This window comes from Centroberyx affinis, unplaced genomic scaffold (genome assembly GCF_046629955.1).
Source record: "Centroberyx affinis isolate AG114_WGS23_722 - 3 ecotype Tasmania unplaced genomic scaffold, CSIRO-AGI_Caff_v1 ptg001046l_1, whole genome shotgun sequence".
Classification (NCBI taxonomy): Eukaryota; Metazoa; Chordata; class Actinopteri; order Beryciformes; family Berycidae; genus Centroberyx; species Centroberyx affinis.
This window is the reverse complement of record NW_027279600.1, coordinates 240,001-305,000: the sequence shown is the minus strand read 5'-3', so window position 1 is coordinate 305,000 and position 65,000 is coordinate 240,001. Positions and strand designations below refer to the sequence as shown.

Here is a 65,000-nt window from a genome sequence, read left to right as displayed (position 1 = left end):
TTGTAATGTAATATAAATGTGATCTGTAGGCCATCTTTGTCCCATTGCGTAATGTGAACAGCTTCCCGATGGGACAGCAAGCTGACGCGTCGTTTGGTTTGAACTGCCCTTTTTGGGGCAAGACTTGAACGGTCTTGTAGTGTGACCTAGGCTTAAATGTCTCATACCAGTATGAGTGTGCTCACTGTCGGGGCTGTGTCTGAGTTTAGCGTACATGAATGAGAGTGCCAGAGAGTGTACTGTATAAGCATAGGTTGTCATCTTGTGTGTGTGTGTGTGTGTCTACGTGCGTGTGTTTGTGTGTGATTGTGTGCTCCAGAAAAGAATACCCAGAAGCCTGTGTTTGCTTTCTAGCTGTCTGTCATTAGAGTAATAAAAGACTTGCTGTGCAGCACTGCGAGGAGTTCTTGTTCTTCTTTAAGGCTGCTCCATTCCACACAAATTGCCGGCTGCTGAGGCCTGATGGATGTTTGTGTGCCGGCCCAAAAACACAGGTTCCACTTTAAACCCCCAGCTCTGTTATCCCAGAGAGAGAGAGAGACAGAGAGACAGAGAGAGAGAGGTGGAGCTGTTGGTCTGTCTGCTACCTCTCTGTCATCCAAAAGCATTTTAATTAAACTGTGCCTCTCTATAGGCACCAGAACACACACACACACACACACACAGAGAGGTTTATACAAATACACAGGGCACTCCTCCCATTCTGTCTCTGTCTCCACCGCTGTCTGAACCACTGTCTCTCTCTGTTTGTCTCTCCTGTCACCCCCCCCCCCCCCCCCCTCTCTCTCTCTCTCTCTCTCTCTCTCTCTCTTCTCCGTGCCCCCTCTCATCACGCCTGAAGAGTGACAGGCTGTGTTTTTCGGCCGATGTTTGAGCACTACGCGATCAATGCCGGACAAAAGGAAAGGGCGGGGGGAAAAGGGTGTGTGTGTGTGCGTGTGGAGGGGAGGGGGGGGCACAATTGCTTATTGACAAAGAATTCAAAGTCTGAAAGACTGGAGGCGACAGCTTAGTGAGCGGAGAGTGAGGGGATGTGAGGAGAGCGACGGATAAACAGAGAGCGAGGAGAGAGGATTGTGTGTGAGAGAGAAAATGTGATTCATGTCCATGGTTGAGCATCGCTTTGAGATGTGTTAAGATTCATTATTTATATTTGTGTGTGTGTGTGTGCGTGTGTCTATGAGGTTAAGTTATGTTCTTATTTACTGTACATGCTTAACGGAGTGCATAGAAGTGTGATAAACTGTGGACCCCAGCCAGGTGCGACCTGTCCTGTGGGAGCAGAGAAGAGTGTGTGTGACGTGTGTTGAGTGTGTTTTTGTACTTCTGTACTGCTCAAGTTTGAGTTTTAGACCTTCAGAGTGAGGACATTTTTGCAAAATCCTTATTTCCACAGGAGCGAGTTTAGGATTAGGACTTGGATTTAGGGTCAATGTTAGAATTAAGATTAGGTTTAGTAGGGCTGTGAAATTAATCATAGATAATTGTATATCGCAATTTCATGTTTCCACAATTAATAATCATGTAATTCAACAATATTGAAGTGTTTGTTATTATTTTCAATTCCCCTGAAAGTCCCATTGTGGTGTATCAAGCGCTTCAAAAAGGTGGATCATCATCTGTCATTTGGAGACACTTTGGTTTTAAACCAGATGATGCCGTTGCTATGGCAGCAATTCGACGCACAACTAGGCTACAATTTAAGAGTGAAGAGTGAAACAACTTTGTAGATGCTGCTAGTTGAGTGAGAAAATATGCTTAGGTGCAAAATTGCAATAAAATATAAAATAATTGCTGAGACAAATAATCATGATTAATATTCAGCGTCACAATATTTAACTAAATCACAGGGATTATCATTTTTGCTATAATCGTGCAGCCCTAAGGTTTAGGTAGGGGTAACAGATAAGACTTGGCATGCAATGGTGAAGATTAAGGTTAGGGTAATGAATGCAGTCGATGGAAGGTCTTCTTAAGGTTAGAAGAACAAGGATGTATGTGCATGTGCGTGTGTGAGAAAGAGAGTGAGTGAGAGAGAGAGACTAGAGAGAGAGGGAGAGACAGATTGAGGGTGACAGGTCCACCCTGGATGGCTGTTGGGCCTTGAGCGCCTGTTGCCCTTTCTGGCTGTCCTATGGCCACAGAAGGCATCCTGGCTGGCTTCTTAGCCGGTCACACCAGTCTTCCTCCGCCCGGGCTGTGGGTTAGATCTTGGTCAGGAGATGGTATCGATGGCGAGGGTGGGGCAGGGGAAGTGCTCGCTTTCCTAAAAAAGGAGATGGTATCTTTCTAAGTAATTTCTCTTGTTCCCTGGTCCTGGAATAGCTGATCAGATTGGGCCCCGTACGTCCTGAGAACTGAACACCGCCCATTGCCTGGTTAGAAGTCTCCATGTGAGAAAGCACTCGCCTCACACTTCCTTTCCTTATGCAGTGAACGCAGAGAATGAGATTTCAGAACTGCGGCTGTGAGAGACGACCGTGTAAGGAAAGCACATTTACCCAGGAGCTGTGTGTCTGTCTGTGTGTGTGTGTGTGTTTGTGTGAGTGCATGCATATGTGTGTTTGTTCAGGGAAGACAGAGCTCAGGGCTGGACATGCCTAGACCTTATTGGCATCTCCTGACTGGAGCCAACCCTCTCAATCTCCTCCGCTCCCTTCCAGTCCTCCATTTAATGCTTATTGAATTCAGATCATTTTTGTAAGCAGAACAGAGTTTTTTGTCAGAAAGTCGGGCTCATTAAGAATTTATAAGAACCATGATTAGCCGGGAGGGAAAGTCACAGTGATGGAAAAAAATGTTGATAGTGGAAGATGTTAAAACATTGCATAAAAATGTAAGCGAGAAACATTAGGTCTGGCAAGCTCTGTGCTGTAGCCAAAGGCAGATAATACATAGCAATACATATGTTTCTGCATTAGTCATAACCCTGTATTAAGTTATGATATTAATCTTGAGGAACTACATCCTGTTCATTTTGATAGAATACATCCCTTAGTAGAGTGTACAGTTGTGCGGGTTCATTTCTGTGTCATGTGTAAGGCGAACATGATGAAGACGGTCATAGCAGCCGTGTGATCAGGTTATTCTGCCTCCTGACAGAAGGCTACCGCAGCCCTGCTGTGCACTTTTCTGCATTTTACATTGAAGATATTTAACTGACGCTCTGATCCAGTGTGACTGGGGCTCAGTATCTCGCTCAAGGACGCTTCAGCGGGATACGTGGCTGTTTATTCCCTGTGGTATTGTTACCCAATAAGATTCATCATTATAATCCACTCTACACCCAAATTCTCTACCAGAATTATTACACACATATTCTGATATCTACACTTTCAGTCAAAAGTTTGAACACATGCATTTTTCTTTATTTTTACTATTTTCCACATTTTAGAATAATAGTAAAGGTTAGGGTTAAGGTAAATCTTAAGAATTACAACAAGTACTTGTGTCAAAATCTCATCTTTTTGCGATATACAGTATCTGTGAGAGGCCAGCAGTATCAGCAGTATTAGCCAGTAATAATGATGCATCAGTACATCGCTTGGGGACTAGTGGCCATTGTTAGAATGGGAAGGGGTTGGAAACACCGTGTGCCTTCTGCCTGGAGAATCTCTCAGCCACATTGCCAGGAGGGATGTGTCACATAGAAAATGTCAGGGGATAATGTGTGATCACCAGGACCTGTCAGTGGAAGGTCAGCGGCCCTCCTCCCCTGCTGAGAGGCGTGGACTCTTCCAGAGAGACCCGGGCAGGAGACCCGGCTTGACCACACCACTGTCAACACGGGGGAGGCGAAATGTCACAGCCTCCCTCCACTTACAGTACAAACTGTCAGCACCTTAAATGTCGAACCCTGGAATACACTAACAGGGTTACGTTGACACTTACAGTCAGTGCTTAATTTGTGGTTTTGGACTACCTGCATTCCGGTACTTATTTGCGTGGACCAGGCACCTCTGGTGGCATGAAAGTTTGTTTTTTTTGTCTGCCATGTAATAATCCCAGTAGTTAACTCTTCCCTTCCCCTACATTGCAAAAACCAAATTGGCTCATTTCCATATGAAGACAGGTGATTACCCTATTAGAAAGTAGTAACAAGTGCATAGTAATCACATCACATGAGTGAGCTATTCTGCAGAGTGTGTTGTAGTAAACTTCAGATATCGTCATGGCTAAAAGACAGTTGAATTTACTGTCCATATGTTCGCTGTGTGGAGTATTTTTGGAAAATTAGACAAGGTAAGCATGTTTTTTTTTTTAATAAACGTGTTACAGTTCTCTGCTGGGACAATAACATCTAAATTCATATTTGCATAGATGAAAACAGAAATTATTTGGAGTGCGGACCTATAAGTCCCACAGTTAAATATGTGGGACATTGCGCATGTTATGTTGAGTGTCCAGAAATAGTTGGTAATATAATTGGTTGACGTGAAGGGCTGTAAGCCCCACATCAATGTGGGCATTTCAAAACCAGCGCGGTCCAGCTGAGTGTGCACATTTAGGCCGACTTCTAGCTGCATGGCATGACCATGACACGTTTTATTGCTGTCATTTCATTATTCGTTGACATTGTTTCCTACGTTTAAAATAGATATCCTGTGAAAGTATTTGTGTTGAATATTGATGCGTAACTACTCGAGCCAGAATTTGTCTAGTAAATGGTTGAAGCCATTGCAGTTTCCTTGATGTGTTTATGTATGATTAGGATATCTCACAGCCAAGTATGCGGGCATTTTTATGTTGTGCACAGTGCAGTTAGCCTATATCTTTAGTCCACTACTTGAAGGGCAGGTTTGTAAAAACCCATCGGTTTGGACAAAATGAGCATTACGTAGTCTATACAATAATCAAATATTGTTATAGGTAGTATCCCCAGTAGTCGGAGCTCTAAGGTCATATAGTCATTTAGTAATGTTTAGGCTGTTGGTCTACAGTAAGCTACATGGCTGTACTGAGCACCACCGTGCCTCCAATGCGCTTGTTGTCTTGATATGTTCCGGAACCTTTTCCCTCCACACCGACTCCCGGGAACACCGACCACTTGGTGTTCCGGGACCTCATCATTTACAAATTAAGCACTGCTTACAGTCAAACGGCACTGACACAAATTTGCTCCCACAAGCCCTCCAGCTGGCTTGACACACACGTGACAAACTGTCATGCACACAACCTGCCTCCAGGTATCAGATATCCTGTTGATGCCCGAGGGAGAGATTTGTCTTTTTTGCTCGGGAGGTCAGAGCGCAGGGTCAGACCACAGAACATGCTGATAGGGGACTCAATGCTTTGCTCAAGTCCACTTCAGCAGTCTTCCTAGTCACTTCCATGCATCTGACCGTGTGTGTCCCGCTCTGTGTGTGTTTTCAGAGAGCAGCGACTACAGCGAGGCCGAGGTTCTCCCCGACTCGTTTCCCTCGGCGCCCGCAGAACCTCTGCCGGAGTTCCAGCTGGAGCCGGAGGACGCTTTTATTGTGAAGAACCGGCCGGTCCAGCTGCGCTGCCGGGCCGCACCCGCCACCCAGATCTACTTCAAGTGTAACGGAGAATGGGTCAATCAGAACGACCATGTCACCAGAGAGAGCCTGGACCAGATCACAGGTACTAATTACACACAATCTCCATTCACACAGACGTAAATAAAGCTACACACTCACACAGAGTAATGTCACTTTGGGTCTCAGAGGCATAAACATCATACTCAATTACAAACATCATATTCAGCTACATAATCCATTAGCTCCTATAAGATTTTATGGGCACGTTAACTGCATTTGGCCTTCAGCCAATGCATTATTTGTGTGGACTGGGAAAAATATGCCCCTCTCTCTCTCTTTCGCTCTCTCTCTCCCTCTTTCTCTCCCTCTCTCTCTCTCTCTCTCTCTCCCTCCACAGGTCTGGTGGTGAGGGAGGTGGACATCTCGGTGTCGAGGACCCAGGTGGAGGAGCTGTTTGGGCTGGAGGACTACTGGTGCCAGTGTGTGGCCTGGAGCTCGGCTGGCACCACCAAGAGCAGCCGCGCCTACGTTCGCATCGCATGTCAGTACCACCGCTGTGTGTGTGTGTGTGTGTGTGTGTCAGAGAGAGAGAGAGGGAGGGAGGAAGAGAGACAGGAGGAGGGCAAATATTTCTGACTATCTGCTTGTCATATGTGTCAACTTAAGTATATATGCAAATAAATTTGCTGTAGCACTCCATCTTAGTCCCCCGTGGTAATGTGGGGTGTAGTGTGATTGACACTGTGCATGTTTATGAGGGTATGAGGCAGAAAAATACGACAGAGTGACAGAGGCTTTTTGGGGCTTTGCCTGGTTTCTGTGTGTATATGTGTGTGTGTGTGCGTGTGCGTGCCGGCATGTGCCTGTGTGCTTGCGTGACAGCCGACCTCATTGAGATAAACAGGGTGTCACTCTCCGGTCGCGGCGCAGCTGTCACTAACCGCTGAATGAATCTGTGTCGCCCCCTGTAGACCTGAGGAAGAACTTTGAGCAGGAGCCGCTGGGGCGGGAGGTGCGACTGGAGCAGGAGGTGCTGCTGCAGTGCCGCCCCCCGGAGGGCATGCCCCCCGCCGAGGTACGCCTTCACCCTCCTCCTCATCCTCACTCGCACCCAACACTTTCATTCACTTTCATCCTTTCATCACTATTGGGGGTTCCACTTGTGTCAGTCATGCTTGATGCGGGTGATTGGTAATGTAATCATCATCAACAGTGGGTTTATTGCTTTCATAAAACAGCAGTGATATGCCATGCCAAGAAAGAACACAAATGTTATTTTTGAGTAAATGATTAAATGTTAATCTTTTACCAAGCAGTATAGTTCTTTAACATTGGCTACACAACGTGGTTGCTAGGCGACATATAAGTAATGATACTAGTAGTAATTTTCAGTTTGAATAAGTGCTATGCGATCACAAACAGGCTTTTAATGTGTCTCTCAGCCAATCAGAATCAAGAACTATCCGTTTTATAATGAATATTAATTGTATTGTTTGAGGCCGTTCACTTTGATATCACGCCTCTGAGCGAGGAGGAAGAGCAAACGAGTACGAACCAGAAAGCGAGAGAAAGGGATTTTGACTGAAAGAAGTTAGATGTTTGTATTTTTCCTGAGCAAACTTAAATTATTCATCAAATATTGACAGTGTTTGATCAATGTAAGACCTTGCATTGAAGCGTGATGCAATGGCTTAATGCCCCACAGCTTTACAGTGTTTACTGAAGGGGTCTGTGCATGGTGTGCAGCCACATGTTTATGCATACACACCTGCCCATTTGTATAATGATTATGTGAAGAGCTCTACTCCAATAAAATTAACAGAAATTCATTATTCAGTATCTCTGTGGCACAGAGGATTCAGTGTGTAAAAGTCTTTTCAGCTAAGGAAGGAAACTCTTCACATTCATTTGTTGTGTGTGTGTGTGTGTGTTGTGTGTGTGTGTGTGTGTGTGTGTGTGTGTGTGTGTGTGTGAAACAGAGATGAAAAATAGGTTGGCCCATGGGACTGAATGTAGGCATCTGAAAAGGCTGCTTTTCTCTCTCCCTCTCTCCCTCTCTTTAAACAAAAGTGGGGTCGGACACCGCTAACTACACCTGTGTGGCTCGCAACGTGGTGGCCAAGAGACGCAGCAGCACAGCTACTCTCATCGTCTATGGTAACACACACACACACACACACACACACACACACACATGCTCTCTCGTTTTCACTCACATGCTCGTATGCACATATGAAGATGAACCCAATATCCCTGTCAGTCATGACAGATGTTTCCTGTGATACAAAAATATGAGATGCATGTAGGCGTAAAGGAACACACCAGGTTTGAGGGAGACTGGTAGATCATTCGGTCTGGTGCTCCATGCTAGATCTTTAGCATATGTTCAGTGATAGTAGGCAATTAGCATTTTCTCAGTGAGAAAATGACTTGTAGCAGCTCTAAAGCTAAATGGTAGGTAATAATCTTAAATTATATATGGATAGATTGGTAAAATTTACACTAAGTATGATACAAAAATAACATACTGTGTTAAACTACCAGGGACTACTTTCCTTATTTACAGGAAGAAGAAAGAACATGGTGGGTGATGGGAGACTGTGTACAACTAAAAATCATTGTGCAGTGGACGAATACGCGTTTGCTCAACTGAAATAATTCCATAAATAAACCTGGCTATATCAGCTATATTGAATGAATGATATTTCATTTTTAAAATGTATGAATCTACAGGCCATAAAATAAAAACCACTCACAACTGTTTATTACTAAAAGGTAAGTCTTCGTGTTAGTGTTAGTGTTAGCCAACAGTCTACCAGGGACACATGGATGATTTTTTACTCTCTCTGTCTCTCTGCCAGTGAGCGGAGGTTGGTCTTCTTGGACTGAATGGTCGGAGTGTAACGCTCGGTGTGGGCGGGGCTGGCAGCGACGGACGCGCAGCTGCACCAATCCTGCGCCTCTCAACGGAGGAGCCTTCTGTGAGGGCCCGCCCTTCCAGAGAGTCACCTGCACCACACTGTGTCCAGGTGAGCATGACATACGTGTCTGTATTATTCACCACAACTACAGGAGAAGTGACCAGGACTGGGGCAAAAAGCTATTGATTTGCAGCGTTTGTTGTAAGCTACTTTGAGCCCCAGATGGGTTCACCGCATCACGATGATTCATGTATTATCAGAGAAGTTGTCAACAACAGAGAAGGATACAAAATTTACCAGGGTCATGGAATTTCTGGAATATTATGGAATGTTGAGAGGTGTATCCCACACAAGGAAAGTCAGGAGAAGTCATGAAATATCAGGAAATTTTGCAATTTTGCACTTTACAGGAATATATCAGAACGAATGTTAAAACTTTCTTTGCATTTCTTTGCATCAGATGGTGATTGTCAGCTGTTTTTCTCCGCAGCCAGCTCAGCTGTAGCGGAAACCAGACTGTTTACCCCTTTAGAACTTTTCTGAGCTGAAAAACAACTTTAACAAAATGGGAAGGAATGACATTTTTAGGTCATGGAAGTGCTCCAATTTAGTTATGGAAAGTCATGGAAAAGTCATTTACATCAAGGCCGTGGTGTCAACCTTGATATACGTTCAGACACGTTCTGGCACTCCTTGCTTTGTCCTGTGTGTCAGACACCACCCTGACTCCACAGTAGTATAAAACAAACCAGATTTGCAAATACAGTACTATTTGACTCAGATCTGGAAATGATGCACTTCAAACCATCACACATGGATCATGCTGTTTTATACCTTTATGCTCAAGTGTCCTTCACCTGGAGTGATGGAAGTAGTTCACTGTTGGTTAGCTCTGAAATCTTTTCTCTTTGACTCATATCTCTGCCAGTGGATGGAGGCTGGACAGAATGGGCAAAGTGGTCAGCCTGTGGGACAGAGTGCACCCATTGGCGCAGCCGGGAGTGCCAGGCCCCCCCACCCAGGAACGGAGGCAGGCACTGCAGTGGCAGCATGATGGAGAGCAAGAACTGCACTGAGGGCCTGTGCGCACGCAGTAAGTCACCTGATCAGTCTATTACAACTGGGGTGCTTGTTAAATTTGGAGGTAGAGTTATAGCTTATGTCTATAGGTTATGTCTGCTGATCCATGTGCACATACCTAAATCTTCAGTCGATCCTATAACAGATATCTGTTGGTTCAGATGTGACGATAGTGATGGGGGTCAGTTCCATAACAAGATATTTCTTGGTTCAGTTGGCTGTTGAATTGATAATAAGAAGTCTGACGGGCAGTAATTTCCTTGCTCAGAGTTCAGAGCTGTATAATATAAAAGCATATTGCGTTTCAGTGCTATCTAGTCTAGTATGGTATTCTCAAGGTATTTGGCCATTGTAAAGGCATAGTGAGGGCGTGGATGACAGGGAGAGAGAGAGCTGAGAGGGAAACAAGCAAATCTCAGACAGATGTTTTGTGGGGGGAAATGTCGGTCCACAAAGTGAGAAGACAAGTGCTCCATATCTAAAAAGCACAGATGGGGAGAGAAAGAGAGAGAGAAAGGGAGAGAGAGAGAGAGAGAGAGAGTAAGTACGGGGTAACGGAGGGCATGGAGTGGGAAGCATGCATGACACGACCAAGTCGAGAAATTAGCGGAGGGAAGAGCATATGAGAGTGAGTCAGACTCACACTGACACCCAATGTGCAGCCCGTGATGAGCTGGGAGGAATCCAGCTGACAGCGCATTAGAATCTCAGAGACACACGTCCACACACAGGCACTGAGACACACACCAATACACACTAAACACACACACAAACAGGCACCGAGACACACGAGCACACAGACGAATCTCACAAATGCACGTGCGAAGGGAGATCAAATGTACACTCCGAGCCTCAACTATATGAGACGCACTCTCCAGTCCTGACATAAACAGGCTTCCATGGTGCAGCCGCAGCAGACGAATACACTGTCTGATCCGGCTGTACAGAGCGCAGCGTTCTCCAGGGGTCTGCAGGAAAACATGCACTCAAGTGGGTCTGGTAGTGGGAGAAAAGAGTGCTTTTAAGGAGAAGATGGGAGATACTGTGTTGTAGAGAATCTGTAAATGTGTAACTTCGTAAGCTACTGCCAAAATAAAGGAACCACCACCATGAAGTGGCATTATAAAGGCAATAACTAAAGCAAAAAAAAACAAATGAAAAACAACCCTCCTGCCTCTCTAAGGCTCTTATTTCTGTTATTTCTTTTTTTCCTCTTTATATGATTATTCTACGGTCACAGGAATATTGTCAGGCCCGTTTCACTCCTTACTATTGCCTTTAGATGATCTAAGAATTGAAGCCTATTCAGCGGTTGCACTCATTGCTAGTCCCTTTGGATAAGAGCATCAGCTAAATGCCCAAAACATAAATGGAAATTGCTTTGGGCCACTGCAAGCCGCCGCCTTCGCTGCAGCCTGGCACAGATCCTCTTAGTGTTTTCTAAATGCTACTGGAAGGATGTGAGATCATTTGGGGTTTTGGTGTTGTTGGGGAGGAAACCCTGTCTCAGGCTGTGCCTCGGGATCTGATCTACAGTATGTGTTAATTTGGTTTGAGATCTGGTAACTGAGACAGTCTAGACACGTGGTTTACATGTTCATCAAACCACATCAACCGCATTGTTGCCCTGGAAAAGGCAGTTCCCATCAGGAAAGAGATGCTTTTCTGTAGGATGAAGGTGATCGCATAACTATGTAAATATGAGCACTTACCTTGCCCTCAAACGGGTAGAGAGATCTTAGCAATGCTGCCAAAATGGGTTCAGTCTGCAGTGTCTCCCTCATTTACTCAGGTCACAATGAAATCGCCACACAAAGCCTGAGCCATTGTTCATTTTCCAAATTATCTTCACCTCTGCCACTCTCATCCAAACACTCATAATCTCTTCCACAGTCATTTCTAATAGGCTTTTATTCTCATTCTTCCATATTATCTGAACAATTATGCAGAGCTTACACATTCATTCTGTGATGCTGCCCATTCTCTTACACAGTTGTAGAAAAGGATGTAATTATTTTTTTTAGGCATACAGTATGCTTACTTGCTATTTTTTACATTTATGTTGCTATTTACGTATTGATGGGCTATTTGTTGTTTATTTTCCAATCTCTTCTCTGCATTATTTTACGGCAACATTCATTTGCATAACTACTACTCCATCCATTTTTATGTTGTTGTTTTTTTCTTTTCTTCTTCTCTTGTTTTTCTCCTGTTCAAACAGATAAAAAGATTTCTATTGAACATGCAAGCCATCGTAAGTTCACCTTCTCATGACTTCACTCTTTCACTGTTCACTGTTCCCACACTTCGTATTGCTTGTCTGTGTGTGTGTGTGTGTGTGTGTGTGTGTGTGTGTGTGTATGTGTGTGTATGTGTGTGTGTGTGTGTGTTTGTCTCTGTGTGCACACGCAGTTTAGGAGTCATAGCATCTGTGTTGGCGCATGGGCCTGATTGCGTGCAGCGTTCTGTGTTGAGCCTGTCTATTCCACACTTTCATGTCATCTCTGATCAAATTCAGTGAAGGCACACCTCACCTTCTTGTCCTCCCTGGTTATGAGTGTTGTCCCATCTTGTCCAGCACGTTGACTAAGTGTAGCATAAGTTCCTGAGCTGGCTTCATGTTGGCTCATCGCGTCATTTACATAACAGAGTGCAGCTCCTCTAGATGAATATCAAAAAAAGGAGATACAACTGAACAGAATATTCATGTAAATGTAGTCAAAAAACGGTTCATCTGGCCCTAACCCAACATGGTAGAAGGAAAAATCTGCAAGTCCTGTTAATGGAGGGAAATTGTTGAATATATCCCTTCACATGCCTTATTGCTGACACTGTTGGCATGGCACTAAGGCTTGTTGGGGGAAACAGTTGATTTCTATCTGACTTTAAGTGATCAGTGATATAGTTTAGATCTGAAGTGATGGTAATTCCTCTAGCTGAATGTGACATGGGCTCAGGGGAGAGCGGCCACGGTAATGCACCTAATTCGCCATTGTTCCGTTTCTGGTAATAAGTGCGGACGGCTGTCGGATTCGGTTCCGTCGCGCCACGTGAGCGTGGGAGCTCTCCTCCGCCAGCCAGCCCGTCCGCCTCCGGCTCTCCTCTCCTCCTCTCCTCCTCTGCTCCGCCCTTTCTTCTTACACTCGCTTGTGCTTTTGGTCGTCTCCCCACCAACTTCCTTTCTCTCGCTCTCTTCATATGGGACCTTACCTCGAGCACCACTATCCTTATCTCCTCTCTCCTTATCGTTCCTCTGCTCTCTCAACAAATCACAACCTTATCTAACTCCTCCTCATCCCTTTTGCCTAGTCGCCTCTCCTTTATCTAGAGCTCTGTCCTTATTAAGACTGGCTTTCTCCTCCTCTGTTTCTCCACCCTTGCTCCTCTCTTTCTCCCGCCAGCCTCACTCCTCGTCTTCTCCTCTCCTCTCCTCTGCTGTGGTGTGACTGGCTCATGTGCCTGAGTTGGGTCTGGCTTTGTGCTAGTGTTGGGGATTCAGGGCTAAGCAAGCAGTGGTGGGCCTGCTGGCCAGTCACAACTGATCACCCAGCAGCAGAAAAGAGAGGGAGAAGAACAGGGAGCAGGTGAGGTTAAGGCCGATTCACCCATCCACCCATCCTCCCACTACCCCGACCCGCCTGCTGGTGCAGCCAATTGCTCCCCCTGCAGGTTAGGAGGAGAAGCTAGTTAATGTTGTTTTCCACATCTCCCCCTTTTCACCAAAAAGGATGGAGCTTTCATTCTATTGCGGGGCTAGAATAAAATCAATAGACTTTTATATCAAGAGACTCAAAACACTTGTCCCATAACTCAGTGGGTAGAGCGTGAAACGACATAAAATGATATATATGTTCAAGATTGCCAGTAACAAATTGAAAGCGACTCTCTGCTCCAACTTTCGTGTAGCACACTGGAGGGTGTCTTGTAAATTGCGTTTTCTACCTTCTTGTGTTTCCCTTGGATTTGTGTGTGTGTATGTGTGTGTGTGTGTCTTTCTTTCTATGTGTCTTCATGGTGCCTTGACCCTCTGCCTTCCCGCCCTTCTTGCAGCTCTGACCCCAGGTATGGGTGTAGCAGTGTATGCCGGCCTGGTGGGGGCCCTGCTGCTGTGTGTGATACTGGCGCTGTGTGTGGGCGTGCTAGCGTATCGCCGCAGATGCCGCCATCTCCATGGAGACATCACCGATTCCTCGTCCGCACTCACCGCCGCCTTCCACCCTGGCAACTACAAGCCCCCCAGACAGGGTGAGTTTACACACACACATACACAAACAATTTCTCTGTTTATAGCTTTTATCTATCAGTTTAGGTTCATTTTGATTAACAATCTTCTTTTTTCTCATCCTCATGGAAACAAGTCTTCACAATTCATTTCATCAATCATTGTCACATTTCTATTTATATCATCTCATAAAGGACTCCTCTCTATACTATTATCTCCCTTACTCCGTTCTCTACTGCATTACATTTTTTATATCTTAAGGCATTTGTCATGGTATCCCTTCTCTTATTCTTGGCATCAAATATTAATTAGCGACATTAATCCATTTCACTCTCATCACTCTTAGCACTCTTAGCCCTGCCTGCATCATTTATAGCGATAACTAACACATAGCTCCTCTCCCTCTCCCTCTCCCTCTCCCTCTGTGCACAGATAACCCTCACCTTCTGCACCCTTCAGCTCCTCCGGATCTGACGGCCACGGCGGGGACTTTCCGTGGGCCCCTCTTCTCCCTGCAGCAGGGGGTCAACGACAGCCCCCACAAAATCCCCATGACCACCTCACCCCTGCTGGACCCCCTGCCCAGCCTGAAAATCAAAGTGTACAACTCCTCTACTCTCTCCTCGCTGGAGCTGCCCGCCGACGGGGGCTCGGCCGACGGGGAGATCCTCAGCCTGAAGTCGGTGGGCACCGTGGGGAGAGAGCGAGACTACCACAGCCACACCCTGTGCAGAGAGCCGGGCCAGAGCACCAGCGCCACCCTGGGCAACCTGGGAGGACGGCTCACCATCCCCAACACAGGTAACGACATCTTCTCCCGCACAAATGTCACTGACATCCGCGTGCTCGCGTTGCGAACCGCTTACACATTTAATGAACCAGTTGCACTCGTGGATAAGAAGAGACACGTGCTCCTTTTCTTGTAGGTGTGAGTCTGCTGGTTCCGCCTGGCACCATCCCCCAGGGGAAGTTCTATGAGATGTACCTCATTATCAACAAGTGGGAAAAAACGACGTGAGTGCTGTCTGCGTCTCTCTTCTCTTGTGCCTCTGTTACACTCATCTCCTTTGCAACCACTAGGCAGAATAGACCCCATGCTCACCTCAATCAGGATTTTTTGCCGTGCAAGGCTCGCCTACTGTGAATCCATCACTTGAAATTTACTTGAAAGCTCTGCCACTTTTTTTCCAAGGATAAAAACTTGAGCAACTTTTGTACCAAAAGTGGAGTTGATTAATTTTTTGACATTCACATATTACACCATTCTTGAAAGTCTGATATTCAGTGAATCACTTTGCCTTAGTAACATCAATCCCAGTGTTGCAAACCATGCCATGGGGACGGTGATGCTGTTTTGTACATGAAGTGTGATGTTTTTGCAACTGTTCAAACAGCCGGTGTTCTCCCTGTGCGTGCGCCTTTTCCAGGCTACCCTCTGAGGGCAGTCAGACAGTGCTGAGTCCTGTGGTGAGCTGTGGTCCGTCCGGTATGCTGCTGAATCGACCCGTAGTCCTCACTCTGCCCCACTGCGCCCAGCTGGATACACCCACACCCGACTGGACCCTCACGCTCAAGACACAGACCCACCAGGGAGCGTGGGAGGTGAGACACCGTCGAGATGAGTGTCAGGCAATGAGCACCTGCTGGCTGCTGCAGGGTTGCTGAATCCTGCTTTGCTCTATTCTTCTCTTGGTGCAGGAGGTCCTGACGGTGGGAGAAGAGACTTTATCGTCTCCCTGCTACCTGCAGCTGGAGGAGGAGAGCTGCCACGTTCTCATGGAGCAGCTGGGAACCTACGGCCTGGTGGGCCAGTCCTGCCCTCCACAGCCGGCCTGCAAGCGCCTGCAGCTGGCCCTGTTTGCCCCCCGCGCCCCCTGCCTCTCCCTCGACTACAGCCTCCGCATCTACTGCATCCACGACACCCCCCATGCACTCAAGGTGTGTTGGTCAGTCTCTTTGTCTAGCACACACTAGTCTTCCTCATCTAGCAGTCTGCATCTTTCTCTGCATGCTTCATCCATCAGTCTTTCCTTCTGTTTGTCTTTCTTCTTTTTTTTAAATTATCTAGCTGTCAGTCAGTCTGGCAACCAGACTCTCAGTGTGAATAATAATAACAAATGCAATAATAAACTTAAAACTGCACTAGGCTTTAAAAATACACCCGTCTTATCTGCCTAAATCACAAAGTGCGTCTACAATAGAGAAGAGCATCCTGTTCCCACTAAATTGAGCCCCAGTAGACTCAACCCTATTTGCGCAAATAAAATTCTGGTGTTGGATACGGACACTTCCCCTCACACAGGCAGCAAGGAATCAAAACTTAAGAGAAAAATACAAATTGTCTCCTAAACAGCAGCAAGCGAGCGCTCCGTCCAAAGAAATCTGGACTCAGCAACGTTAGATCTTTCGCCTCTCTCGTCCCTTTGGTATAAAGCAACCACAGATCAGCCGGGTTGGTAAACATGAGCGCGTTGTGTGCAGTTTACTGGCATCACATTACATGATTTCTGGATATTGAACTCTAAACAGTTAGCTCTCACAGTTAGCTACCAACCTGCAAAGTTGGTGCTGCTGGTGCCGCTCTAATTTAGGAAACACTTTTCGAGCCTTGTTTCAAAATGCTGTACAAATGAAAAATCAATAATAAAGTCGATAAGAAAAATAAACTAACAGAGCAATAAAGATAAATGTCAGCGCCAGACATGAATTAAAACAAGGTTACATTAGAATAAAATAGAATAAAAGCTGTCTGTCTGTGTTCTCTGTGTCTCTCTGCAGGAGGTGTTGGACTTGGAGAGGAGTCTAGGTGGAGTGTTGCTGGAGGACCCCAAGCCCCTGCTCTTCAAAGACAGCTACCACAACCTGCGCCTGTCCATCCACGACATTCCCCACACTCACTGGAGAAGCAAACTCTTGGCCAAGTACCAGGTGAGATACTCAAAATGCCACAGATATTATTAACTAGCCTGGATTGTAGCCTGTAGATACAGTGTTTTTAGATGCATAACATAAAGGTGTTTCTGAATGCAATCTGACTCTCCATTTATAGAAGAGAGCATTCTGGCGCCATTGGAACGTAGCGCAAATTATCAGCGGGATGTATGAATGATGCAGAAAAGTGAAAAGTATTAATAAATTATTGTCAGTCATACGTTTAAACTAATAATCCCACCTACAAGCATGCAAATACAGTATAAGGGCTGCGGCAAGTTGTGACTTGACTTCACTGTTTTTATCAAGTACAGCCGGTCAGTTTGATACTATTCACTACCGTTATAAACACGAGACTTCTCTGCTGCATTTCTTGGCCACAGCACCCACATTGCAGTCTGAACTCCCTCTGAATAAACAAACAGGAATTCTGATAGTGGTCAAAATTTATGAACAGTCCAGTGTAGTGAGAGTCGGAGTGTGCTGTGCTCACACCTAATATCAGCGTAAAATGCATTGCACTCTCCTGGAATGGAAAGTGTGTCCTAGATCCTTCTCCACTGTGCTACTTAGGACCCAACCGCTTCCACCACAGTGTGTAGCCCCCTTTTTCCCGGCTTTCCTTTTACCATTTGTCTTTGTGTGACAGGAGATCCCATTCTATCACATCTGGAGCGGCAGCCAGAGACCCCTGCACTGCACCTTCAGCCTGGAGAGAGGCAGCCTGGCCGTGTCGCAGCTCACCTGCAAGATCTGCGTACGGCAGGTGGAGGGGGAGGGGCAGATATTCCAGCTGCACACAGACATCCAGGAGGTAACGGTGACAATGGAAATAAGGCTCAGGGGATTGGACTACTCATGGAGACATAGGGGTGATTTAATACTGCATCGCTGTGGGCTGGTTTTTTTTGTCATCTTTGTCTTAATGCTTCTCTTGTTCTCTGTCTGTCCAGACCCTCCCGCCGCACTCGCCCATCCCCTCAGGGGGCCCCTGCCTGCCCTCCTCCCAAGTGGGACCCTATGCCTTTCGCTTGCCTGCCTCCATCCGCCAGAAGATCTGCACCAGTCTGGATGCACCCAGCGCTCGCGGTTGTGACTGGAGACTACTGGCACACAGTCTGGGCTTTGACAGGTTAGAGATCTCCCTGCCTCTTTTGTGTATATTATATTTGTGATGTAGCCATGTTTGTGATCCATAATGGTGAGCTTCTGTATTTCTGCCCCTTTCTGTTGACAACTTGCCTCACCTTTCTTTCCCCACAGGTACTTGAACTACTTTGCAACAAAGCCCAGCCCCACAGGTGTTCTACTGGACTTATGGGAAGCTTGTCACCAAGGTGACGCGGACCTGGTCTCTCTGGCAACCGCGCTGGAAGAGATGGGCAAAAGCGAGGTGTTGGTTGTCATGACAACAGATGGAGATTGCTGATTGGTCAAGGAACAAGAGAGCAAGCGAGATTTTCTTTTCTTTTTGCCACCATGATGAAAATATGAATACCTGCCTATGAATATGCACACTCCGGCACAAGTCATAAGCCTACAGAGCATTTCGGTTCCTCCACATGTTATTACCTCTGCCTCATCTCCCTCTCACTGGCCCCCGATCAGCCATTGTAGCTGCATATCCGCCAAAAACCCATTCCCATACCAGCCATCCTATAATAACTGCTCACCTGATTCAGCTGGAGTCCTCCATTCAAAGCAATGTTGCACCTCCACAGAGGGTGAAAATAATTTGAAGGTACGAAGGTGTAAAATAGGTGTAAATTCATCTGTCAGTGTGGTGTTAATTGTGTTCTTTAAAAATTGAAAATGAGCATATTCTTGTATATAAATACCACTGCTTCGGGACACAGAAAAAAAAAATACAAGTATTCAGTAGGGCAAAGCACGCACATTAACACACACACACACACACACACACACACAGGTACACGCACAAATAAACAAACACTCCCTCAGTAATACCCATTCTTCAGTACCAGCATGAAAGTGCATGATTAAACACCATCTCACCTCATGGCAGGGGCTTTTGTTTTCTAGCACCATGCATCACGTCTCTTAAGTCTCCATTGTCATGCTGTGTGTGCAGTGAGTGGCAGGCAGCAGCAACCTGTCTCCGACCTCCTCAGGCTACAGACGCATGGACAAACCGGTCATTAATCCCCTCGGACTGAGACGGACCAGGATTCCTCGTCTTTTGACCGACGACGGATCGCATCAGGAGCGAACCCTCGCGTTTCGAGGGCTTGAGCATATTGCTTTGGAGCCGGGGGAGGGGGGAAAGCTGCCTTTCTTTTGCGGTAGGAGGGTGGACTTCGGGAATTTCGTTTCAGGATTGGCGGATAACTAGACCGACCGACTCTTTTTATTGTACCAACGAATGCCTCAAAGCCTTGGCATATCATTCCGACTCACAGGGGTGTTGTCTTTCATCTCTCCTCGCGTCCCTCTATCTCTCCGCCGCACTCCTCCGATCTGTCAAGAATAAACTGCAGGAGAGCTTTCTGGTCATCCCTTAAAAGTTTCCTTTGGGGAACGCTCTTTAAGTTATTATCCATATTTGTGGATTGTTCTTTATTTTTTTTTCACTGTCATTGCTGTTATGATCATATAGAACCTGTTTTCTCATTTGTGCTTGATTAGGCGACTGAGCTGCTGTGTATTATTCTTGATTATAGTAGAGCAGGCCAAATTGGAGAGTTAGACGCACAGTGGATGTCTCAGTTGTGAGTGACAAAACCATGCTTATTTGTTATTTTCAATATTGTGTATCTATTCAAAATGTAAAATATAATCTGTAAAACAAGATTAGAGGTGGTAAAATGTCCAGGTGAATATACTGTAAGCTATATTTCATAGGCATTTTGCTTCGCTGTAATTGAGGGCAGTTTCTGCTGTTGTTGAGAGATGAATTTTGCTGAATAGATTAGCCTTGCCTTGTATCAACTAGGCAGCAAGGGACCATAAACCTTACCTCAAAACTAATTGCATTATGTTTCAATCTATTCTCTATCTACCACTTATCTGTCTATTTGTCCATATCTCTATCCATCTCCCTGTAACTCATTATTTCTCCCCTCCCTCTATTTGATAACAGATTGTTTACCTTTTTACTAAACCGCCTGCTTTGTGGTCAGGGTCCTCAAGCTATTTGCATTGTCAATATTGTTACGTCAGTTATTGTTAGACAGACTGAAATTCAAATGCTGTCATCTGTAATGTTGTCATTACTTAATATTTCTATGTGTTGTTAAGTCTTTTATCTCCCTTGAAGCAAAAAAAGTGTTCAAATCTTTGAAACCACCAAACCAAAACACAGGCAGTATCCCTCCTCTTCAGCAGTGAGTCATGTCACTGTTTAGTGTGAATGAACTAAAAACATAAGTGTGTGTGTGTGAGTGGGTATGCGTGGGTGGGTGGGTGTGCACGTGTGTGCGCACGCTTAAGACTCGTCATTTCTCTTTGTAAGTGCTATGCAAGTACAAAAAAAAAACAGTGAAGCATTTGATTTCTTTTGTTCCTTGGAAGAGTAATTATATTTTTTCAGATCAGGGCATTGACAGGGTTTATCGATTGATTTGTAGCTTAAAGTGGTTGGAAATAGCAGGAAATTCTCCATCTGGATCTGAAGGATTGGACCAAGGAAACCTCTACTGATAAAGCACACGCGGGAAGACTAAAGATACTACGGTGTAACGGCTACAATAGCAGTGTGATAACATTATGAACACATGCCCTGCAGGTCCTTGCCCATGAGGAGACACCTGAACACGACCAGTTCAGCTCCTTGGATCCCTGAACCCTGCAGGACTCCTTTCTTTCCCCAAATCTTGTTACAGAGACTGGCTAGCTGTAGACTACAGTGTTTATTCGTCCAGATTTCTTGAGTATCTGTTGGATCTTTGGCCACAGCTCCGGGTCATTTATTAATCTGGAGCTGAATTGGATTCCACCTTGCTCCCATCAAAGAGAAAATATTTAGCCTTTGTTTGTCGCAAACATTTTTACAAAATAAAAAAATTGGATTCAGTGACATTGTTTTATCTCTGTAAACTACCAATTGTAAATAAACGTCTAGCCTTCTTACCTGTAACTAAATATAATTTTTATGCAATAAATTATATTTCTTAGTTTAACAACAGTATTTTTGTGTGTTTTATCTGAAGTCACCAAAGAAAATGTTGTTATTGCAAAACCAAGTGATGCAGTGCCAATTTCCAAAAAATGGATAGGCTTCTTTGGAGCTTGTTGGCGGGACAGCGTCACCCTTAAATGGCATCCATGTTTTTTATCAATTATACCTCAATTCCAGGGAAAAGGCAGAGCTACTCAGGCTGTCCCTCTTATCCTCACACCTCATTGGAAGATTCCCTCAGGGTCCATTTAGCTCTGAAAGCTTTTAACTGGCAGGCTGTCCGGACCTCAAATTAACAAGGTTTTAGAGACACTAATAGTAGCCTTTTAGAGTTGACTCGGTGCGTTTAGATTGAGCGTTCTAACTCGGCTTTTTTTATGAGTGCAAGGTGTGTGGGGATTCGTCGGATTCGGCCCTTACATCAGGAACAAATATCCCCGTGAAAGGTCTGTGTAGGGAGTGTGCACTGCAATATGGTCTTAATGGTGAGCAGCCCTTTGCACCTGTTTCATTAGATGCGATGCTAATTTGGGACAGATGTGCCACCCTTCAGTGCATGAGTTAATTGAACCCTTTCTATTACATAAAGCACTGGTATAAAAGCCGACCCCAACCTCCACCCCGCCCTCCACTCTACACAGCATGTTGGGTTTTTTTTTAATAGTAGCAATTAGAATAGTCTTTTGAAGTCATGCAAATGCAATTTTGAAGATTTTTTTAATAGATCACTGTGTATTTCTACAGTACATATAGTGAAAATATTACACATTATACATACTTTATGTACAGTATTTACAGTACATATTATTGTGTATTTAATTAGAACTGCAAGTTTTGAGTTCACCTGAATATGATTTTGTTTTTAATCAGGCATTACTGTATATGCAGCTAAAGCCTATATTTTCACACTGAATAATATTTAGCTTTTGCCATTTATGTAGACTTCATGAAATCCTAGAAAGTCTGTCAGACATGATCAGACATAACCATACTTTGTACAAAGAATGCCTGAACATACACAGCAGGGCTTACGAGTTGATTTGTCATTATATGGAACACACATACACACACACACGCACACACACATCTGGCATGTAACCATAGGTATTAAGATATATCTGGGGTTTACATTAAAATATGAAAATGACAGGGAACCTTTGATGAAAACATAGGGCAATAATACAAAAACCTATGCATTTTCTGGAAAAGTAAAAAAATAAAATGTCCAAGAATCTAATAGCTGTGCAGTAGTATCATGTGTCTCTGTTCAGGGTTATAGAGGAGAAAAACATGTCTGAGTGCATTGTTAGTGTCCATTGGAATGGTACAGAGATTTGGTCTGTTGTTGCCGGGGGCGGGGAACAGCAGCTCAGCAGCTGTGGGTTGGATCGGCTCTGTCTCTGGACAATTTTTCACTTGATGATCATGAGTTTAGTCCGGTGGTGTCCAAACATGCGCCATGGACTGCCGAGAGTCTGCAGCTTTGTATTCCAACAACTACAGCAGGTGATTCCACTGATTAGCACACCTTCAATCAGTGAGGAGGAACTCATCAGTGAAATCCCCTGCTGGAGTGTTTAGTCAGAAGGAAACCCTGCAGACTCTTGGCTCTCCATGGCACATGGTTGGACACCACTGCTTTTTTCCAGGCAGGTAATTGACCTGCTCTTATCCTAGAGACGTGCAGCAATACACTACTGGATATGCTATCCCATAGTGCCATCTGCTGGTGATTATAATGGGTAACATACACACTTTTCAGCATGAACACTTCAGACTAAACCAATAGCTACATGGTATAATATAAATCAAAATCTACATTGGTTTGAGCAGAAAAGAAGAAGAAAAAACAGCTATTCGTGATGATCATTAATTGTTGTTTTTAACAATATAACCCTAACCCTTTTATATAGCATATCCATTAAGTCACCTCTCCTTCTGCTCCTCCTTATCTTTTATTTGCTCTGGGAGAACACATACACATCCAGTTTGCAGCATGCCATCCATAAGAGACTGGATAAATGTAGGCTACAATCAGTCTCACTGCAGTGTCACACCTTCACTTTTGTCTGACCACCATGTTCCTCCAGTTTTTAATTTCATGTCAAGTCCAAAATACAGTACAGTCCAAAATAGGTGGTTTTTGCAGTCTCTGAATTCCTGGAAAAGGCAAAAGTCTCATTTTACAAGCCTCATTTTTGATGTTTTTTTTTTTGTTTTTTTTGATTGCGAATCAAACATTCCCCTTAACCTCACTGGAGGCATTAAGTCTATCCCTTAACAGAGACAAACAAAACAAAATGTTATTGATCAGTGAGATTTTTTTTTTAACTTGTGGCTGGGCCAGAAACTAAAAGCCAACCATATCTGTAACGTGATGATGGCATATACGCATTCACACAGATAGCCAAGTTAGATTAGTTGAAACTTAAATGATCCCCATGGGGAAATTGGATCATTGCAATGGCAAAGAATATGACATAGAGAAGAATAGACCACTGAAGTACTGGACATAATAAATAATTCAGTATCATAAGTAAAGGCATTACACACAAATATCACAGATTCAAAATTCTATCTCATTATTATAACATGTTCAGAACAATATTATGCCATATTAATATATGGTATTCTTCTTTATTTTGGGCACTGGAAATACATTTTCTTCCTATGTGCTGTTGACAACATAAATCTGCAAACATATCCAAACTATATTTTGGCCACTCACAACATAATGTCGAATAAATGTCATCTTCGGAGACATTTTGTGTATTTTTTTTTATATTTTGAAGCATATCTCTAAACATATTCTATAGTAGTCTAAGTAATAAAATTTTACGTGAGATGTATTTTCGCCGTATGAGAATAACGTGCTATTTATGGGGAACATTTTTCATTTTATTTTTAAATACTGTGCCACCTTGTTTGTAAATACGTGCTTTTATTTTGAAAAGGCTGCACCGGAAGTGATCGGTAGCGTCGGCAAGGAAAGCTGTCTGACTTGAAGTGTAGCAAACAGCAAACAGCGGTTTGTCATCTGACCAGACATGAAATTTGCTGTGAAAAGGAACTTTAACTCACTCCGTAACACAGCGAGAACAAGCAGAAGCTACAGCCAGGGAGTCGGACACTGTAAGTTATATTTATGTGTATTTAATGAGTCTACCACAGGGCACAGGTCGAATAGGAAAACATTTGTTGATATTTTAGGTGGTTAGATTAAAGTTACCCACCTAGCTAGCCTCTCTAGTTGACTGACTGCACAACGGTATCCACAAAAGAAACAAAGATAACAGTAACATGACTGTAAGCTACATGAATTCAATTTGATAGCTGAAGTTGGTATTTGCAGACAACAATGAAGACTACAATACAACTTCAGTCGATGGGCCTTTACTGAATAAGTTTACTCTGAAGTGAACTCTGTCAAAACAACTGCCGGATTGTCAGACAAGGCAGATTTCCTTTAAGGGTCAGTTGAGTGCAAACTGATGTTAGGATGTTCTCTAAATTTCAGTGCGTGTGTTTGCCTAGTCTTGAGTGCGTATCATGTGAATTCTGCTTCCTCATCAGTGGCAACACATGATGCTTTAGGATGCAAGATCAGCTCTTTGCAGTCCCGTACACCCTCAGTCAATGTTCCCTCGGCCCCCTTAAAGAGGTAAAAATAACCTCATATTGTGCAAGAAAGTGGTGCCAGTGAAATCCTGTTTTGCCATTTCTGTCAGTGGCATTCATACATCGTAGCTGTTTGGCACTGTCTTGTGACTGTTGGGACATGCAGTATTCATTAACTGAAATGCAGTTAGCAGAATACATGTAAAAATATGAAATGATATGGCAGTGATTGCTGAAATTCTGTGGTGATTAATCAGTATAATGAGTCATGTAAAGACCAGCAGTTGGCCTTGTTAATTGACATGCTGTTCCTGCAGAATAGAGGTGTGACTCAGTGGTAAAGTGCTGAGACTCTGTAACCGGTGGAGCATTCATCTTAGCATTTCTCTTCCCACTGTGTGTGGGCATTGTGTAGCACTGACTCCAGTCATTTGTCTCTGAAAGTCAAGGACAGATTCCTGCTGTGTGAGAGCAGTGGGTTCACATTCACACAGTGCTGTCAAATAGTAATGATGCAGGAGCCCCATCAACGGTGATTGTGCAGCGACGGCAGAGCGAGAAGGGACCAAGTGTTCACGAAGTCACATTCCACACCATCTGAAACATGATGGAGAGCCATTATTGACTAGCGTACTTCTCTGTCTCCGTTGAAGAAGCTGTGTCACATTCTTTCATGCTGATCAAGCAGCACGTGGGTAGATTTGGGCCCTCTGTCTTGTATCACGCTAAATGTTTATTTACAGGGTCATTAATGTGAGTATAGAGGAGTGGGCATGGAAAATGCCTGCTAGCCACTACTGCTTGCATGACAATAGTCAGGCCTGAATGTGACTACTGTCCACTCTCTGTAGGAGCTGCCTGTATCTCGGCACCTTAGACCTGAACCACTGGACTGGTCTCTACGAGCTGTAACCCAGAGAACTCTCAGCGCTATGGCTTCCCAACAAAGATAGTCATTTTCCTCCCTGGACGAGCACAGCTAGAAGTAAGTCTCTGTCTTAAAGGCCCAATTGTATCCCGCTTATTGCCATAACATCACCATGTCTTATTGATTTCTAACCCATGCTTTTCGTCATTTTTTTTCACAGCTTCCAGTTTATCCCTTCCTGTCCCAGTATTTCCTACCCTCCCTCCCATTCCCCTCCTTTCCTAGTATTCCCCGCCTTTCTCCCTCACCCTTCTTCACCCTTCTCTTTCATTGTGCGTGTCTGTGGTCCTGTACTCTATCTGTGAAGATGGATGCCACTGAACCTCTGCAGCCCAGCCTCAACTCCTCCTATGTGACAGCTGCTCTCGGCAACCACGACTTATCTGAGGATGAGGAGAGCGAAGACCTGGGTCCCTCCACAGACCGGGCCTCGCTCCTGCCCAAACCTTCCTCAGCGTCCCTGGCCGTACGCCACTGTCCGGAAGACTCCTACTGCCTGGTGTACATCATCTTCTTCCTGATGGGCATCGGCTCCCTGCTGCCCTGGAACTTCTTCATAACAGCCAAACACTACTGGCTCTACAAGCTGAGCAACATCACTGACCACACCGGCCACGAGGAGCCCCGCTCAGACCTCAGTGTGAGTGAGAGGGGAAACTAGGCATAGCAGCAGCATGTTTGTTCACTGTGTGCATGCTTGCGTGTGTGTGTTTGTGTGTGTACATATGAGCGTGCAGATTTATACCATCATGTATGCATTTCAAGGGACTGTGATGATCCCGTGACAGCTGTGAGGACTAAGTGTCCTTTCACATCTCACAGAGATGCGTTGCAACGCAATTATACAATTAGAAAGGCTTGGCGAGGACAGCTAAGTTGAAGGAGAAGAGGAAAAACCTCACAGCCATACAGCTGTGAAGTTAATGTAATCCAGGAGGGTCATCTGTGGTAGGATGGTAATCTGTATAGGAAACTGAAGGAAGATATAGAACGTCTTATTCCAAAGTGCAGTGCAGCAAACATTTTTTTCATGAGTCTGTCTTTAGTGACGATGATGAAAGAATCCAAAACAGAACCCAAATCATGGAGCTATCAATTGCTTAGGCTATACAGTCAAAGCAGCTCCATTCACATTGGAGAAGCTTTGGTTCAAAGTCACCTTTATGTCATCTGGGCATTAAAACAGAGGTGCTTAATAGCATGGTCAAATATTCTGCCTGTATCTGCACCGAATCTCCTATTGAAACTGCAATGTCTTTACCTATGAGATGTAGTGATAATGCCATGGTGGTATGAAGCAAGTTGTGATCAGCTTTTGTGTCACCAATAAAATTTTTCACAGGCGTTTACTCAAGATAGGTGTTTATTTGTCAAAATAATATTATAAAAGCCAGGTTGTTATTTGAGACTAAGCGTTTATTGGAAGTTTTATGGTACGTTTACGGAAAACATTGGATCAAAGGTTCATATTTTACAAGCATGCAACACTAAGCTGAGCTGAGGAATGGCTGACCGAGTCATCCAAACAGCTACTAACCTAATGACAAGAAATAGACACTCTTATTTCAGAGCATGCCGTTTGACCTAGTAGCCGTTGCAAGGGTAGAGGAATGAAAGAGTCTGTTGGATTTTTATATTTTCCCCCTCTCCTTTCACTTCCTCTGTGTGAGTGAGTGTGTGTGTGAGTACTATTCAAGCACATCCTTGAACAAACGATAATGTTTTGTCTTTTCTGTCTCTATTCTCAGGACTACTTTGAAAGTTACCTGGCTATTGCCTCCACAGTGCCCTCTGTACTGTGTCTGGTACTCAACTACGCCCTAGTTAACAGGTACTTTTCAACACACACACACACACACACACACACACATCTCTCCTCACTGTATTCTCTCACCACTTGTCAATACCCTGTTGACCATCATGTCTAAATGCACCTTTGCTGCAGGTCCACATGTGCTGTGAGCTCATTGCTTTTTTTGTATCTTCATGTTACAATGCCACACTTGTCCTGGCTGCGGTGTCAGACCAGGGAAACAGGAAAAGGATATAAAAACAATTTTACGATACATTCTAATATAATTTGCACTGTGGCATCAAATACATCTTTGCATTTCGTCTGGACTTTGACCAGTCATTGTTGGTCTGAGAGAACATGGAGGACAGAGTATGTCATCTAGTGCTGAAACGATTAGTCGGTTAATCGCTCGACAGGAAATTAATCAATTAGATAAATGACAAACGATTGTAAAATAAAAATACCTAACATTTTCTGGCTACAGCTTCACAATTGCTAAGATTTATTTGCTTTTCTCCATTTCATATACGTTCATTTTTTTTGGCTGTTGGTCAGACTAAGTAAGCAATATTAAGATGTCAGTTTGGGCTCTGGTGACTTGTGATGGGAATTTTTTTTGACATTTTATAGTCTAAATGATTAATCTAAAAAATAATCTATATATTAATCGACAATGAAAATAATTATGTTATGTTCTCTATAATTTAAGAGCAACAGAAAACGTGCTATATTCTATTCAGTATCTCTAACGGATAATGAATGCCATCCTGTCTAACATTTGTGTTAATGCCAGTATACTAGCGGGCAGTGTGCTGACATGTGTGTGTTGGTAGGCTGTCTTCTAATGTGCGGATCCTGTCGTCTCTGTTCGTGATCCTGCTGGTGTTTGTGGTAACCACGGTGCTGGTGAAGGTGGACGTGACAAACTGCAGGGTGCAGTTCTTCGCCGGTACGCTGGCCAGCGTGGCTCTGGTCAGCGGAGCCTCCAACCTCTTCTCTGGCAGCGTGTTTGGGATCAGCGGGTACTTCCCCATGAGGATCTCTCAGGCTCTCATATCAGGTGGCTCTATAAAGAAATTCTTATTATTATCTTGAGCTATAGCATTGAAACTGATAGCATAGGAAACCGAATAACATGGGGCCTTTTAATAGTTGACTGCACAATCCTTCAGATGAGTTTGCCAACCCCTCCTTCTCACCCCCCCTCTGTCCCAGGCCAGGCCATGGGAGGCACTCTGAGTGCAGTGGCATCAATAGTGGACCTAGCAGTGGCTGAGGATGTGACGGACAGCGCTCTGGCCTATTTCCTGACAGCCGACGTCTTCATTCTGCTCTGCATCGTCACGTACCTGCTGCTGCCCAGGCTGGCATACTCACGGTCAGTAGCAGACTAAGATGTTCTCAATCAATCACAACACCTTCCCTTTGCCTACAAAATTTACTTGCGACTGAATCCACAAGTTCATACTTATAACACCAGAGGGTCTCATACATTTTTGTCACTGTGAGTTCCTATGGCAAACCCCAGTCATCTGGTATTCCAATAGGTTTAAAACAAATGCTTGGAGTTATTGATTTAATGTTCATTTAACCCAACTGGCCATTGAGATGAAAAATGCCTCAAGAAGTCTGGCCAAGAAGGCAGCATCACGGCAAACTTGCAGACAAATAACATGCAGCATTTACATCCACTAAAATACAATCTAAATAAAATAAAAGTCCAAAGTAAAAAATTGCTCTATGAGCACTCAAAAGGCGGTAGTCCAATAGCAGACCTGCAGGCTCAGGGACCAGGCATAAATAGATCTTGCCTAAAGCATAGACGGCCTCAAGATAGTAATTTTAAACTCGCGGAGAGAGACCTCTTTCATGAAATCTTTTTTGGCTAATTCAATTCAGACCTGAGGAACAAGTAAAAAGAAAAACCTTGTGACCGTAGACAGTAATATGCTCCAAGTATTTTAGAGATATAAGAGCACAGACAATTAGGAAGTAGACTCAGAATGGTCTGTAGATAAAGGTGTGGACAGGACAGATCAATTAACCTAAATTACAATCATGCAGCACAATCATGAGCCTTATAGTCAGTAATAAACAGCAATGCTCCATGATACAAAAACATCAGTCTAGACTTGTTTCAGCTAAGAGAAAAACATGTCTTGTTCCTAAAATAAATACAATTTCAGCTGTAATTTCTTCACAATATGTTGTCTGGATGAAAAGGCAATATACAGTGGTCTCTATACACAGGAAAACCTCATAAAGACCGAAAGAAAAGGGTGAAAAGAGGAAGTGGGATAGTTTCTTTTCCTGTATACTAGAATGTCAGCAGCCCTTGCACAACCAAGTAATCCTACCATATTTGGTTCAGATTTGTGTAATAACTTGACATGAAGGCATTTTATTTGGTTGTATTTTGGACTTAAAGAGAAGTTCAGCACCAAAGTTGTGGATACGTATGAATGTATCGCTACAGTATTAACAGAGTTGAGCTCTAGCTGCTCTATATAACCTACTGTGTTCTGTTTCTCTTACAGACACTACATGCTCGCAGCGACATGCACCAGTCCAGGGGCAATGACAGAGGGCGGGGGGGCAGCAGCAGGCGCAGCGAGCAGCGTCTCTGTTCCGCCGCTGCAGCCTATCCTGAGGAAGACATGGGTGCTGGGCCTGAGCGTCTTCTACGTCTTCTGCGTCTCCATCCTGGTGTTCCCCGCGGTTTCCTCGGGCATCCAGTCTGTCCACAAGGACACAGGCAGCCCCTGGACCACCACCTACTTTGTGCCCCTCACCAGTTTCTTCCTGTACAACGTAGCAGACTTCTGCGGGAGGCAGGCCACGGCCTGGCTGCAGGTCCCTGGCCCTACGAGCCGAGTCTTGCCCGCGCTGGTGCTGTGCCGCACTGTCCTGGTCCCTCTTTTCATGTTCTGTAACTACCAGCCGAGAGACCACCTCCACACCGTGTTGTTCGCCCATGACCTGTACCCTGTGGTCTTCAACTGCCTGCTGGGTCTCTCTAACGGCTACCTAGGCACACTACCCATGATCTACGGGCCCAAGGTGGTGCCTCGGGAGCTGGCCGAGGCCACAGGAGTGGTCATGTCCTTCTTCCTCACTCTGGGACTGGCTGTGGGCTCAGCGCTCTCTGTGCTCATTGTGCACTGCATCTGAGCAAACTGTCCAGCAGAGAGCCAACTCCATGTCCCTCACTTCTATATGAGGCTTGTAATGCAGTGCTACAACTTAACTACACAGCAGACGATGTGGCTGGAGAGTAGAGTCAGTGCACCCTCTGCTGATTAAAACGAGAACAGCAAAGCACCGTGATGAAGAGCGCATCACCAAGCCCGTTGTCTGCTATGTTGGGAAAGGTGCTATATAGGCATTACTTTAAGTTCCATACTTCACCAAACAGCCTTAAACTCCTTCATACCTCACATTACTAGATGTATTGTTATGTTTACACTGATCTGTCTCAGGGTGTAAACCTGAGGGCTATGTCGACTAGGACTAGTCAGGGGATAATGAAGTGTTAAGCCACTTCAAGAGGTACAGAATAGGGTGTAGTCTATGTTTATGGTACACTTCACCAGACAAAAAAGCTTATATTTTATACATTATTGCACCTATATCCCAAAACTAAACGTTTTTGCACAACTTTGTTTGGTTTACGGGTTGAGCTTTTGGGTATATAATTCTCCACAGGTTGTCATCAGGAGTGTGCTGAATAGATGTTGTGTTAGTTAAACCTCAAGTGAAATCATGCAGATAGAAAAGAAGCACCAGGTCCCATTGGGCGATATACAGTTATAACGTGGCTTCAAAATTTCTGGGTGACGTGATGACTAGTGTATTATCATTTAATTTGTGGGTTTACCAGTTTCACTGGTTTCACCTATATCTCAATGTTTTTGTAAATTCGCTGAGTAAATTGTTTTTGATGCACAGCCTCTGGTGTGTCTGTGTCCTCCACAGTATGTCTGTAGACCTGGCAGCTGAGCTTGACCGAGCTGGATGAACTGAACATTTCCAATAAAAACTCTTTGAGATCAGTAACAGTTTAACATAGCCATGCTGGACTGCCTCCTATAGCTGACTTCAGCTTTTGTCCTTATGACTTAGACTTACAATGGCCCATGAAATTATTTTCAGAAACCACACCAAAACATATCTGTTCACTTTTATGGAAACAATTTTTGAACACCTACAAAATCTTCCAATAACAATCATCAAATGAAATGCTTTTGAGGAAACAAGTTTCTATGCATAGGTCTTTTATCTTTGCCTATTTCATGGTGCGTTTTGGAAATGTCCTTGTGAACCACACCTGTTCTTGTCACTTTTTAAAAATTAGAATGAAATCATTTAAGCTTATTCTGACCTGAGTAAACTTTGAAGAAACATCTATTTGAGTAAATTATTCATTTTTCTACTCCTACTCATTTTTTTAAAACATTGCATAACAAAGATCAGTGTAGCATGAAACAGATTAACATCCTTGGTATCCCAGAGATGACAGGCTGCTTATGCAAAGCTAAATTCACACTGGCTCCAAGGGGGGTATTTCACAAAGCAGGATTAGCAAGTTAGCCAGATAACTTTGAAAAGTGTTAAGTGTCAAATTTTGCCTATTATTAGCAATCATCAACATGCATGACTAAATCTTATTCCTAAACCTAATATTCAAGTTTTATTTTACAGGTTCAAATCAGCATCACTAGGATATAGCATCATCTTTTCCAGTTATCTGGCTAACTTTCTAATCCTGCTTTGTGAGGTGCAGGTGCCCCCCTGAACTGCACAAGTGTTTGCCACACAAAATGGAATAATGAGCCAATAGGTGTATATAATGAGCTTCTTAAAATCATAGAAGAAATTACATGTTAGCAAACAATTTAAATTTCCAGTGAAGAAAATTCATCAGAAATTGGAGTGGATTTGGATCACTTTAATTCAATTGTTAAAAATATTACAGATCACCCCACAATCGGCTCAGGGTATGAAGCAGACAATGATTGAATCCAAGATGCTTTCAGTATGTTAGAAATGCACTGATTTAGAAATTAAGTGGGAAAGTGCAAACGATGAGAGGTGAGTGGGGAGGTACACACTCGCATCTTTACCTCCATTTCAGCTCCTTAAAACACGCACACAGAATATAATTCAACATTTTCTAGAAAACAAATTTGCTATAGGATCTGACAGACTGCGAAAATACCAGGCATGGTTAATACACAGAGCAATTTTCCCCTGTATGCCAGCAGTTCCTCCAGGGAGAAGAGAGCAAATGTGGCTGGGGGGGTTTGGAGGCCCATCCCTCACAGACAGCAGCGTCTAGCTCTCTGCCAGCTTTGTGCAACATGTGACATTGAAATTGTGATCCTACATACACCATATCCAGTAAGCAATATAAATCAGTACAACCCCAGATGATGCAAATCTGCAAAGCCCTACCGTGAAGCTCTGTGACATCTGCTCAAAGAGAAGCAGTAACTAAAAACAGGCTGAGCCTTAGGCCACTATACATTTAATCACTCCCCTCCTTCCCCCAAAAAACTCATTCCAAGTCCAGTCCCTTTTCCTCATGTTGCCATTCAAAATATCAAGTTAATTTAACAAACTGCTGTCATTTAAGTCTATTTCATTTAAAAAAAAAAAAAAAAAAAAAAAGGAAACAGGACAAATTTATTAAAACTGGGAAGCAGCGGTACAGTATTTTATCTTTAATTCCCTAAAGGTCAGATTGTGCTGGTCCTCTTCCTCTATACCCACACGTGGCGTTTGCAGTGAGCCACAGCCTGAAAGACAAAAAAAAAATGTTTAGACAGGCCTGTTGAAGCAAACTTCTGTCTTTGATGCAAGAGAAAAAATATCTGTAATTGTATGTTGTGCTGCAGGACAAATTCTTGCCAAGATGACATGCACTTCAAGAAAATGTATATCCCATAACTGATTCTAAATTCCCAGACTGGGGAGACGTGTTTCGGTGCCATGTTGTGTCGGTACTACTCACATTGCACCGGGTTGCCGTCTCCATGTTCTTGCACCAGAACGCAGGTCCCCAGCTGCACTGCTCTGTTCCCAGCAGCCTGTGCACAGCTTCAGGGCAAGCTCCCAATTTCTGTTGTTACACACCAAACACACACGTCAGTTACTAAACTGGGGGCCAGGATTATAGTGCCAGCCAGACAACCTATTACTGTCCATGAAGTTAATTAGCCAACATTTTGAAAAATACACATGAGATTTAATTGACACATTAGCCCTGCCATTAGGAATTAAATTATATAATTCTTTAACAGTTTCCTAGATAAGTGGGGTAGTCCTGATATACCCAAGAAACTCAAACCTCCTGACAGTCATGTGAATCACTGTTTGTCTTCACTAAGTTGTGATGCAAGTTATTCTGTTATGAATGAATCCAATTCACTCCTCACCATGCACACAAAGTCTGGGTCCAGCATCTGGAGCAGCAGCTGGACAAGCATTGGCTCATACTGTTCAACCAGCTGGTCACACTGTTGACACAGGACACAGTCATCGTGGGGTTAATGCATGACTGTCACACGAGGATATGGAAAAGGTACAAAGGCCAAGGGTGCAACATCTCACCTCGGACTGGACAGACTCGGGCAGGAAGCTGCATACTTTTCTCACAGCATCCTCAATCTGTGCTTCGGTAGCATTCTGCTCCAGGATGCCATCCATGTAGCGGACGGCCATCTTGCACACGTCACAGAAGCCACCGGCCTTAAAGCGAGCTTGGTCCATTACAGCTGGGGAGAATTAGAATAGATTCAACGTCATTGTGCTGATGTGGAAATTCACAGTGTGTGAAGATGTGGCTTCATGGTAGTGAATTGAAAAAAAAAGAAAAAAAGATATTACACTCACACAGTAAAAATGTATTTAAAACAGGGACAACAAAAGGGTGCATTCACACTGCTGTGCCTTCCCCCCCGAAATGTAGCCTTTTATAAATATGAAAGCAAATGTAAAGCAGCTGGATGGCAGACAGAAAGGTGCTGTGCATTGCATATTTTTTGGCTGAGCACAACGTTTTCTAAAGTTGATAAAAACGTAACATTCGAGGAGCACACATGATGTGACCTGCTTTTTTGTGAGCCAACTAATCACAATGAAGAAGAGGTTTTACAGTACATAGGCAGCTGACTGTATGCTGCAACAACAAGAATGAAGGAGAGAAAAAAAGAGACGCAGAAAGTGTTAAATAGCAAAATCCCAGGAACTGATCATAAAGAGTCAACATCAAGCACAGTGGCTGTGCTTGGGGATTTCTGGCAAGTGTCTGAGAGTTGTACCCAAGTGCTGTTCGCTGATGGTGTCAGCCATTGCATCTCATTGTTACATGTACAGAGTTGTGTAAGTGCACCCTAATAGAGCTTCCAATATTTACAAAGAAAATGCAGAAAGTGAAATTCCTGTGTGAGAACTATAGAGAGTCAGGTCAAGACTTCTACAAGATAATGACGTGAAGATAAAAGACCTCTTTGATTCACTCTTTGCAGTTCTGTACTTTCTCTTGCGCCTCCCAGTGGGCAACTGCTCACATTCATTGAAAAGGGAATGTAAGCAATCACTCAAAACTTTGTTGAGCCTTTTGCTCAGTCTCAACCACATTTCTCAGACATTTATCTAGTTTTCCAGTCATTGTGCTGGAAATGTTAAATTGTCTTTGCCAATTTACTCCTATTCTTGGCCCTGAAGTTAACATACAAAGTTGAAATGTCATAACACTTTCAATGAGGCTTTTGCACACCAACTCTCAAATGCTTTTGCACAGCAAAGCAAAACTATTTAGGAGGAAACAATAGTCAACTCCCACCAAAATCATGTTTCATTCAATGTGCTGTGAACAGTGAGAGCTTACGGATATATGCGCGGCTAGCATCCTTGCAGAGTCCCAACACGGTGCAGATAGTCTTGGGGTCAGCCTGCTGCACAAGCAGCTCAATGATGGCCTGGCCATAAGCCTCAATCAGGTCCCGACACTGGGCAGTCAGAGAAGAGGGCAGCACTGTGCACACTTTCTCCACGGCATGGATCACCTCCTCCTGAGGCCAATAGAGAGACGGGTCAGTTTGACATCAGACCTGAGGTCACCAACAGTAAATTACATACATGTCCATATGTGGCAAGTATTTGTTGTGTTCCATTGTATGAACATAGAACACAGCACAAGTCCCACCTCTGTTGTCTGATCCTCCAACATACTCTCCACCTCCTTCATCACAAACTCACAGATGGCACACTGGGGGGAGTCACGGGCACGCACCATAGGCTAGAGCACAGACAAAAAGGAAACGTCACATGTCGATGTACTGAACCACAAGCCTTGTTATCATCTTCTGTCAATACGAAGCGTTGATGAAATGTCAAGAATCAAGCGGGCCAATTCTGCCTGGCAGCCCTGGCTTACCTCGACAGGCTTGGCGGGGGAAGATTCCACCTTGGTGGCAGGGAACATCTTGACAGCAGGTACAGTTTTGGCAGCAGGCAGTGTCTTGGCAGCCTGCAGCTTCAGCATGGGAGAGGACTTCTTCACAGCGTCACAGAAGCCAGCGTGGGCACAGAGATCCTTGGGTTGCTGAGGAGAGGATAGACAGTAAAATCAGACACTCAGTTTTGGAAGCCCAACAAAAGGCCTACCAAACATGCCACATCACATGCCGTTAAGATAAACTATACGTACGTAACTTGCATACCATTTCACAGCATTACCACCCATGCAATATCTTTGTGTTCTTTTGCTAGCAGCAAACACAGAGCGACATATACCCATACTGACAAAACCAGTTTGCTTCTGCAGCTTTACACCCTCTGACCCTGCTGGTACCCAATGGGATCAGTTTAATTTTAATACATACTTTGAAGATATGGACCCCCTTATAGCATCTCAGTTGTACCAACTACCGACTTGCTTATGCAAAGCAAGTCAAAAGTCAAGATTCAATGAAATATGAAAACACTGTAGGCCTATTTGATGTGGAAACCAGGAAAAAGAAGAATGTGGCCCTTATCCGTAGTCTTGCAACAGGCACTCAATGTAAATATCCTACTAGCCAAACAAGCACAGTGGTTGGATTAGGTTCAGTGGACACATTCAAAACTGAACAAACATTTCCATGCAGTTCTACAGCGTGAGGTGAGTAGCACTAGTAGTGGACAGCACAGGAAGCAAGAGCTAAGGGTAAGAGGCTAGAGGCTGAACACAGAGAAACCTACCTCTTCCTGGGGACCAGCACACAAAACCAGAGCAGGAGAAACAGAGCAGGAAGACAGATGAATGGAGGGGAGAAAAGAAGAAAAGAAAAGGAAAAAAAAAAGCGATTAAGAGATGTGAATGAACTGAAGTCAGCAGGCAAGGTGGTGCTGTAAGACTGGGTATGGGCTCAATGTCACAACATACTGATTATCACAGACCCATTAGTTCTAGTGACCAGCTAATTAGGTTCATCATTGGGCATTAGAAGATATTGAGCATTTACTTTCAATTTGACTTAAGTATGAAAGGTGAAAAAGGCTTTCCTGAACTTTCTTTAAAAAAAAAAAAGAGAGTGACGCAAATGGAGCATGAGGGCTAGAAGACTCACCATAGACATGAGTTGTTGAACAACAACAGGAGCATATTGGCCGACGTACTGCTTGCACTGTAATGGAGGAAAGCACAGTCAATATACAACCATCATATGATGCATAATTGTGAGGACAAAAAGAGATGTTTGAGAAGGAAAGATCTTTTCATCAAAAAACCCAGACATCCATCTGGGGCTCTCACCAGGTCAGACATGCCAGGTCCGAGAAGGTCACACTGCTTCTGAATATTCTCAATGAGAGAGGTGACAAATGAAGTGTTGCGCTTGGCCTCCTCTTGAGCATCAGTCAGGAACTTGATGCAGTCCTGGCACACATCAGGATTTTCCTACAGACAAGATAAGATTCAAGGAGACAAATGAGGACAATATCCATTTGGATACACACTTTCATCACGATAGGTGGAACACATAATGGTTAGTTGATCCAACAGTAGTGTACCTGCTTTGGAGCCTCCTGCTTGGGGCTCTCCTGGGGATAGAGGAGCAGGGGCACGTTGAGGAGAAAGGGGGCCACCCGCTGGGAAAGGTCAACCTGAGGGATCTCATTGGACTGGAGCTGCTCCTGGGCCTTAGCCAGAGCCATGGCGGCCTGCTGAGAGCGACACAGCCCCATGGCGCCACATGCCACACCGGGATCCTCCTAAAACACACACCATTGGGTCACTTCAACTGACACATTTAATAACCCCCCCCCCCCCCCCCAAAAAAAAACCCTGTGAAGCAGTAAAAGGTAAATTTGTGAAAAGGTGCCTCCTATTACAAATAAACACAAAACTGCTATAAGCTAAAGGGTTAGCCTACCTAGTATGCCAATCTGCAGCCAAGTTATCAATTTCACAGTACAATTACAGAATAGAAACAAGAGGCAGGATATAAATGTTTTTGGGGGACTGTTTGACTGCATTTCTGGTACAGTTACAGTTAGTTACAGTAGTGTTTTCTGTAGATTTTATAGATGCAGGGGCTGGGGTTAATTTTGCTTAGTTGACCCAGGTTCACTCCTTCACCTATTCCTGGATCAGTACCAGTAGGTGTTGCAGTTCAAAAATTAATATTTGGATATTTACATCATGGTATGTAGACAACTGTGCTATAACTACAATTGCCATTTCTGGTGAGCGAGTTGAGACCAGATGACAAAATTTCATGGAAATTAAATTTTTCTACCTGTGGGAGGGCCACCACTGCTAAATGAATATCACTTTGACTGTCACTTTAAACAGTTCTGAGTTGCTGTAGCAGGTGAGAGTTGAAACAAAGACAGCAATACAGCAGATATTGTCAGTCACGGGGGTTAGCAGCATCATACAATGGCTACTCTGTTCCCATTTAGACTTGTATTCACTTCCCCATCAATGGCCCTTATTCAGCTCCCTGCACTTCCCCTCAGAGCCACTTCTGTTTTCCCTTTCTCTGATTCAGAAGGGCAGATGGAGCTTTATTTAAGAGTCTTAGATGAAGCAGGAGGATAAACTGACACACAAACAAAATTCAAGAAGCTTTATGGGGATCTGACATCATCTAGAAAAAAACAAAACTGTACTGCCTGCACGCCTGAGAGGTTAACTTGTGATGGCACTCGGGAGTAATTATATTTCAGCTAATGCTTGTGACCTTGGTCCTTCTGCCACAGGTTTGCAAACCATACTTGAACTGAAAACAGGGCAATACTTGGCAGCCAGGTTGACGGTGCTCACCAGTTCTCCAGTTATGATTCCAATGAGGATGGGGTAGTAGCTGTCCACCATCTCCTTGCATTCTGCAATCAAACCCTGGTCAGGGATGAGCTGGCAAGCCTTCTCCAGGTACCCAAGGATCTCAGACTGCAATCACAAAAACAACCCACACTAATCAATAATTGTATTTTCCCTGAGGTTCCACTGGCAAGTGTCTGCGTCTTAACAAGATAGTGGCAGCCATCTCAGTGGCTTATCAGAGATGAAATTTTAAAAACAAACAAACTTATAAACAGTAGGACGGGGACTTTTGCATCTCACCTCAGTAGCATTGTCCTTCAACAGCTGTTCCACCACAGTCAACACCTCCTTACACAGGTCACATGGCACAGATTTCTAAAACAGGAGAAAAGTGGGGGTTAAAACAAACACAAAAAACAAATCACCACCAGGTATTTGCCCCTTATCTGACCCAAGCATACAGAATAACTGGAAAAGAAATGAAGCCATGCCAAAAACTGAGGAGGATGTAAAGAAGAGCAAGTTATTTCTTTAATGATGCATTTCAAAACAGGCAACCTCTGTACCTTGTGTACAGCGGCTTTTCAAAGCAGAAGAAGTATAACTATAACAATGACCACTTGTCACTTTCATCATGGGGGTAGTGCAGTCAGAGCCTCACCATCTGGGGCTTGTTCCAGACGCTCTGCTGGCAGTGACTCACGGCTCCGCAGAGGGATGCTGTCTTGACATTCTGACACCAGTAGGGGGGGCCGCGAGCACACTGCTCAGTTCCCAGCAGAGGGGTTGCTACAGCTGCAAGACAGAAGAGAATATGTCATCTCATGCAGTATGCCAGGATGGTTTGTTTCAGCATAAAGATAGATAAAAAAAAAAAAAAGGCACAGAAGTGAGCATTTGTTCCCCCCCTCCCATCCCTGATTGCAATATCAAGTTTCTCCTGTTAGTCAGCACCTTGTCGAACGATTGGTTTCAGTTTCCACCCCCTCTCCAGCTAATCTAGATGATATGTTGGTGTAAAACAAACAAAAGCAAGCACCCTTTGCTCAGACAGAATTTCTGATAAAGTGAGCCTACCAGAAAGTCAATAACAAATATGAGTTACATACACAGCATGACTGTCTCCCACATCAAATGATTCTGACTAGAGATAACTTGACGGGGGAATTCCAATGGTTAACTGCTTCCTCAATGGAGGAAAAAGGGAAGCAATCCGATTCTGAATTTACTTTCAGCTATTCTACCAATTTGGTGTAATAGCAAAAGCTCAACACTGGAAAAAACAGACAAACTACTTTGTGTGTGCAATTCCCCAACCGTTTTATAACTGTATAGGACAAACAAACTAAATCCTGTTAGCTCATATTGCCAAGCCGCTTTAGCATTGACAACTAAAACCTAAATCTGGAACAAAACAACCCCCCCCCCCCCATCATTATTCAGTAGACCATAGTGATAGAGAAGTGAGTGCTGGTTATACATTTTATAAAAACACCCTGTTCCAGATACAGAAATCAATGGTTCACCGTTCCCCATTTTACTCAAGCGAAAGTGATGTGAAAGCACCCAACACTCTCCAGGAGTGTTTCCTCTATTTTTTTTTTCCCCTGCTGTGGTACGAGGCAAAAGGTCACATAGTGCTGTCCACTAATGTGTAATAACCCTAACCCTATGTGATATACAACATGGTTGGTCCATTTCAAGCATTGGCTCAAGAGCTGTTTCTCCAAAAAACATCAATGTGTTGTTGCCATGTGACAAAAGACACTGATTACTCAGCAGAGTACAAAACAATCAGTAAGCAAGAGTTGCCCAAGTCCAGACCTCAGTGAGTGGGCTCTGGCGATAACAGGCTGGAATTGGAAAGATAGAACAAGCTACATTGACAAGGAGCCTTCAGACTCCAGTTACAGACCACTGAAAATCCCCTCAGTGGTCACACCCACAGATAGTGCAGGGCACTCCCACCCTCCACTTTTCTGAGCAGTCAAACAAAATAACAAGCTGTTTCTCAAGCTGGCAGACTGTAGGCTACCCATGATGACAAAGACAGGTTAACTCACAATCCTTACATAGTAAAAACTCTGCGACCAACTTGAGCGCTGCAGTAAAAACTTTACCACTAACCAGGGCAAACTTAACTGCAGCATAAAGATATATGTTGCATTTTTCCATTGCCTTTGTACAATCATCCACTGCCTGACAACTAGGTCATCAAGTTGACACAGAATACAAGTTAAAAACAAAACTTAACGGCCTCTGTTGAGAGCAGTCAGCAAAAAAGGCCATGGCCTGTATGGGCCTAGCCGATATCATTTTCTGTGCCCATCGTGATTCTGAAACAGCAAATTCATCATAATGTTGGGAGTGAATCAACATCACGTGCCTCAGTGAAGCAACAAAAGACAAATGGGATTTAGACATTGTTCAACAACAGCAAGTGGCTTATGTGCCAGCTTCACTACATGTTATAAGTTTGGTGGAAAGCCCACCCATCATTTAGGAATGTCTCCGCACCAAACACATGCAAGAATGTGGAGGTTCAAAGCACACATTACGTAAATTATTTCTTAACCAGGAAATTGGAACCAAGATAAGTGCTACATACACAAAGCACAAAAGCCATGAACTGTAGGAACCAATACTGCCAATGGTCTGCATGAAACCCTTGCTTGTGTTCTGATAAGAGGTAAATGAATGATATTCATTTCAGAATCATGTTCCAAATGCCACAACACCATGGCAGCAATAAACTGTTAAAAATAGCCCAGTTACTGTTCTAGTCACACAAAGCTTCATAGCAGCAATAACTTATCAGGTTATTTCTCTCAGTTTTGTCAGGAGATAAAAGGTAACCTAGGATAGCACTGTCAAGGCAAATGCGCACAGGTTGGCAAGTCAAGCCACAGAATAAATAAAAATAAAAATTGAGGTAAAAACTGTTAAGTATGTCCTAAGTACGTGGATTGTCAGCAATGATACTTTATTAAAAGCTGAAGTGAAACTTGCTGGTAGTAAGGCTATCAGACCTGGTTCCTCATGAAACGAAAGCTGCCATACGGGAAGTCGATGGAGCACAAGACCACACTTGCTTACTAAAAGCAGGTACTGCGGGTTATCGCAAATCGAAAGATTACACAATATTATTTTGTCTAACAAGTTACAGATTCGATGTGCTGTATTATTGAAAATTATTTATTTTCTTAAAAGCGGTGGCTAATGAGACTTCTTTAAAGTTTAGCGAACATTTGGTGTTCTAGGAAGTGGTCCATGGTTATGGTATCAAATACGGTACCGGGTGTTAAAAACACTGCGCTAATGTAGCAGGTTTAAAAAACAAAACAAAACATAAACTGACATGAAACGAGCACTAGGTGTTCCATTAATGTGAAGTGGTTGGCAGCTAGCAAAGCCTTGTTTTTTTCTTGGCGGTGGCTGTGGAAAGCTAAACCAACATTAGCCTATCCCATATTGGGTTATCACGTAATGTTTAGCCAATACAGCACACGCTAGCCTGCTAGCTAATAGGGGCAATTAGCTGTGATGTTAGCTGGCTAGCTAACGTTAGCAGAGCTGTTGCTAGCTAACATTTTGACATTAAAAAGCGAAACAGACAAGATTCGCTAAATACGTTATCGTGGCGGATGTAATAAGTGGTGGCAGGTGCATTTGCGAATACAAAACACCCGGCTTGTGTAAAAAAAACAAAAAGTTAACAACGGTAGCCGCTGTGTTGATGTTTACCAAGAGCTGTTTGAAATGCTTCCGCACTTCGATGAAACGCACTTTGTTACACAACCACCGCGCCTTCGTTATAAAGTGACTGGTGTCTAAATCATATCAACAATACTGGAAGTAAAACATTATTCGACTGCCTTGGCTTGTTATTACCTGAAGACACGAAAAGCAGAGCTAGAAGCAGCATGACTCCGCTGTTTTGGACAGACTCTTTTGTAGCTGTGTCTCCGGTGAGAATGTAGGCGTCGGGTTGTGAGCACTGCAATGCAGACTGGGGGCCTTGTTGATGCTTATATGATGATGGCTCACTGTCAGCTGACTTCTCCACAAGACATGTGACTCTGACCTGCCCTTGGTCTCTGATGTGATCATTCACACAAAGATCAAGGTTTTCACTGCTTTAGGAAACGACGCTATAATTATTCAGCCTAGTGAATCTAACCCTAACCCAATTCAAAGAGTCGCCTATTTCTAAACAAAAAGTGAACTTTTTGTAAGAGTTGAGACTTTAAGTCTCATAGTGAGAGATGTAGTGCTAAACAACAAAGAAGTGGATAGACTGAGCATAGGGAAAAAACACTAGTAGTATATATTATATATTAGTATATATATACTAATATATAATATATAATAATATATATATAAAAAACTAATATACTAATTAGTATATATATTACATATAAACTATACATTTATGTCATTAAGATTTATGTCAACCTAAAAAGAAAAGGTTTACCTGAATAAAACACACCTGAATAGCTATTCTACAACTAAACAAAAAAGCTCTTTCCTGATTGCGTTAAAAACAGTGTCATTTCAGCCTACATAGCTACTATCTAGTAGTTCTAGTCAACTAGTTAGATGTATTGCTTTCATGTGGCTATTTAGCTTATAGCTTGTGTCATAAAATTTCTGCAGTATCTAAATAGGAAGACATTAGAAAGACAACTGCTAGTTTCAGTGTTCATTTGTATTTGTATTGAATAATTAAATCTACTAGTTTACACGCTGAGGAAGGCATTGCCCGAGACGTCGGTGTGTTTCAGTGGACTGTTGCTTCAAAAATAATAATAAAAATATAATAGTAAGAAGACAACTGTGAGTGCTCGCCCTACATATTTATTGTCTGATAGTTTAATTTGACCCTATTCTGTTAAAGCACGTTATTTGATCTGATGAGGCCATCTCACCCGAATTTGGAAGCTCATGGTAATGTCATACTTTTCTAGGGCTGCAACTAACGATTATTTTCATTGTTGATTAATCTGTCGATTATTTTTTAGATTAATCGATTAGTTGTTTGGTCTATAAAATGTCAGAAAATGGTGAAAAATGTGGATCAGTGTTTCCCAAAGCCCAAGATGACGTCCTCAAATGTCTTGTTTTGTCCACAACCCAAAGATATTCAGTTTACTGTCATAGAGGAGTAAAGAAACCAGAAAATATTCACATTTAAGAAGCTGGAATCAGAGAATTTTGACTTATTTTTCTTAAGAAATTACTCAAACCGATTAATCAATTATCAAAATAGTTGGGGATTAATTTAATAGTTGACAACTAATCGATTAATCGATTAATCGTTGCAGCTCTATACTTTTCCTTACAGACTTTTCTCAGAAGACAATGATCCAGCCAGGATGGCAAAAGTGGCACTTAATGGGTTCAGGTCATCTTTAGTGTGCTTCACATTAACAAGAGCTTTAGCCCAGACTAGAAATAGAATGGAAACAAGAACTGAAATTGCCTTCACAGCTACAAAGCATCCCCTATTTTTACATCTATTTAACAGAAAAAAGGCAACACTCAAATTATATAAGATACAAAAGCGTAGTTTATTATAACATGGTTTCATCCAAATGCAGACCAGCAACTATGAAAAGGGACAGAGGGAAGCGTCACACTGTATGTCTTCTGGATATGAGCTGTGAATCCCTGTAAAACAAAAGGAACAACCATTACACAAGCGTAAGTTACAACACACTCAGCAAAGCATGGCATCCATAAAAAGAGCATAAAGGATACTGACCGTCCCATGCCCACATTCCATAAAGTCATTACTACAAGGTTAGCACTGACTTTACCACATGATCAGACACATATTGAGCATTTGTGCATCTGAGCGTTTGCAACACGCAAACGCTCAGATGCACAAATGCAGTAAGGCAATTTTAAGGCCTTTTTGAACACCATCATCATCAATCCTTATGATGTGAAGTTTGACGACCTATTGGACATCTTTTGGAGGTGGATGACTTTAGCTATCTGTACTTTTTGCTCACTCTCACACACACACACAGAGAGGGCACTCAAATGTTGATCTCCCACATTTTCTCCTTAAAATCCATAATTAACAATGTTTTCCATTTTGTGTTGACTACAAGGATGCCACCACCTTCAATCTCTCCCTGCTCTGTGTGTGTGTGCATGTAGTCTAACCTAAACTGGAGGCAGTTTAAATTTATGTTTCTACTTGTGCACTGTCTTGTACATAGGGTTGACTCATCCCCCGATAATTCCGCTATAGGGCCCCAGGGCAAACGCTATGCCCCATGATCACCATCTGACCCCGTACATTGTGCATCTGTGTCAAGTACCCACCCAGTCAGTTTGGGCAAACCATCAGATAGGTTAGGTAAGCAAAAGTAAAAACTGTTCTATGTCCAATATTGAAGATAGCAGACAGCATACAAATTGTATGCAAGTGACGTTAGATTAAAAAAATAACTGCATAAACCTGGGGCTTTTAGGGCCCTTGGTGGTTCAGAATGTGCCATGCATGACCTGTTGATAATCCAGACATGGGACAACTACTGGACTAGAGAAAAGAGAATCTCATGTCATGTTTTAGTGACCTAGGCTTTGACTAGCGTTATGTTCACTAGTGAATGGAAACAACAGTCCTGTCATACACCTGTTGTGGATTTCACTGGAGTAACTAGTGATCTCTTAGGATGTCCTACTGATGCAGTGGGCCTCATCTATATCAGCAGCTCCTTACATTTAATCATTTGCGTCCAAGGACTTGGCAGCAGGGGCAGGGCCACAACAAGTCTTTGTGGAGACCTCGGCGTCCTTCTTCAGGAGAGTAGGCCTCACCACGTCCACATCCCGGTCCAAATGATCGAGTAAGCTTGGGCCGATGTTGGGAGCCGCGTAGAAGTCAATCAAAAAGTAGGCACCGCGGGAATGCCTTTGGTTGTGTTTGGATATCCTGTAGGGCAGCAGCCGCTCTCCCATGTTCTCCAAGCCTCTCACCACGGCGCCCCGCTCCATCAAGGTCTCCACTGTCCGCCGCAGGGCCGCGGCTGTCTCCGGCCTCTGCATCGCCTTCAAGATCACGGCCAGTTCGTAGCGAGGCATCGCTTCAATACACTTAGGACGGGCAGTGAAGAAAATTGCGATTCACACGTTTAATTCAGCTGGCACGGTGAATGTCATCTCCAGATTATTCGGCTCAAAGGCGACCATGTTATGACACGAGGGAAGGGGAGGAGTTCGGTGATGGCGTATTATGTATGCGCCTGTGTGTTGGCAACAGACTTAATAAAAGCAAAGTCAAAGTATATAGAAGCGCAAACAAATAAAAGATACTTTAATCATCACCGATACAACTATTTCACATGTTTTGTTTTTCTGTAGACCAATTAGTCCAAGAGTTAAACGAAGTAAAGAGTTCTCACTCTGCCTCGATTTCCAGGTACAGCGAAGTGGGGCTAGTGATGTACGACTCCCAGATTTCTGGAGTCCTTTCTCACAAGTCTGATTCTCTAGTTGTGGATTAAACGACGTATGCGACACCCAAAAAACTAAGCCGGGATATTTGTTGTGAGGGAAGAACAGAGAAACATGAACAATAGTGCAAAAGCAATAATTTTGCGCCCATTTACTTTAAATGCCTGAATTTTTCACCTTCCATCTCCATACCGTTCCAATTCATGCTCAGGTCAGTATCCGTGGCTGCAATCACCATACTGTGGCGGTAACTGTATACCGTGATTTCCTCTGACAGACCGGTGAGTGGGCGCTATCAAATCAGGTTTGGGAGGATATTATAATAGGCAAATTATAAGAGGAGAGCGCATGCGTGAGGATTAAAGCCTACTTTCAGGCCGGTGAGTGGTCCAGATGTTTTTAAACCGAGTTAATTGTCTTCTCAATGTACAATCTTTGTCTAAAGATGTACGATGACGTATTCATTATGCGCCTCCTGCTCTGCGCACATGCCCACACGTGACGCCGACGCTTCCCTTCCAGAACGAGCGTGGTGAAGATGGCGGAGCAGAAGTCGGTGCCCAGCGATCTTTTCAAAAGCGTGTATTCATTTCTGCTTGAGAACAAGTTCTCCAAGGCGGCGCAGCAGTTCCTCAAACAGACTAAAGTGGTAAGAGACTCACGAGAGGGTCGTTGGCAGCAAGTTGCACGTTCTCTCGTCCCCAGCTGGTTTGACGTGAACTTCAAGTTGTTGAGATAACTACACACTGTAACGTAACGTTCACACGAGGAGTAGGCGCAGAAGGTAGCTGTTGTTGTGCATGTTAGGTTAGCTAGCTAGCTAGCTGTTACAGCTAGCACGTGTTTGTCAGACGTGTAAATTGTGTATTGCAGCTGCCACCTTTTAACCCCGAATTAATCATCGTTCTTCACTTTCAGGTTGGCAGTGCAAATCATATGCCTGCTGCAATCGAGTGCTAGACTTAACAAACTTGAAACTTGGTCAGCAGTTATGTAAGGTGATAGGCTGACATGCAATAATGCAATATTTGTTTCTCAACAGAATCCACAAGACCCAAATGAAGAGAGCCTCGTCGACATCTACAACTTCTGGGCGAAGTGAGTTGCTCATTGCCTTCATTTATTCCTTTGGCCAATGTTGATTGATCTTTTCTGGTTCAGTTGGACTAATGCTGATGGGCTTGGAAGATGTGCCCTCACCAGCTCTGGGGGTTATTTTCAAGCCTTTAACAATCGCTGCTGTTCTTCCTAGGTCTCCTGAAGCCAAGAAACGAAAAGCCCCTGCTAATAAAGGTCCATCAGCCAAGAAAGCAAAGACCGGCGCAGAGAGCTCCAGCAGTGAGGAGTCGAGCAGTGAGGACGATGAAGCTGCTGCACCACCAGCTAAGGCAGCCCCTGCAGGTAAACTATACGTCTGATGCAGAGTACTAACAAGGCTGCTTTAATTATAGAATGTCTGTGATGTGCCATTGAACCCCAATATCAGCTTATATTCCTCTGCGATGTTTGTTTCAGCAGCCAAGGCTGTGCCTGCTAAAGCTGCAGCTGCTAAAGCCGCATCTAGCAGCAGTGAAGATTCCAGTGACTCCGAGGCTGAGGCGGCTCCTGCAAAGGCTCCTGCAAAGGTAGGAGGAAACATCAACATTATAGACTCAACCCATATCTACTCCCTGCAGCATGGCCATGTCAGTGGGGCTGTTCTACTGTTAAAGTGTATTGGATGTGTCATTTCTGCTTGTAGGCTCCAGTGAAGTCTCCTGCTGCAACAGGTGGTGCAAGGAAGAAAGACAGCAGCTCTAGCAGTGAAGAATCAGACTCTGAGGAGGAGCAGCCAACCAAAGTCCCTGCACCCAGTGAGTCCATGGCCCAGCTTTTTGCATGTTGTGTGATGCAACTGTCATTAATAGCGAAATAAAAATTAAGCTGGTATTGTTGATCTCATATGGCTGTATGCCTAATCTAATGTCACTTCGGTTAATAGAGCCTAAGGCTGGTGCGGTCACAACACCCAAAGTTGCTACACCCGCTAAAAGTGCAGCTCAGAAAAAGGAGAGCAGCAGTGAGGACAGTTCTTCTGACTCTGAAGACGAAGAGCCAGCTAAGGTATGCATAAAAAGCCAGGCCATCCATAAATATTACTACCTCTTCTTGATCGTTTTTATTCCAGGCATTTGACAGGTTAGTGTAATATGGAACAAGCTGAATAACATAGGGGTTATCACATGTACATGTAGACTATACACCTTCAGTGCTCTCATGTGTCTTGATAGGCTCCAGTCAAGCCCCCAGCCCAAGTGAAGACCCCCCCTGCTCCTGCTAAAGCCGCTGCTGCAGCTGAATCTAGCAGTGAGGACTCTTCATCTGATGAAGATGAGGCTCCCCCCAGCAAAAAACCCAAAGCAGGTGTGTTCTGTCCCATTATATTAGTTTCCCTTTGTATGCCTTAGTACTTAGATCTGGGTGTACGTGCCTTGATGCTGATCAGCTCCCTCTGTCTTGGTAGGAGTGTACAGTGCGGTCCCGCCTCCTGCTCCAGCCCAGAAAGCCCCAGCTGCACCAGCAGCCAGCAAGGCCAAGGACAGTGACTCTTCAGACAGCAGCGATGACAGCAGTGATGAAGAGGAAGAGAAGAAAGTAGCCGGTAAGAAACACCCATTTTCCTTGACCTCAAGTGTCTGTGATTTTTGTCTAAAATTGTATTCCTATATACAATTGTTGGTTGTATATTATTGTATTCCTCATAGCTAAACCTGCCCCTGCAAAGTCCACCCCTGCTAAACCCAGTGCGCCCAAAACCGCTGCAAAGAAGCAAGAGTCCAGCTCTGAGAGTTCAGGTAAGGAATGCGGGTTCCAGCCACAGTCATTTAATTCTTGCTTTAGTTGGTCGTGTGTGCAAAACTTCTATACGTGCCTCTCTCTTCAGATTCAAGCTCAGATGAAGAGGAGCAAAAGAAGCCTGCAGCCAAAGTCACGCCAGCTAAAGGAGCCCCAGTCAAACCTGCTCCAGCCAAGGCTGCACCTGCTGAGGAAGATTCATCTAGCTCAGAAGAGGAGGAGGAGGAGGTGAAGAAGCCTTCAGTGAAGGTGACTCCTGCTAAGGCTACTCCAGTTAAACCTGTCCCAGCTAAAGTCACACCTGCTAAGGAAGACTCCTCCTCAGAGGAAGACTCTAGTTCAGAGGAGGAAGAGGCGGCAAAGAAGCCCCCAGCTAAAGCTACACCTGCTAAGACGCCTGCCAAGACACCCCCAGCTAAAAAAGATGATTCCTCAAGCTCAGGTAAGACTCCAGATTTTAAGGATGTGAGCTCAGAATTTATGTAACAATTACATTTTCTGTGTATTTCTATAGTAACAGTATGACTTTAGTAGTAATTAATTTAGTAGAAATATTTTTTTTCTTAATTGTGAATCTTCTCGCCTGTTCAATCAATTTGTGGTGCGATCAGGGCTAGTATTTCGCCAGATAAACTCCCAACATGAGAACTGGCAGTTCTGACTTATAATGTCATTTCTGTTCTCACCCCTGCTCTGTTTGTTACATTCATTCATATTGAATCTTACTATCTGCCAACTTTTCAAAAATATTTAATTATTATTGTTAGGTTACAGTCTTAACTCTTTGTATTGCTTTCTCAGACTCAGATAGCAGTTCTGAAGATGAGGCCCCAGCAAAACCTGTCGCTAAACCTGCAGCCCCAGCAAAGCCTGCTGCTGCTTCCACCCCCAAACCTCCAGCCAAGGCAGCAGAGAGCAGCTCTGACTCTGATTCCTCCTCTGAGGATGAGGAAGAACCAGTGAAAGCCAAGCCAGCCGCAATTAAACCATCTACCTCTGCCTCAAAACCTGCTACCCCTGTGGCTAAGCCTGTTGCAGCAGCGGAAAGCAGCTCTGACTCTTCCTCTGAAGATGAGGAAGAACCAGCCAAGGCCAAGTCATCAGCAGCAAAGCCTGCTACCCCTGTGGCTAAGCCTGCTACCCCTGTGGCTAAGCCTGCTGCAGCAGCAGAAAGCAGCTCTGACTCTGACGACTCCTCTGAGGATGAGGAAGAACCAGCCAAGGCTAAGTCATCAGCAGCAAAGCCTGCTACCCCTGTGGCTAAGCCTGCTACCCCTGTGGCTAAGCCTGCTACCCCTGTGGCTAAGCCTGCTGCAGCAGCAGAAAGCAGCTCTGAATCTGACAGCGACAGCTCTGATTCTGAGAATGAGGCTGCTGCAACGAAGAGCACCAAACCTGCAGCCAAGAAACAAGTTCCGGCAGCAGCGACGGCCAAGAGCCCTGCCCCTGCTGCTCTTGCCACCAAGGCTCCTGCAGACTCCAGCCGCGGTGCCTCTGATAGCTCCAGTGATGATAGCTCCAGTGATGAGGCGGAGGGCAAGAAGGCAGCGCCAGCGGCCAAGCCCATGGCCACGAAGGCCGCTTCAGCCCCGACAAAGAAGGCAGAAGAGAGCAGCTCTGACTCTTCAGACAGCTCTGATTCTGAAACGGAGGCCAAGACCACCCCTGCTAAGTCTACGGTCGCCAACGGCAAGGCAGCAACGCCCAAGGCAGCCACCCCGGCAGCCAAGGCCCCAGCTAAGCCAGCCGATTCTTCATCTAGTGACAGTAGCTCTGAAGAAGAGGAAGAGGCCAGTAAAAAGACTGTGAAACCTGCTACCCCAGTTGCAAGCAAGAGCACCCCAGCTAAACCTAAAGAGAACAGCAGCTCCTCAGACAGTTCATCAGAAGAGGATGAAGAGACGCCTAAAGCAGCGACAGCACCCACCACCCCCACGACAAATGGTAACTGTTAAATATTGAATATGTTGTTGCCATTTACAAGGGAAATTGAATGCATTTATGGGAAGACTGCTCATGGCATCCCTCAAAAACGGCCATTACGAGAAAGGTCATACTTGTTTTTTACCACTGCTCTCCGCCGGCTTTATTGCCCTTTCAAGTGTGCTGTAAGTTTATGCATCTTGGGTTTATAGAGTACATATGGGCCTCACTGGTACAAAAAAATGTTCTCGATAATGTCACCAGCACAACTAACTCAGCCCCTTTTCCTCTTGATTCATACAGGTACCAATGGCAAGAGAAAAAGAGACGAAGACTCTGAAAGTGAAGAGGAAGAGGCTGAAGTCACGACTCCAAAAAACAAGAAAGTAACAACCACACCACAGACTTTTCCTAAAGCCAAGCAGAAGGTAAGACCTCTGAGACTGGGACATGATCTGTAGTATGGCTTCGGTGAATGCTGGGCTTCACAATCCACATCAGTCATGGGACACAAAACTTTGATACACACTGGATAAAAGTGATCGTTTCCTTATGGTGTTATGAAAATTGACCAATGATGTTCTGTTTGTCCTTCAGGCTGGCAATGTACCTTTCCGTCGAATAGTAGAGGAGAACATAGATGTGGATCACCGTCTTGCAGACAACTCTTTTGATGCTAAGGTGAGCTAAACATCTTAGTCAGGTTTTCGCCCAGCAACGGCTCACATTCCTAAAAACCACAACTCCTTTTTGGTATAAATTATTCAGGTGGCGGAATTTGTTATCAAACAACATCCTATTGAAGAACCTAATTTGCCTTTTCTCCTCCAGCTTGGAGCCAACGGCGACTGGGGCCAGAAAGCTAACGATGTGCTAAGGTTCACTAAAGGCAAGTCCTTCCGCCATGAAAAGACAAAGAAGAAGAGGGGTAGCTACCGCGGAGGAGCCATCTCCACTACGGTCAACTCCATCAAGTTTGACAGTGACTGAGGACCTCCTCACACCTGGCCCCGTACCAAACCCCCGCACCTACTTGATCAGGACTATCGGTTCTCTGCCCCATTCCTCTATAAACAGTTACCCTACCATCATCACCCCAATCCTTCCAGTAGCAGCAGCATACTGACCGGAATGTAAACCTTAGAGCTGAACTGGCAGTTGCATGTAGGTAGCTGCTCTGTTCGTCATGGAGGCGTCCGTTCCAAGTCTGACAGTTTAGTGGAGATATTGGCGGCAGGAGAGGGATGAGGGACGTCCTCTGCTGTGACTTACAATTTGTATCACACAGAGCTGATGTCCATGCGCTGAGATTGCCACTTGTAGCCACTAGGTGGCTGTAGGCCACCAATTAATGTTAAAATGCCAATGTGTATTTTGGCTCCTTTGTTGCTTGTTTTGACATTGTTAACCTGTACTTTTTTTGCTCTCCCAACAAGCGTCTTTCATTATTTCCTTGTAACATAAAAAAATCTGAGTTAATTTTACTTGTATATCAATGTTCGAATGATATCAGCCATCCATCCGGACAGGTTCTTTATCTAGGTAACAAAAGGCTGAAATGGATTTTTTATGGATCACATGGATTGCTGGTATTTGGTTGGTTGTATATTAACTTTTGTTTGGCCACCTATAAATGTGGAGAGGGTATGAATCATGGGCTTTGTCTCTGCAATTACATGTGAACATTTAGAGACCTGGGTTTTATATTAAGTATTTATTAAGTTTTATTCCATTTCAACCTTGAGGACCTCAGATTCTTTTCCATGTCATTCTCAAGCCATTATGCTTTGTGAGACTATCATTATTTCCTGCTTAAGTGAGACTGCCCCTGTCAACCCCCCCCCCCCCCAACCTGTTGATCAGTGGTGTGGAATTGACTATATTCACTAACATGATTGACAGCCAGAGGGCCACCTTACCACCCAAATTTAAGTTGTTTCAATTATATGATTTTACTGTTTGAACTTTTGTGTACCCCTGTTTCTTATTGATTCTTGTAAGTGTAATTAAAGACTGGACAGATTAAATCTTGGTGTGAGCTCCTGTTCTGATTGCAATCATGATTTTGAGGCTGTAGCTCTTTTTTCCCCACTTCATGTCTCTCCTGACCCCTCTGGTTTCTCTTTAATCAGAGCAGGCATAGCTCCTCTTAGGGCTGTGTTGAGTAAACTAATGAGACTGCAGTTTCACACCGAACTGCACAGAAAGAAGGGAGGCCAAGGGCTTCCAGTTGATGTGAGCTGCTTTATCTAATCCACTGTTGCAAACAAGCATGACTACAGGCATTAGCCCTGTCATTGGAAAATTAACCAGGAAACAAATGAGAGATGATGCATCCTTTTTCCCCAAAAAGTTAAAGAGTGTTAGACAACCAGGCCGTCCATGGTAGTAAGGTCTTCCTCTGGAGGATGCTGAGCACTGACTGGAAAATGATCCAAATCCTCAGCCCTAAAGGTGAACCTGAAATACTCTTCAAAGCCACTTGATGGCAGTCAGACAGCACTGTGCTGCTGCACTGACCCATGTTAAACTGCTATCCTCAGTCCAGGCTATGTGAGCAGTCACTTGCCATTTTACATGATGCCATGGGACAGATTTGAGGTGAACTAAGGCAGCTGTAACAGATGTTCTGTTTGACTATAAATAAAGGAGGAACAAGGGCTGGCTGGGCTTGCATGTGGAGGGATTGGTGTGTAAGGCCATTGTTTTTAACTTGCAACTGTTTTATCCCGCCCCTGGTCCATGTGCTCCTGTATGCTCTTGCATTTTTAAATCTAATTCTGCAAGAAAATCAGTCAGTTGGCTTTTCAGTCATCTTTCTACATTGCTCCTGACAGTAGTGGAATTCTGCTGCAAAATACAGAGGAATTGGTCTACATTTTTTAACAATACTTGCTCGACCATATTTGATTCTACTGTGCTGTATTAAAGTATAAGAAAATCCAGCATTGCCTGGCTTAAAGACACACTAAAGTACAAGCCCTGAAAAGAGAAGGTACAAAAATATGAGCAGAAATGGAAAACCAACAAACTAACCATCTACTATGTAAAAGACCTAATGTTGGAGCACCAGAAAGCGATTTAAGATGCAAGCGCCACATATTTCTCTAATCTCATTTCTAATATTTGCCACAACTCTAAGGGTACTGTTAAATGTAATAGACAATGCAATGCAATTAATCCTCCCCCCACTTACGATATTGAAACCCCTAGAGAAAAGCAAATGGTTTCTTTCATTTTTCAGAAGGTTGAGGATCAGACTCCAAATCTCCTCTCCTACCCAGGACTTACCTGTAGCGTCAGAAAATACTTCTGTTTTAAACCCATTCTTTATTGTTTTAAAACATTTGTTAGTCATATGAAGTGCACTATGTGTCCCTTAGATATCCCCAAGTTCCTCAAAGAGGTCTTTGATACAGTCGCTCTAAGTCCAGTCCTTTTAGACCTCAGCATGGTTTTTGATACTGTAGATCACGTAATTTCAATTGTCACCAGCTCTGCTCTAGACTGGCTCATTTCCAACTCCAACAGAACATTCTCTGCTATGCAGATGACACCCAGCTATATCTCCCACTGACACCTGGCAATCCAAACAGCCTTGACACACTGAATAACTGCCCCAGGGATATTAAATGCTAGATGTCTCAGAATGTTTCACAGCGCAATGACAGTAAACCTGGATTTGAGTGACTTGTCTTTTAACGATCAGGTTAAGAAGGTAGTACCATCTTGTTTCTTTCAGTTGAGGAATATATCAAAAATCAAATGATTTTTATCCAAGGATTTGGAGCAAGTTATCCATGCTTCCATATTATCATTTAGACTTTTGTAACTTCTTACTGAGGCCTCAGTCAGAGTCTCTCGCCTTCAGCTTGTACAGAATGCAGCAGCTAAGATCCTCAAATGGTGCTACACAGAGAGACCGTATTACCCCAATTTTAGCGTCCAGTCAGTTTTAAAATAGATTTCAAAATTTTAGTGATCACTGTCAAAGGTCAGCAGGGTTTGGCCCTTAGCTATATTGCTGGCTTTTAACCCTTTATGGGCCCGAGTGCAACCTGAGATCCTTGATCAAGAGAACTTCTGTTACTCAGTCTAGACTCAAGACTAAAGCTGACTGGCTAAACTGGTTCAGTTTTTATATGACATGACATATGGCCTGATGGAACACACACACACACACACAGCATTCATCAGCAGAAACAGCTCGGTACTAATGCAGGCTTGACGAAGAGCACATGCACTGTTCATACATTTCGTATGTATACAAATTGAGGGGAGGTTGTGTACATTTCTAAGCCTACCCATAAATAAGGACTGTTGACTTAGGAGGGAGGCATTCAGTAACACTCCAAATATAGCCTCCCTCCAAAGTCTAGAAACACGTAACCATGGAGCATTGCTTCAGTGCACACCAAGCAGAAAAATTTGACAGAGCTTGCTTGCTTGGGGTTTACACGACTGAGCTGTTGAGCAGGGTGTTCAGTACAGCCAGAACTGTTACTGGGCAGTTTTCCGGCGCAGATGGAACTATTGTTGAGAGACACTTGGTGCAGTTGGATCCAATGTTGTTTGGCAGCAATCTGGTGGCTAGGAACCCACTCTATCGGTTGTGTGACGCATGAGCCATTATTGGCTAGGTTTTGAATGCAGAAGAAAGCAATGTTTTGCTTTGTACTCATGGTGAGGTAATTGTTGGTGGGCAAGGCTCTATAGCAGAGGAAACTATTGTTGAGGATTCCTCTAGTGCAGACAGAGCCATATTTAATGGTTAGGGTTATAAAGTTGAGAAAACTGAGGTTCTAGGGATACATTCTTTCAGACAGCAGTTTAAGTTCCATCTTCTTGGATTTTAAAGCCCGACTTAAGCCTGGGAAGAACATGGGCAAGCAATACTGATGGGAGGCACTTCAACCTAATCTCATCCCTAGCAATCACTCCTGAGTACCACTTCCGTCTACAGGTCGCAGTGGGTGTGTGTGTGTGTGTGTGCAAGAGAGTGAGCGAGCTTGTTTCAGGGCACTGCAGTACAGTGTGTGTATGGAGGGCTGCAGGACAATCTTTTAATGGGCAACAGAGGCTGAGGACTGCCCATCCTGTCCATTTCAATTAGAGAAAAGTGCTGACTACTGCTGCCCACACATATTACCATCTTTTTCTTCCTCTTGCGCAGAAACACACTGCATATAATCAACCATGCATTTTGGCCAAACATTTCACACTCTATTTCATTACACACAATGACAAATGACTTCCCATAGATTAGTCTCGCTAATCCCCCACAGAACCTTCCTGGAAATCAAAGATTGGAAATGAGAACATGGAAGGACAACAGAGCAAAAAAGGCGTGCATAAAAAAAAACTTGCCACTCAAAAAAGAATCAGTTTTATGTTATTAAAAACATCTTTAATAGAGTAATTCTTTTGATATCCATCTTATATAAAGTAATTCAGTGAGCAATAATAACAATTATAAGAATACACACTTTGAACAATACATTGTAGAGCAAGGCAGGCTTTGTTGATCCTTTATGGCCCAAGATAATAGGACTAAAGCTTCAGCTAGAGCGAGCAGACTGAACCAGAGTGAGGAATAAAGAGGTGCTAACAAGATTACCAACTGCCATCACTCTATCCCACCACAGAAATAAGTGAGGGCCCTATCCCGTTCATACCCAATATAGAACAGACATGCTGCGGCATTTATACAGTTGAAGGTCAAAAAAGATTTATTCCGCTTTTTTGTCTTGCCTTTTGCAGTCCGAGTCAATCATGTTAACTACAGTTATAAACGTAGTGTTTTTTTTTAGCTTGGGTCACTCACGGTCACTTGCCGGCCCTCTGTTGGCACTGCATTCCTCCACAGAATATGGAAAAAATAAATATACAAGTTTACAAAGTCCAAATACCCATGATGCCTTTGACAGGCGCATTGGGAAAGCCTCTCAGGACACACTGTGCTGCGTCAGCATGCTTCAGTCACTGTATTGAAAGCTCTAACCCCACTGGCATGCGTGAATGATTGATGATGCTTCTCAGAGCTGCAGCCTTAATGAGTTCATTGCATTAATTGTATATTTAAATCCTTGAGACCTTTTGGAGGAGGATGCCTTTGACGCTACTTGTGTTGTTGCTTTATCACACACTCAAGTCTTTCTTTCTCTCACACTCCCCTCCTGTCACTACTGTGTCTTGGGCGTGGCAAAGTCCCAGGCGGTATCCTGAGCACACTTCCACATGGCACGCACCAGCCGAGTGAAGCCCATGTCTTTGGGTTTCTCCAGCCCACGCATCAGCCGCTGCTTCATAATGGCTATGAACTCCTTATTACTAAGCTCTCCGTTCCCTGAGGAAGATGGAGGGAGGGATATGAAATAACGATGAAACGATGATGAAATAACAGAGGAGGAGTAGGTAAGAGGAAGAGATGAGGAGAGATGATTTCCATTTAGTGATGATTTACGCCATCCCTCAACGGAGGAGATATTTTGTTTTACATAAATAAATATTTGCAGTGGAGCTATGATGCTCTGTCATGATGAACTTGGGAGTAAAAGCCTGCCAGCTACTTACCATCACAGTCGAACAGAGCGAACACCACATCGCACACGTGGTCCGACAGCTCCACCTTGGCCACGGTGCGGGCTACCTGCTTCATAGTGGCTAGTGTGTGTGTGTGTGGGGGGGGGTGGGTTGGGGGGGGGGCAGCAGAGAGAGAGAGAGAGATTTACAGTTTGTGCAGAAGAGTAATAAAGGTGCAAGCGGACACAGACTCAAATGAACACGAGCCAGCTCATAAATGGCCCATTTGGAGGACATTGCGTGCGAGTCAAGCTGCTTTGGATCAATAGCAGACGGAGCTCCCGTTCACCAGGGGGACTATCTGATAGATATGAGAAAGGGAAAGGAGAAGGGGCTGCAAGTGGAAGAGGGAAGACGAGGAGGAGAGCACAGAAGCAGACAGCTCTAAGATATCCAACTGAGAATGAGACTGGCTGGCTGAGAGGAATGAGAAGGGGAGGGATGGGGGTACAGAGCGAGAGATGGAAATGGAGAGAGGGAGAGGGACGGGAGGAAAGAGAGCCCCAGGGTCATAACAGAAAAAACAAAGATGGTAAAATGATAAGAAAAAAAAACTCCTTAGTCTTGACCAGAATTACTGATTATCAGAGACTTCAAAGGCACAGGAGTGGAGAGGCGGAAAGAAATAGAATATGAGAAACGGGAGAGGCCCCACGATGAAGAGAGTAAGGTCTGAGAAAATAGTCCTACAAATGGACAAAGAAAAAAACCCAAAAAAAACACATCACTCCACAGAGAATCTCATTAGAGGACGTCTTTTCCAGCTTTGAGAAGGCAATGTGCAGTGACGGGGTAACTCACTCGCTTCGGATAAATTGGAAAGAAAGGGTGTGAAGTCAAAGGACGTGAAAGCAAGACGGAGAAGAAAATGAAAAGAAAGAGAAAGACATATGGTAAGAGAGAGAGTGAGAAAAAGAATGAAAGAGAAGAGTTCCTCTTGGCCTGAACAGTAGAAAGACAACGGGAGGACAGGGATAATTTACAGATGCATGCCTGGCAGTTCTCCATAGACCCAGAGCAGCCTGCTGTTTTCAATACCCACACACACACACACACACACACACACACACATACACACACACACTCCACTCACCTCTAATCACACACACATAGACTCACAAACATACCAACACAGACACACACAAATACAAAGACACACAGGCAGACCATGGCTTGTTACTGTGCAGACATGCTCTTGAAACCATACACTGAAAACAAGCACTTCGGGGTAGAGCCTTCGCTTCTCAAAGCAGCAGCTGTGCCATCAGTGAATCAGAACTAATGGATCTGCCGACAGAAAACATCTGGAGTCCTATCAAGGAGCTGAATCACTGCAATCAATGAAGGAAAGACTGGCTCATAAAACAATCGGCGCGTTATTAAGGCTACAGGTTTTGCGCTGCTCCCTCGCATTTTAATTGGCTCTGATTGTTAAGATCTGACAGACGAGATTCACACTGAATTCAGATGTAATGAATGGAGGAGCGGAAGCGAAACTAATTTACCGGTTGATTTTACACTTGGTAATTGGAAATGTCTTTTTGAATATCCCTCCTAGAGACACACACACTGAGCTCCCTACACTGTACTGTATGCAGTTCTTGGGAAGAACTAGAGTGCAGGATCAGCCACAGTGTAGCCCTCCTGGGTAGTTTGATGTTCGATGCCTTGCCCCACGGCACTTTGGAAGTGTTGGTGGGAAGCATTTGTCACCAGCCACCCTCCAGTCATCTGCTCACAACTTGAATATACCCTCCTGGTGCTGGGGATTGAACCAGCACCCATGTGATTATTGGTCAGTCTCTCTACCTCCAGTCCAACCTGTCTCTTCCCCTAATGATGATGTTGGCAGGTGTCTGTGGGGAACAGTCGCCCGCACTGTCAAGTAGGAAGCGATTTGTCATGTATATATCTCCATGGTCCTTGGGTTTAGGCATATATTCTTCTGCAGGCCTGCTCATTGGAGGAGGCATAGCAATAGATAAATGGACGGATGGACGAACAGATGACAAATGGGTGGAGGAGCAGAGGAGAGCAAAGCAGAGCTAGGATTGGGAGCAAAGCCAGGAGAAATGAGATGCAGGGAGGGGATCTGGCTGGCTGGGTGTTAACAGCTGGGGAGAGACGGAGCTGTGGAGGGGGAAGGATGGTAAACGGCGAAGTTCAGGGTGAGAGCAAGAACAGGAAAGTCTAGGGGGTGAGGAGGAAGAAAGAGAGCAAGAGGAAAGAGGATGAGGGGCTGTACCTTTATCTATGGAAGCTCCAGCCATGTGGTAGAAACTCAGGGCCGTGTCCACGTCGTTCACGTTCTTGAGGAAAGTGAAGAAGTTCTCCACCTCCTCAAATGTGATGCCCTACACAAGGAGGGGAAAAGATATGATTGACTGAGAAAAACTTTGGTGAGAACAAATCATTTCGGCGGTTTTATCTGAGCCACTAGACTATCCTGTGAGGAATCAGTCAAATATCAGGACAAGAGCTGCAACTTCACAATTCCATTTAGGGAGCAGCTCAACAGTGTGACACAATGACAAGAGGAAGGGGGCAGAACCATTCGACACACATGGATGAACAGCGAGACACGAACGGACAGGGGAACAGGCTGTCTAAGACACACACACATGAACACATATAAAGAGACGCACACTCACACAGCTGCCACAATGCTGATGAGCTCCTTTGCAAAAAGAGCGAGCAGCTGGTCTTGTACAGTAAATAACACTTTCCTCATTTATCGCGCAGGTAATGTCAGCACAGAGACTGAGACAAAGGAACGGATGGAAGAAAAGAGAGAGAGAGAAGCTTACTGCAGTCTAATGCCTCAGAGAGGCTGAGCTATGGCAGCACCTGTGTTTTTCTCATGCCTGGGGGGAATAGTAGTTTCCTTTCCCTCCACCTTCTTTTCTCTGCTAACTGTTGCATTTAACCATCAAACCGGCCTTATCATAACTCTGTCTGACATTTATGCAAATCAAAATATGCCGCTATGTGCTTGCTATCTTGCAAAAAAAAAAAGAAAAAAGAGGGAGCTATTTCACTGCAACGCCTTTGGGAAAATGCATAGGTGTAACATGAATACAGCTAATTAACTGATGGGGCTCATTACACTGAAGCGGAACAGCATGAAACCAGAACGCTGGAGATAGGGAGGGGGTACTCATATACTCATTTTGACTTCCAGCTCTCTTGATCTTTAATATTTTTGCATTTTTCCCCCTCTAGGCCTGTCCTAGTGGAGCTAGTTTACTTGCCTACTGCAATGTGGCAGTGAGTGGTGATAGAGGGGGGAATGGAGAGCATTAGGAGAGAGGGATAGGTGACAGAAAGTCAAAAGACATTTTTTTTGTTAGAAACCTTGCAGCTGTTGCGCGCCATGTCATGCCGATACTCCCATCTGAACTGAATGGAAGTGAATAAGGAGATGTTGATAGATGGAAGAGCAGACAGGGAGGGGGGTCAGAGCCTGAAGAAAACAGATGATGTGGGAGACGAAGAAGGAGCGCGAGGCTGTGGGGGACACAGACAGAGGGAGACAGGGATCTCTCTCCCACGGCTTATTGAGGAGCTCAGAGGCTGATGGGAGGCCTAATTTCTGCCCTCCTGCTGAGCAGTGGTGCGCTCTGTATTCGGTCGCCACGAACAGAGATGGAGGAAGGTAGAGAAAGGAGGAGGAGAGGGAGTGAGAGTTGGACAGGTAGATAGAGGACGGCTCTGACTGTGCTGTCCTCTCAGTGATGTATTACCTTTCATCCTGTCTCTCTCTCTCACACACACTCACTCACAAGGCCCCGGAACAATCTCCTTTTCCTTCAGGCACACACAGTCTCTGACGCATCCTCGCACGCACATACTTCAACACTCACACCACCCCATACCACACATTACCACTGCATACCAATGCCTTATCTCAGAGCTCCATAATACATTCGCACAAACACACACACACACACACACACACATAAACACACACACACACACACACAGAGGTTTGTATACCTGCGCATCCTTGAACATCTTCTTCAAGCCCTTCTGCATCTGCTTGAGTTTACGAGACTGGACGCCACTGTAGGCCAGCAGCATACCCCCAAACTGTCTCTCTGTGATTCTACCGTCCGAAGGGTCATTCCTCTCAAACTGGAGGGGAGAGAGAGATAGATGAAGATTGACTGCTGTGTGGCGGGAGAAAGGAATTAATGGGAGGGGGAGGGCAGGGGAGATGGGAAACAGTAAACACTGGTGTCAGGCTTCAAGTTGAATCATGCCTGGAAGCTGGTGTTGGTGACATTAATTCTGCATGTGCATTTTTACAATGTTCCGCTGCAGTATGGCTTAGCAACACTGGGCCTTGGCTGTGTCAGGTCAATCCAGCTGATTTATATCTGAGGCTGCTCGACAGCCATAGGGTTCCCTCCCTCCCTTCTCTCTCAACATGCCGACCTCTCAAAATGCTAATTCCACACACTTCTGAGAGGCAGCTCATGACTAAGCCAAAATAAGCCTGGAGTGAATATTTTGAGTGCTGTTTTGAAATGCAGCAGACAACTATTTCAGGGGCGATCTGACCATTGATGTACACAAGAATGAAAGTCCCATTTAAGACTAGTTCGTACGTTCCCATCACTATGCATGGACATATAAGAGTTTGTAGTGGACAGCCTGATAGATAGGTTTTTCCCTATCTGCCCATTCCTGCATTTAGAAGATCTACATTCAATGCTCTGAAACCAGATTCCAATTTAACACTAAGTACATGCCTCTACTAGGGAATTCACCAGCTAGAGGTATGAAGAGAGCTATAGGAGCGAGTTAGAGAGTGAGAGAGAATGAGAAGAAGGAAGCCAGGGATAGAAATAGCCATCCTGCCAAAAGATGGATACAGCTGGTGAAATATGGCCCAGTGTGAGCTGCAGCCTCAGCAATTAGGGAGAGAGAGAGAGAGGGAGAAAGATAGAGAGAGAGAGACTTAAGGAAGAGGATTATCCAAGTTAAAACACTGTCGTCCTTATCTGTGGCGTTATGATTTCACTCCCTGAGCGTTGTGATATCATTAAGACCTGACAAATACTGCTTTGTTTCTGGCAGATGCTCAGACTCAAGTCCTATTCTTGGCGCTTCAGATGACAGCGCACATTACGGTTCGGAGTGTCAGCAAGGCAGTATGCACGCTAATTAATAGAATAACCATATGCTCAACAACAACAATCAGTAGAGGTTACTGTGGAGGCAGGGGAGAGGGCTGAGGGGCTCAGGTGTCGCACAGAGGAGAAAGAGACAGAGGTTGTTTTTTATCCTCAACTCTCACAGCCCTGAGAGAGTGACATTCACCAGCACTGACAGACAATCCACACATCCCTTATTCATCCTCCTCCTCCCTTTTTTTCCCCTTTATCTTGTGCCTGGCACTCACCTGTCACTCCCTCCTCTTGTCCTCTCCTGGCCCTCACACTTCATTTATTGGTTTATGTTTATATTTAACAGGGATTTTACATTTACACCCCCATTTTTGTCTGTAGTCCCTGGACTGGCGCAGAGAAGACTAAAATTTACAGCGAAGCGGCAACATTCAGATTAATCCAAGTTCAATTACTATACACAGTGGCACAGTAAAATAGTAGCACACTATTCACGGTGTAATATACTCTTCCTCCACTCCTTCTCTCTGCCCCTCCATCACCTCTAGTTTGAGCACGTCATGCTGCAGTTTCCTCTGAAATTCCAGGAAGCTGCCGATGGTCAGCTTGCCCTTCAGGTCAGCTCCAAAGAAGTATGTGGTGAGAGCGGAGCTGCAGCCGGCCGTCTTCAGGGTGTTGCCTGTGGTGGAGCGGTCGCGGTGTCGCATGCCCATACTGGTCTGAGAACGGATGATACTCTGGACCTGGGGGTGGGATGGGACGGGGGAACCACGTCAACCATGTTGAGTAGGCAGTAGGAGAAGGTATACATGACTGAAGACTTTCAGGAGTACATAAATAAATCAGAATTACGATAGCAATTGTTTATCAAATGGATTGATTTCACGCCCACGGGCCAGAAGAATACATTCTAGCAGAAAACCAGACAGTGAGGTTTTTGTATACGCCACAAGTAAAATAAGCTGGATTTTAAAATACAGAGCAATTATTCAGTAGCTTCCCATTTCCAAACAGTTCCACTCACAAAGATGGAATTTCACATAAAAGCCACTCTCTCGGATAATGAGGTCAGACTTAAAAAACCTCTAGGAGGATGATAAAAGGAACAGCAGTGATACTTTGCATTACAAACCCTATCAGATCCAGTGCTATAGATATTGATATACACTGCAATATGATAGCACTTATCTTTTTCCTCTGAGACAAAGTCACAGTGGCGCACACCGGTGCAGAGGCTAGACCATTATTAGGGGTTACTGTAATGCAATCTGGAGCTAGATACAGAGGTATACCCCAATCTAGTGGGCTGGTAATTTCGACCTTGTGCCACTGTTTGTACATTGTAGTTGTGTGTGTGTGTGTATCTGTTGTGACTACTATATGCAAGTTGTGCTGTTAATCATATTCTAACCTGTTCAAACTCCTCCAGGTCCACCTCTCCATCGCCATTCAGATCAAACATCTTGAAAGCAATCTCAAAGTTCCTCTGGGGAGCTGGAGACCACAGGACACACACACACACACACACACACACACACACACACACACACACACACACACACACACACACACACACACACACACACACACACACACACACACACACACACACACACACACACACACACACACACACACACACACACACACACACAAACAAAGGAACACATACTGAAATCAATACAACACAATATGAAAACAACAGGACACACTGGATCGACCCAAACAACAGCTAAGGAGTTCAATATTGCCTCAATCACTATGCATCAGCTCACTTGATGGCGAGCAGATGCTGCTACGGAGCATCTTCAGCCTCCACCTCGTCTCCCCAAGGTGCAACATGGGGAGCTTTAGGTGCCCTTTTGTGCCAACAGCCATCAGACTGTACAATGTTTCTCATCCAAACGGCCCCAGCCTCAGCCAACTAGCAGGGTGCTGAAGCAGGACGCCTGCACTCTCTGTACAAACTATCCTGCAGTACAACAATTTCCGCACTGTTTTTCCAATCTGTACATTCTCTGCATATAACATTTTTTCTGTACAGCTATCTCCTGCCATCTTCTGATAATGACAGCGATATTGAGAACGGACAATAATGATGTGTTTTTGTGCATGTGTTTTGCATATTGTCCATCCGTGGTTTTATATACACAAACAATCTGTACATCTGCTTCTTTTAAGTGAATATAATGTCAAGGTGTACAGTATTTTTTACAATACACGCCTGGATACTATACATACAGTATGTATGTCCTTCCATAGACTTGTTAATGTGAATACGACGCATTTTGCACATTAGGTATACTTGTTATAAATTAACTTATCTAATTTCTTCATATTCCTATATCTTTCACATTCATATATTTTGGATTTCTATTGATATCTTAATATTTCCAACTATTTCATACTGCATATATTTCCATGTCAAATGCAGCATTTATTTATTTATATTTACATGCAGAATATTTTCATACTTACACTGCATTCAGTCTTTCTTTGCCTCATTAAGTTCTACTACTATTATCTTACATACCCTAATAAAAAAATGCTAAAATCCATACTTCCCCCCCCCCCAATACTTAAAATTCAAATGTAAACTGTCACTTGCAT

The 65,000-nt window shown here is 44.2% G+C and overlaps 6 protein-coding genes across 10 annotated transcripts in view; 3 read left to right on the top strand and 3 right to left on the bottom strand.

The window, feature by feature from the left end:
• The window catches only part of unc5b (unc-5 netrin receptor B), a 21,607-nt gene extending 2,632 nt beyond the window's left edge, over positions 1 to 18,975 (top strand). The window contains exons 2-17 of the mRNA XM_071522928.1: positions 5,374 to 5,604; positions 5,899 to 6,042; positions 6,473 to 6,647; positions 7,567 to 7,658; positions 8,363 to 8,530; positions 9,351 to 9,515; positions 11,724 to 11,756; positions 13,553 to 13,747; positions 14,157 to 14,525; positions 14,651 to 14,738; positions 15,152 to 15,326; positions 15,423 to 15,662; positions 16,503 to 16,652; positions 17,305 to 17,469; positions 17,609 to 17,787; positions 17,919 to 18,975. Coding sequence (XP_071379029.1) covers positions 5,374 to 5,604; positions 5,899 to 6,042; positions 6,473 to 6,647; positions 7,567 to 7,658; positions 8,363 to 8,530; positions 9,351 to 9,515; positions 11,724 to 11,756; positions 13,553 to 13,747; positions 14,157 to 14,525; positions 14,651 to 14,738; positions 15,152 to 15,326; positions 15,423 to 15,662; positions 16,503 to 16,652; positions 17,305 to 17,469; positions 17,609 to 17,787; positions 17,919 to 18,084 — 2,735 coding nt within the window. The 3' untranslated portion in view covers positions 18,085 to 18,975. The remainder of the gene's footprint in view (positions 1 to 5,373; positions 5,605 to 5,898; positions 6,043 to 6,472; positions 6,648 to 7,566; positions 7,659 to 8,362; positions 8,531 to 9,350; positions 9,516 to 11,723; positions 11,757 to 13,552; positions 13,748 to 14,156; positions 14,526 to 14,650; positions 14,739 to 15,151; positions 15,327 to 15,422; positions 15,663 to 16,502; positions 16,653 to 17,304; positions 17,470 to 17,608; positions 17,788 to 17,918) is intronic.
• A 4,824-nt stretch (positions 18,976 to 23,799) lies between these two features.
• slc29a3 (solute carrier family 29 member 3) lies at positions 23,800 to 32,809 on the top strand. The gene is made up of 7 exons (XM_071522931.1): positions 23,800 to 23,925; positions 25,263 to 25,396; positions 25,500 to 25,979; positions 27,088 to 27,170; positions 27,968 to 28,194; positions 28,350 to 28,512; positions 29,672 to 32,809. The coding sequence occupies exons 3-7, from the start codon at positions 25,647 to 25,649 to the stop codon at positions 30,303 to 30,305; spliced, it is 1,440 nt and encodes a 479-aa protein (XP_071379032.1). The 5' UTR covers positions 23,800 to 23,925; positions 25,263 to 25,396; positions 25,500 to 25,646; the 3' UTR covers positions 30,306 to 32,809.
• On the bottom strand, positions 32,068 to 42,480 carry psap (prosaposin). 2 transcript variants are annotated; one of them, XM_071522930.1, is made up of 15 exons: positions 42,340 to 42,480; positions 39,110 to 39,243; positions 38,749 to 38,823; positions 38,449 to 38,574; positions 37,191 to 37,391; positions 36,934 to 37,077; positions 36,749 to 36,805; positions 36,381 to 36,386; positions 35,575 to 35,742; positions 35,344 to 35,436; positions 35,026 to 35,209; positions 33,747 to 33,910; positions 33,572 to 33,652; positions 33,148 to 33,255; positions 32,068 to 32,932 (listed from the first exon to the last, which is right to left on the bottom strand). In XM_071522930.1, exons 1-15 carry the CDS (start codon positions 42,371 to 42,373, stop codon positions 32,897 to 32,899), a joined length of 1,611 nt encoding a protein of 536 aa, XP_071379031.1. In that variant the 5' UTR covers positions 42,374 to 42,480; the 3' UTR covers positions 32,068 to 32,896. The 2 variants fall into 2 exon arrangements, with proteins under 2 accessions (XP_071379031.1, XP_071379030.1); XM_071522929.1 differs by lacking the exon at positions 36,381 to 36,386.
• Positions 42,481 to 43,999: 1,519 nt separating this feature from the next.
• Positions 44,000 to 45,684, bottom strand: mrps6 (mitochondrial ribosomal protein S6). Its single transcript, XM_071522946.1, has 2 exons — positions 45,185 to 45,684; positions 44,000 to 44,118 (listed from the first exon to the last, which is right to left on the bottom strand). Exon 1 carries the CDS (start codon positions 45,544 to 45,546, stop codon positions 45,187 to 45,189), a length of 360 nt encoding a protein of 119 aa, XP_071379047.1. The 5' UTR covers positions 45,547 to 45,684; the 3' UTR covers positions 44,000 to 44,118; positions 45,185 to 45,186.
• Positions 45,685 to 46,446: 762 nt separating this feature from the next.
• nolc1 (nucleolar and coiled-body phosphoprotein 1) lies at positions 46,447 to 52,703 on the top strand. Of its 2 annotated transcripts, none has more exons than XM_071522939.1 (14): positions 46,447 to 46,567; positions 46,961 to 47,016; positions 47,171 to 47,319; positions 47,437 to 47,543; positions 47,660 to 47,771; positions 47,900 to 48,021; positions 48,189 to 48,321; positions 48,422 to 48,559; positions 48,663 to 48,752; positions 48,842 to 49,195; positions 49,555 to 50,697; positions 50,980 to 51,104; positions 51,274 to 51,357; positions 51,508 to 52,703. In XM_071522939.1, exons 1-14 carry the CDS (start codon positions 46,457 to 46,459, stop codon positions 51,664 to 51,666), a joined length of 2,883 nt encoding a protein of 960 aa, XP_071379040.1. In that variant the 5' UTR covers positions 46,447 to 46,456; the 3' UTR covers positions 51,667 to 52,703. The 2 variants fall into 2 exon arrangements, with proteins under 2 accessions (XP_071379040.1, XP_071379039.1); XM_071522938.1 differs by having other exon boundaries at positions 47,434 to 47,543.
• A 3,365-nt stretch (positions 52,704 to 56,068) lies between these two features.
• Positions 56,069 to 65,000, bottom strand: part of micu1 (mitochondrial calcium uptake 1) — a 33,779-nt gene continuing 24,847 nt past the window's right edge. For all 3 annotated transcript variants that reach the window (XM_071522933.1, XM_071522934.1, XM_071522932.1), the window contains 6 exons: positions 63,802 to 63,884; positions 62,933 to 63,133; positions 61,255 to 61,392; positions 59,504 to 59,612; positions 57,250 to 57,339; positions 56,069 to 57,022 (listed from right to left, as the gene is read on the bottom strand). In XM_071522933.1, coding sequence (XP_071379034.1) covers positions 56,859 to 57,022; positions 57,250 to 57,339; positions 59,504 to 59,612; positions 61,255 to 61,392; positions 62,933 to 63,133; positions 63,802 to 63,884 — 785 coding nt within the window. In that variant the 3' untranslated portion in view covers positions 56,069 to 56,858. The remainder of the gene's footprint in view (positions 57,023 to 57,249; positions 57,340 to 59,503; positions 59,613 to 61,254; positions 61,393 to 62,932; positions 63,134 to 63,801; positions 63,885 to 65,000) is intronic.

What these genes read in the sequence shown, in the direction of transcription:
- nolc1 (XM_071522938.1), top strand. Translation starts at nt 46,457, where the DNA reads ATGGCGGAGCAGAAGTCGGTGCCCAGCGATCTTTTCAAAAGCGTGTAT. An exon ending in CAGCAAAAAACCCAAAGCAG is followed by an intron (nt 48,322 to 48,421) that starts GTGTGTTCTGTC and finishes CTGTCTTGGTAG; the next exon opens with GAGTGTACAGTGCGGTCCCG. An exon ending in GGAAGAGAAGAAAGTAGCCG is followed by an intron (nt 48,560 to 48,662) that starts GTAAGAAACACC and finishes TATTCCTCATAG; the next exon opens with CTAAACCTGCCCCTGCAAAG.
- slc29a3 (XM_071522931.1), top strand. Translation starts at nt 25,647, where the DNA reads ATGGATGCCACTGAACCTCTGCAGCCCAGCCTCAACTCCTCCTATGTG. An exon ending in CTCTCAGGCTCTCATATCAG is followed by an intron (nt 28,195 to 28,349) that starts GTGGCTCTATAA and finishes CCTCTGTCCCAG; the next exon opens with GCCAGGCCATGGGAGGCACT. An exon ending in CCCAGGCTGGCATACTCACG is followed by an intron (nt 28,513 to 29,671) that starts GTCAGTAGCAGA and finishes TTTCTCTTACAG; the next exon opens with ACACTACATGCTCGCAGCGA.
- mrps6 (XM_071522946.1), bottom strand. Translation starts at nt 45,546, where the DNA reads ATGCCTCGCTACGAACTGGCCGTGATCTTGAAGGCGATGCAGAGGCCG.
- psap (XM_071522930.1), bottom strand. Translation starts at nt 42,373, where the DNA reads ATGCTGCTTCTAGCTCTGCTTTTCGTGTCTTCAG. An exon ending in GAATCATAACTGGAGAACTG is followed by an intron (nt 37,392 to 38,448) that starts GTGAGCACCGTC and finishes TGTGTGTTTTAG; the next exon opens with GAGGATCCCGGTGTGGCATG. An exon ending in CCGAGTCTGTCCAGTCCGAG is followed by an intron (nt 33,653 to 33,746) that starts GTGAGATGTTGC and finishes CTGTGTCAACAG; the next exon opens with TGTGACCAGCTGGTTGAACA.